This window comes from Sturnus vulgaris, unplaced genomic scaffold, assembly GCF_052056855.1.
Source record: "Sturnus vulgaris isolate bStuVul1 unplaced genomic scaffold, bStuVul1.hap1 Scaffold_299, whole genome shotgun sequence".
NCBI classification, from domain to species: domain Eukaryota; kingdom Metazoa; phylum Chordata; class Aves; order Passeriformes; family Sturnidae; genus Sturnus; species Sturnus vulgaris.
In genome coordinates this window covers 251,556-321,571 of record NW_028276373.1, presented here as the reverse complement: position 1 = coordinate 321,571, position 70,016 = coordinate 251,556, and the positions used below count along the sequence as shown (strand labels likewise).

General features: G+C 49.6%; 4 protein-coding genes and 1 long non-coding RNA gene across 9 annotated transcripts; 1 reads left to right on the top strand and 4 right to left on the bottom strand.

Moving 5' to 3' along the window:
• Window positions 1-30,237: 30,237 nt before the first annotated feature.
• Window positions 30,238-33,875, bottom strand: LOC148217773 (islet amyloid polypeptide-like). Of its 2 annotated transcripts, none has more exons than XM_088158497.1 (4): window positions 33,427-33,875; window positions 32,922-33,018; window positions 32,649-32,783; window positions 30,238-30,673 (listed from the first exon to the last, which is right to left on the bottom strand). In XM_088158497.1, the coding sequence occupies exons 2-4, from the start codon at window positions 32,999-33,001 to the stop codon at window positions 30,502-30,504; spliced, it is 387 nt and encodes a 128-aa protein (XP_088014623.1). In that variant the 5' UTR covers window positions 33,002-33,018; window positions 33,427-33,875; the 3' UTR covers window positions 30,238-30,501. The 2 variants fall into 2 exon arrangements, 1 of the variants encoding a protein (XP_088014623.1); XR_015800767.1 differs by lacking the exon at window positions 30,238-30,673 and adding an exon at window positions 30,857-30,960 and having other exon boundaries at window positions 32,649-32,785; window positions 33,427-33,855.
• On the top strand, window positions 30,563-32,920 carry LOC148217774 (uncharacterized). Of its 2 annotated transcripts, none has more exons than XR_015800769.1 (3): window positions 30,563-30,702; window positions 32,276-32,339; window positions 32,552-32,920. It is a non-coding gene; the product is annotated as an uncharacterized LOC148217774 (long non-coding RNA). The 2 variants fall into 2 exon arrangements; XR_015800768.1 differs by having other exon boundaries at window positions 32,543-32,920.
• Window positions 33,876-41,452: 7,577 nt separating the features above from the next.
• On the bottom strand, window positions 41,453-44,543 carry LOC148217772 (nucleolar pre-ribosomal-associated protein 1-like). 2 transcript variants are annotated; one of them, XM_088158496.1, is made up of 5 exons: window positions 44,187-44,543; window positions 43,410-43,548; window positions 42,509-42,702; window positions 42,176-42,280; window positions 41,676-41,812 (listed from the first exon to the last, which is right to left on the bottom strand). In XM_088158496.1, the coding sequence occupies exons 1-3, from the start codon at window positions 44,400-44,402 to the stop codon at window positions 42,569-42,571; spliced, it is 489 nt and encodes a 162-aa protein (XP_088014622.1). In that variant the 5' UTR covers window positions 44,403-44,543; the 3' UTR covers window positions 41,676-41,812; window positions 42,176-42,280; window positions 42,509-42,568. The 2 variants fall into 2 exon arrangements, with proteins under 2 accessions (XP_088014621.1, XP_088014622.1); XM_088158495.1 differs by having other exon boundaries at window positions 41,453-42,280.
• A 12,407-nt stretch (window positions 44,544-56,950) lies between these two features.
• LOC148217771 (nucleolar pre-ribosomal-associated protein 1-like) lies at window positions 56,951-62,589 on the bottom strand. 2 transcript variants are annotated; one of them, XM_088158494.1, is made up of 5 exons: window positions 61,208-62,589; window positions 60,998-61,114; window positions 60,221-60,359; window positions 59,320-59,415; window positions 56,951-59,091 (listed from the first exon to the last, which is right to left on the bottom strand). In XM_088158494.1, the coding sequence occupies exons 1-4, from the start codon at window positions 61,211-61,213 to the stop codon at window positions 59,393-59,395; spliced, it is 285 nt and encodes a 94-aa protein (XP_088014620.1). In that variant the 5' UTR covers window positions 61,214-62,589; the 3' UTR covers window positions 56,951-59,091; window positions 59,320-59,392. The 2 variants fall into 2 exon arrangements, with proteins under 2 accessions (XP_088014620.1, XP_088014619.1); XM_088158493.1 differs by having other exon boundaries at window positions 59,320-59,513; window positions 61,208-62,578.
• A 2,554-nt stretch (window positions 62,590-65,143) lies between these two features.
• LOC148217770 (membrane-bound acylglycerophosphatidylinositol O-acyltransferase MBOAT7-like) lies at window positions 65,144-68,717 on the bottom strand. Its single transcript, XM_088158492.1, has 5 exons — window positions 68,588-68,717; window positions 68,038-68,194; window positions 67,062-67,416; window positions 66,693-66,869; window positions 65,144-66,167 (listed from the first exon to the last, which is right to left on the bottom strand). The coding sequence occupies exons 2-5, from the start codon at window positions 68,192-68,194 to the stop codon at window positions 65,495-65,497; spliced, it is 1,362 nt and encodes a 453-aa protein (XP_088014618.1). The 5' UTR covers window positions 68,588-68,717; the 3' UTR covers window positions 65,144-65,494.
• Window positions 68,718-70,016: the final 1,299 nt, after the last annotated feature.

The window sequence follows — 70,016 nt, the reverse complement described above, 5'->3', positions numbered from 1 at the left end:
GGAAATCAATGCATGATCACAGCAGCACCATCGGCCTAAACACGACAATTTTGATGCTCACCATCTCCTGACAATGCCCGCACCCTCGGGCCACAGGATTCGGCCACACGCAGAGCCTGACGCCGTCATCACAGGGTATGCGTGGCTGAGGGGGGGACAAGGTGATGCGACATTGCTCAAACTTGAGTGCACCCACACTACTCCACCCTACCTCCCCAACTCACCACAGCTCCTTACCTATTCCTGAAGGTTACCTGGATGGCATCTCCAAACAGGAAAAGGTCAAGGCTTCATCACAGGCTCCTGGAATACTTCCCGAGTTCTCAGGACAGTGCAAAACCACTTTTCTTAGCGAGGAGGGGTCTCACCTTAATAAAAGTGCAATGCCTAAAACACACCAACAGTAACGGACGCTTAGACTTGCACCAGAAATTGAGACCTTTACCACAAATAACTGCTTCTGTCACTGCTCACCTTGCCCACTTCCACCTGACAGCTGATATCCACCATCACTTCCTAAAAATAAAGAGAAAGAACAGTGCTGTAACACAGCCACCACTTATGCTTCCCCGGCGAGGACAAACAGTCACCGACCTGCTTGGGGCAACCCCCTCACCCACAATGGGGCGCTCTGCTTCTGATTTAAACCATCTGCATCTGAAAGGAAGTTACGACAAAGGTTAAAGCCCTGCACAGCTCCAGAGGCCTTGTTTCTACCTAGGAAAACCATCCAGAATCCAAATATACTCTGCATTACAAATTTCAAGTCCCCAGCATTTATGCTTTTACCCCCACTCCCACACTGCGCAGCAGGGCAGAACGATCCCAGGCCAGACACGCAAACGCCTCTGACACAGGGGATGACAAACAAGGGGACGCAACAGCAAGAGAAAACTCATTCAGAAGAGCGACTGCAAGCACAGAGAGAACGAGGAAGGACACGGTCGAGATGAGAGCGACGCTGACCTGATGAGGCTCAGAGAAGCCGGCAGGAACAAGACGCTAACAGGACGATTCATTCCAAGAACGGCAAAGATGAATGCACGAGAACCCTACGCTCAGAATCCGCTACCTATCTTCACACTCCTGCAAGTCCTACTCCACTAAAAATGGATCTCAGCAGTGCACAGCTGTCAATGGCAGCTCAGAATAAGACAGTAAAACACTTCTGATTGGATGCTTCTAAAGAGAGATGAGATTCTGATGCCTGTCCTAGCTCCCGACTCAAAGGTTTGATGGCACCGGCGCAGGGACAGGAAAGGTGGGAATACAGATGCTAAGAATGATGCTAGAGGTCCCAATAAGCCCCTCGAAGGACAAAGGCAAAAGACATGCCACACGAGACACACTAAAGACACACACTGCACGATAGACAAATGACACGACAAACACCAGGACCGCTCTGCCCTGCGCACGTCAGCATTACAGGACTTACCCTTTATATGGCCAAAGGGCACACATCTTGGACACCCCCATCTCCAAAGCTGGCTCAAAAACCCTCCCGCAGAGTCCCGAATCCACATCCCGCTTTCATCCTCCCTGTGGGCGGAAGCCCTTGACTTATCTCTCCGACGTCCGAAGATGAGAACCCACGGCAGTTGTAAAGGGAGGCCACCTCATCCTCTGCAATTTCATGTTCTCACCAGGCTGCTGTCACTCATGTCAGCCGCTATAAATGAAATCAACCATCAGTGTATGATCTGAGCAGCACCATCAGCCAAAACACGACAATTCTGCCACTCACCATCTCCTGACAACACTGGAGGGCCGCACGCTTTGGCCACACGCAGAGCCTGACGCCGTCATCACAGGGTATGCGTGGCTGAGGGGGGGACAAGGTGATGCGACATTGCTCAAACTTGAGTGCACCCACACTACTCCACCCTACCTCCCCAAATCACCACAGCTCCTTACCTATTCCTGAAGGTTACCTGGATGGCATCTTTAAACAGGAAAAGGTCAAGGCTTCATCACAGGCTCCTGGAATACTTCCCGAGTTCTCAGGACAGTGCAAAACCACTTTTCTTAGCGAGGAGGGGTCTCACCTTAATAAAAGTGCAATGCCTAAAACACACCAACAGTAACGGATGCTTAGACTTGCACCAGAAATTGAGACCTTTACCACAAATAACTGCTTCTGTCACTGCTCACCTTGCCCACTTCCACCTGACAGCTGATATCCAGCATCACTTCCTAAAAATAAAGAGAAAGAACAGTGCTGTAACACAGCCACCACTTATGCTTCCCCGGCGAGGACAAACAGTCACCGACCTGCTTGGGGCAACCCCCTCACCCACAATGGGGCGCTCTGCTTCTGATTTAAACCATCTGCATCTGAAAGGAAGTTATGACAAAGGTTAAAGCCCTGCACAGCTCCAGAGGCCTTGTTTCTACCTAGGAAAACCATCCAGAATCCAAATATACTCTGCATTACAAATTTCAAGTCCCCAGCATTTATGCTTTTACCCCCACTCCCACACTGCGCAGCAGGGCAGAACGATCCCAGGCCAGACACGCAAACGCCTCTGACACAGGGGATGACAAACAAGGGGACGCAACAGCAAGAGAAAACTCATTCAGAAGAGCGACTGCAAGCACAGAGAGAACGAGGAAGGACACGGTCGAGATGAGAGCGACGCTGACCTGATGAGGCTCAGAGAAGCCGGCAGGAACAAGACGCTAACAGGACGATTCATTCCAAGAACCGCAAAGATGGATGCCTGAGAATCCTATGCTCAGAATCCTCTACCTATCTTCACACTCCTGTAAGTCCTACTCCACTGAAAATCGATCTCTGCAGCGCAGAGAACAAGACCTTAAAAAAGACATCTCATCTCTCTTGAGACGCATCCAATCAGAAAACGATGCCTGTCCAAGCTCCTGAATCAAAGGTTTGAGGGTACCGGTGCCAGGCTGAGGAAGGAAGCAATCAGAGATGGCAAGAATGACGCCAGAGTTTCCAGAAAGAACCTTGAAGGACAAAGGCAAAAGACATGCCACACGAGACACACTAAAGACACACAGAGCACGATAGACAAGTGACACAACAAACACCAGGACCGCTCTGCCCTGCGCACGTCAGCATTACAGGACTTACCCTTTATATGGCCAAAGGGCACACATCTTGGACACCCCCATCTCCAAAGCTGGCTCAAAAACCCTCCCGCAGAGTCCCGAATCCACATCCCGCTTTCATCCTCCCTGTGGGCGGAAGCCCTTGACTTATCTCTCCGACGTCCGAAGATGAGAACCCACGGCAGTTGTAAAGGGAGGCCACCTCATCCTCTGCAATTTCATGTCCTCACCAGGCTGCTGTCACTCATGTCAGCCGCTATAAACGAAATCAACCATCAGTGTATGATCTGAGCAGCACCATCAGCCAAAACACGACAATTCTGCCACTCACCATCTCCTGACAACACTGGAGGGCCGCACGCTTTGGCCACACGCAGAGCCTGACGCCGTCATCACAGGGTATGCGTGGCTGAGGGGGGGACAAGGTGATGCGACATTGCTCAAACTTGAGTGCACCCACACTACTCCACCCTACCTCCCCAAATCACCACAGCTCCTTACCTATTCCTGAAGGTTACCTGGATGGCATCTTTAAACAGGAAAAGGTCAAGGCTTCATCACAGGCTCCTGGAATACTTCCCGAGTTCTCAGGACAGTGCAAAACCACTTTTCTTAGCGAGGAGGGGTCTCACCTTAATAAAAGTGCAATGCCTAAAACACACCAACAGTAACGGATGCTTAGACTTGCACCAGAAATTGAGACCTTTACCACAAATAACTGCTTCTGTCACTGCTCACCTTGCCCACTTCCACCTGACAGCTGATATCCAGCATCACTTCCTAAAAATAAAGAGAAAGAACAGTGCTGTAACACAGCCACCACTTATGCTTCCCCGGCGAGGACAAACAGTCACCGACCTGCTTGGGGCAACCCCCTCACCCACAATGGGGCGCTCTGCTTCTGATTTAAACCATCTGCATCTGAAAGGAAGTTATGACAAAGGTTAAAGCCCTGCACAGCTCCAGAGGCCTTGTTTCTACCTAGGAAAACCATCCAGAATCCAAATATACTCTGCATTACAAATTTCAAGTCCCCAGCATTTATGCTTTTACCCCCACTCCCACACTGCGCAGCAGGGCAGAACGATCCCAGGCCACACACGCAAACGCCTCTGACACAGGGGATGACAAACAAGGGGACGCAACAGCCAGAGAAAACTCATTCAGAAGAGCGACTGCAAGCACAGAGAGAACGAGGAAGAACACGGTCGAGATGAGAGCGACGCTGACCTGATGAGGCTCAGAGAAGCCGACAGGAACAAGATGCTAACAGGACGATTCATTCCAAGAACCGCAAAGATGGATGCCTGAGAATCCTATGCTCAGAATCCTCTACCTATCTTCACACTCCTGTAAGTCCTACTCCACTGAAAATCGATCTCTGCAGCGCAGAGAACAAGACCTTAAAAAAGACATCTCATCTCTCTTGAGACGCATCCAATCAGATAACGATGCCTGTCCAAGCTCCTGAATCAAAGGTTTGAGGGTACCGGTGCCAAGCTGAGGAAGGAAGCAATCAGAGATGGCAAGAATGACGCCAGAGTTTCCAGAAAGAACCTTGAAGGGCAAAGGGAAAAGACATGCCACACGAGACACACTAAAGATACACAGAGCACGATAGACAAGTGACACAAAAACACCAGGACCGCTCTGCCCTGTGCACCTCAGCATCCTCAAACCGACACCTGAAATGGTCCAAGGGGACACAGCCTGGACGTCCTCGGCTCCAAACCTGACTCAAAAATCCCTCCCGCAGGGTCTTGACCCCATATCCAACTTCCATCCTCCCTGTGGGTTGAAGCCCTTCACTTATCTCTCGGACGTGTGGGGATACGAACCCACAGCAGGTGCGAAGGTAGGCTGCCTCGTCCTCTGGCAATTCTGCGCTCTCAAAGCGCTGCTGTCATGGATGGCAGTTGCAATAAAAGAAATCAATGCATGATCTCAGCAGCACCATCGGCCTAAACACGACAATTTTGATGCTCAACATCTCCTGACAATGCCCGCACCCTCGGGCCACAGGATTCGGCCACATGCAGAGCCTGACGCCGTCATCACAGGGTATGCGTGGCTGAGGGGGGGACAAGGTGATGCGACATTGCTCAAACTTGAGTGCACCCACACTACTCCACCCTACCTCCCCAACTCACCACAGCTCCTTACCTATTCCTGAAGGTTACCTGGATGGCATCTTTAAACAGGAAAAGGTCAAGGCTTCATCACAGGCTCCTGGAATACTTCCCGAGTTCTCAGGACAGTGCAAAACCACTTTTCTTAGCGAGGAGGGGTCTCACCTTAATAAAAGTGCAATGCCTAAAACACACCAACAGTAACGGATGCTTAGACTTGCACCAGAAATTGAGACCTTTACCACAAATAACTGCTTCTGTCACTGCTCACCTTGCCCACTTCCACCTGACAGCTGATATCCAGCATCACTTCCTAAAAATAAAGAGAAAGAACAGTGCTGTAACACAGCCACCACTTATGCTTCCCCGGCGAGGACAAACAGTCACCGACCTGCTTGGGGCAACCCCCTCACCCACAATGGGGCGCTCTGCTTCTGATTTAAACCATCTGCATCTGAAAGGAAGTTATGACAAAGGTTAAAGCCCTGCACAGCTCCAGAGGCCTTGTTTCTACCTAGGAAAACCATCCAGAATCCAAATATACTCTGCATTACAAATTTCAAGTCCCCAGCATTTATGCTTTTACCCCCACTCCCACACTGCGCAGCAGGGCAGAACGATCCCAGGCCAGACACGCAAACGCCTCTGACACAGGGGATGACAAACAAGGGGACGCAACAGCAAGAGAAAACTCATTCAGAAGAGCGACTGCAAGCACAGAGAGAACGAGGAAGGACACGGTCGAGATGAGAGCGACGCTGACCTGATGAGGCTCAGAGAAGCCGGCAGGAACAAGACGCTAACAGGACGATTCATTCCAAGAACCGCAAAGATGGATGCCTGAGAATCCTACGCTCAGAATCCTCTACCTATCTTCACACTCCTGCAAGTCCTACTCCACTGAAAATCGATCTCTGCAGCGCAGAGAACAAGACCTTAAAAAAGACATCTCATCTCTCTTGAGACGCATCCAATCAGATAACGATGCCTGTCCAAGCTCCTGAATCAAAGGTTTGAGGGTACCGGTGCCAGGCTGAGGAAGGAAGCAATCAGAGATGGCAAGAATGACGCCAGAGTTTCCAGAAAGAACCTTGAAGGGCAAAGGGAAAAGACATGCCACACGAGACACACTAAAGATACACAGAGCACGATAGACAAGTGACACAACAAACACCAGGACCGCTCTGCCCTGCGCACCTCGGCATCCTCAAACCGACACCTGAAATGGTCCAAGGGGACACAGCCTGGACGTCCTCGGCTCCAAACATGACTCAAAAATCCCTCCCGCAGGGTCTTGACCCCATATCCAACTTCCATCCTCCCTGTGCGTGCAAGCCCTTCACTTATCTCTCGGACGTGTGGGGATGCGAACCCACAGCAGGTGCGAAGGTAGGCTGCCTCGTCCTCTGGCAATTCTGCGCTCTCAAAGCGCTGCTGTCATGGATGGCAGTTGCAATAAAGGAAATCAATGCATGATCTCAGCAGCACCATCGGCCTAAACACGACAATTTTGATGCTCACCATCTCCTGACAATGCCCGCACCCTCGGGCCACACGCTTCGGCCACACGCAGAGCCTGACGCCGTCATCACAGGGTATGCGTGGCTGAGGGGGGGACAAGGTGATGCGACATTGCTCAAACTTGAGTGCGCCCACACTACTCCACCCTACCTCCCCAACTCACCACAGCTCCTTACCTATTCCTGAAGGTTACCTGGATGGCATCTCCAAACAGGAAAAGGTCAAGGCTTCATCACAGGCTCCTGGAATACTTCCCGAGTTCTCAGGACAGTGCAAAACCACTTTTCTTAGCGAGGAGGGGTCTCACCTTAATAAAAGTGCAATGCCTAAAACACACCAACAGTAACGGACGCTTAGACTTGCACCAGAAATTGAGACCTTTACCACAAATAACTGCTTCTGTCACTGCTCACCTTGCCCACTTCCACCTGACAGCTGATATCCACCATCACTTCCTAAAAATAAAGAGAAAGAACAGTGCTGTAACACAGCCACCACTTATGCTTCCCCGGCGAGGACAAACAGTCACCGACCTGCTTGGGGCAACCCCCTCACCCACAATGGGGCGCTCTGCTTCTGATTTAAACCATCTGCATCTGAAAGGAAGTTATGACAAAGGTTAAAGCCCTGCACAGCTCCAGAGGCCTTGTTTCTACCTAGGAAAACCATCCAGAATCCAAATATACTCTGCATTACAAATTTCAAGTCCCCAGCATTTATGCTTTTACCCCCACTCCCACACTGCGCAGCAGGGCAGAACGATCCCAGGCCAGACACGCAAACGCCTCTGACACAGGGGATGACAAACAAGGGGACGCAACAGCAAGACAAAACTCATTCAGAAGAGCGACTGCAAGCACGGAGAGAACGAGGAAGGACACGGTCGAGATGAGAGCGACGCTGACCTGATGAGGCTCAGAGAAGCCGGCAGGAACAAGACGCTAACAGGACGATTCATTCCAAGAACGGCAAAGATGGATGCACGAGAACCCTACGCTCAGAATCCACTACCTATCTTCACACTCCTGCAAGTCCTACTCCACTAAAAATGGATCTCTGCAGTGCACAGCTGTCAATGGCAGCTCAGAATAAGACAGTAAAACACTTCTGATTGGATGCTTCTAAAGAGAGATGAGATTCTGATGCCTGTCCTAGCTCCCGACTCAAAGGTTTGATGGCACCGGCGCAGGGACAGGAAAGGTGGGAATACAGATGCTAAGAATGATGCTAGAGGTCCCAATAAGCCCCTCGAAGGACAAAGGCAAAAGACATGCCACACAAGACACACTAAAGACACACACTGCACGATAGACAAATGACACGACAGACACCAGGGCCGCTCTGCCCTGCGCACGTCAGCATTACAGGACTTACCCTTTATATGGCCAAAGGGCACACATCTTGGACACCCCCATCTCCAAAGCTGGCTCAAAAATCCCTCCCGCAGAGTCCCGAATCCACATCCCGCTTTCATCCTCCCTGTGGGCGGAAGCCCTCGACTTATCTCTCCGACGTCCGAAGATGCGAACCCACGGCAGTTGTAAAGGGAGGCCACCTCATCCTCTGCAATTTCATGTTCTCACCAGGCTGCTGTCACTCATGTCAGCCGCTATAAATGAAATCAACCATCAGTGTATGATCTGAGCAGCACCATCAGCCAAAACATGACAATTCTGCCGCTCACCATCTCCTGACAACACTGGAGGGCCGCACGCTTCGGCCACACGCAGAGCCTGACGCCGTCATCACAGGGTATGCGTGGCTGAGGGGGGGACAAGGTGATGCGACATTGCTCAAACTTGAGTGCACCCACACTACTCCACCCTACCTCCCCAACTCACCACAGCTCCTTACCTATTCCTGAAGGTTACCTGGATGGCATCTCCAAACAGGAAAAGGTCAAGGCTTCATCACAGGCTCCTGGAATACTTCCCGAGTTCTCAGGACAGTGCAAAACCACTTTTCTTAGCGAGGAGGGGTCTCACCTTAATAAAAGTGCAATGCCTAAAACACACCAACAGTAACGGACGCTTAGACTTGCACCAGAAATTGAGACCTTTACCACAAATAACTGCTTCTGTCACTGCTCACCTTGCCCACTTCCACCTGACAGCTGATATCCACCATCACTTCCTAAAAATAAAGAGAAAGAACAGTGCTGTAACACAGCCACCACTTATGCTTCCCCGGCGAGGACAAACAGTCACCGACCTGCTTGGGGCAACCCCCTCACCCACAATGGGGCGCTCTGCTTCTGATTTAAACCATCTGCATCTGAAAGGAAGTTATGACAAAGGTTAAAGCCCTGCACAGCTCCAGAGGCCTTGTTTCTACCTAGGAAAACCATCCAGAATCCAAATATACTCTGCATTACAAATTTCAAGTCCCCAGCATTTATGCTTTTACCCCCACTCCCACACTGCGCAGCAGGGCAGAACGATCCCAGGCCAGACACGCAAACGCCTCTGACACAGGGGATGACAAACAAGGGGACGCAACAGCCAGAGAAAACTCATTCAGAAGAGCGACTGCAAGCACGGAGAGAACGAGGAAGGACACGGTCGAGATGAGAGCGACGCTGACCTGATGAGGCTCAGCGAAGCCGGCAGGAACAAGACGCTAACAGGACGATTCATTCCAAGAACCGCAAAGATGGATGCCTGAGAATCCTACGCTCAGAATCCTCTACCTATCTTCACACTCCTGCAAGTCCTACTCCACTGAAAATCGAACTCTGCAGCGCAGAGAACAAGACCTTAAAAAAGACATCTCATCTCTCTTGAGACGCATCCAATCAGATAACGATGCCTGTCCAAGCTCCTGAATCAAAGGTTTGAGGGTACCGGTGCCAGGCTGAGGAAGGAAGCAATCAGAGATGGCAAGAATGACGCCAGAGTTTCCAGAAAGAACCTTGAAGGGCAAAGGGAAAAGACATGCCACACGAGACACACTAAAGATACACAGAGCACGATAGACAAGTGACACAACAAACACCAGGACCGCTCTGCCCTGTGCACCTCGGCATCCTCAAACCGACACCTGAAATGGTCCAAGGGGACACAGCCTGGACGTCCTCGGCTCCAAACATGACTCAAAAATCCCTCCCGCAGGGTCTTGACCCCATATCCAACTTCCATCCTCCCTGTGCGTGCAAGCCCTTCACTTATCTCTCGGACGTGTGGGGATGCGAACCCACAGCAGGTGCGAAGGTAGGCTGCCTCGTCCTCTGGCAATTCTGCGCTCTCAAAGCGCTGCTGCCATGGATGGCAGTAGCAATAAAGGAAATCAATGCATGATCACAGCAGCACCATCGGCCTAAACACGACAATTTTGATGCTCACCATCTCCTGACAATGCCCGCACCCTCGGGCCACAGGATTCGGCCACACGCAGAGCCTGACGCCGTCATCACAGGGTATGCGTGGCTGAGGGGGGGACAAGGTGATGCGACATTGCTCAAACTTGAGTGCACCCACACTACTCCACCCTACCTCCCCAACTCACCACAGCTCCTTACCTATTCCTGAAGGTTACCTGGATGGCATCTCCAAACAGGAAAAGGTCAAGGCTTCATCACAGGCTCCTGGAATACTTCCCGAGTTCTCAGGACAGTGCAAAACCACTTTTCTTAGCGAGGAGGGGTCTCACCTTAATAAAAGTGCAATGCCTAAAACACACCAACAGTAACGGACGCTTAGACTTGCACCAGAAATTGAGACCTTTACCACAAATAACTGCTTCTGTCACTGCTCACCTTGCCCACTTCCACCTGACAGCTGATATCCACCATCACTTCCTAAAAATAAAGAGAAAGAACAGTGCTGTAACACAGCCACCACTTATGCTTCCCCGGCGAGGACAAACAGTCACCGACCTGCTTGGGGCAACCCCCTCACCCACAATGGGGCGCTCTGCTTCTGATTTAAACCATCTGCATCTGAAAGGAAGTTATGACAAAGGTTAAAGCCCTGCACAGCTCCAGAGGCCTTGTTTCTACCTAGGAAAACCATCCAGAATCCAAATATACTCTGCATTACAAATTTCAAGTCCCCAGCATTTATGCTTTTACCCCCACTCCCACACTGCGCAGCAGGGCAGAACGATCCCAGGCCAGACACGCAAACGCCTCTGACACAGGGGATGACAAACAAGGGGACGCAACAGCAAGAGAAAACTCATTCAGAAGAGCGACTGCAAGCACGGAGAGAACGAGGAAGGACACGGTCGAGATGAGAGCGACGCTGACCTGATGAGGCTCAGAGAAGCCGGCAGGAACAAGACGCTAACAGGACGATTCATTCCAAGAACGGCAAAGATGGATGCACGAGAACCCTACGCTCAGAATCCACTACCTATCTTCACACTCCTGCAAGTCCTACTCCACTAAAAATGGATCTCTGCAGTGCACAGCTGTCAATGGCAGCTCAGAATAAGACAGTAAAACACTTCTGATTGGATGCTTCTAAAGAGAGATGAGATTCTGATGCCTGTCCTAGCTCCCGACTCAAAGGTTTGATGGCACCGGCGCAGGGACAGGAAAGGTGGGAATACAGATGCTAAGAATGATGCTAGAGGTCCCAATAAGCCCCTCGAAGGACAAAGGCAAAAGACATGCCACACAAGACACACTAAAGACACACACTGCACGATAGACAAATGACACGACAGACACCAGGGCCGCTCTGCCCTGCGCACGTCAGCATTACAGGACTTACCCTTTATATGGCCAAAGGGCACACATCTTGGACACCCCCATCTCCAAAGCTGGCTCAAAAATCCCTCCCGCAGAGTCCCGAATCCACATCCCGCTTTCATCCTCCCTGTGGGCGGAAGCCCTCGACTTATCTCTCCGACGTCCGAAGATGCGAACCCACGGCAGTTGTAAAGGGAGGCCACCTCATCCTCTGCAATTTCATGTTCTCACCAGGCTGCTGTCACTCATGTCAGCCGCTATAAATGAAATCAACCATCAGTGTATGATCTGAGCAGCACCATCAGCCAAAACATGACAATTCTGCCGCTCACCATCTCCTGACAACACTGGAGGGCCGCACGCTTCGGCCACACGCAGAGCCTGACGCCGTCATCACAGGGTATGCGTGGCTGAGGGGGGGACAAGGTGATGCGACATTGCTCAAACTTGAGTGCACCCACACTACTCCACCCTACCTCCCCAACTCACCACAGCTCCTTACCTATTCCTGAAGGTTACCTGGATGGCATCTCCAAACAGGAAAAGGTCAAGGCTTCATCACAGGCTCCTGGAATACTTCCCGAGTTCTCAGGACAGTGCAAAACCACTTTTCTTAGCGAGGAGGGGTCTCACCTTAATAAAAGTGCAATGCCTAAAACACACCAACAGTAACGGACGCTTAGACTTGCACCAGAAATTGAGACCTTTACCACAAATAACTGCTTCTGTCACTGCTCACCTTGCCCACTTCCACCTGACAGCTGATATCCAGCATCACTTCCTAAAAATAAAGAGAAAGAACAGTGCTGTAACACAGCCACCACTTATGCTTCCCCGGCGAGGACAAACAGTCACCGACCTGCTTGGGGCAACCCCCTCACCCACAATGGGGCGCTCTGCTTCTGATTTAAACCATCTGCATCTGAAAGGAAGTTATGACAAAGGTTAAAGCCCTGCACAGCTCCAGAGGCCTTGTTTCTACCTAGGAAAACCATCCAGAATCCAAATATACTCTGCATTACAAATTTCAAGTCCCCAGCATTTATGCTTTTACCCCCACTCCCACACTGCGCAGCAGGGCAGAACGATCCCAGGCCAGACACGCAAACGCCTCTGACACAGGGGATGACAAACAAGGGGACGCAACAGCCAGAGAAAACTCATTCAGAAGAGCGACTGCAAGAACCGAGAGAACGAGGAAGGACACGGTCGAGATGAGAGCGACGCTGACCTGATGAGACTCAGAGAAGCCGGCAGGAACAAGACGCAAACAGGACGATTCATTCCAAGAACCGCAAAGATGGATGCCTGAGAATCCTACGCTCAGAATCCTCTACCTATCTTCACACTCCTGCAAGTCCTACTCCACTGAAAATCGATCTCTGCAGCGCAGAGAACAAGACCTTAAAAAAGACATCTCATCTCTCTTGAGACGCATCCAATCAGATAACGATGCCTGTCCAAGCTCCTGAATCAAAGGTTTGAGGGTACCGGTGCCAGGCTGAGGAAGGAAGCAATCAGAGATGGCAAGAATGACGCCAGAGTTTCCAGAAAGAACCTTGAAGGGCAAAGGGAAAAGACATGCCACACGAGACACACTAAAGATACACAGAGCACGATAGACAAGTGACACAACAAACACCAGGACCGCTCTGCCCTGTGCACCTCGGCATCCTCAAACCGACACCTGAAATGGTCCAAGGGGACACAGCCTGGACGTCCTCGGCTCCAAACATGACTCAAAAATCCCTCCCGCAGGGTCTTGACCCCATATCCAACTTCCATCCTCCCTGTGCGTGCAAGCCCTTCACTTATCTCTCGGACGTGTGGGGATGCGAACCCACAGCAGGTGCGAAGGTAGGCTGCCTCGTCCTCTGGCAATTCTGCGCTCTCAAAGCGCTGCTGTCATGGATGGCAGTAGCAATAAAGGAAATCAATGCATGATCACAGCAGCACCATCGGCCTAAACACGACAATTTTGATGCTCACCATCTCCTGACAATGCCCGCACCCTCGGGCCACAGGATTCGGCCACACGCAGAGCCTGACGCCGTCATCACAGGGTATGCGTGGCTGAGGGGGGGACAAGGTGATGCGACATTGCTCAAACTTGAGTGCACCCACACTACTCCACCCTACCTCCCCAACTCACCACAGCTCCTTACCTATTCCTGAAGGTTACCTGGATGGCATCTCCAAACAGGAAAAGGTCAAGGCTTCATCACAGGCTCCTGGAATACTTCCCGAGTTCTCAGGACAGTGCAAAACCACTTTTCTTAGCGAGGAGGGGTCTCACCTTAATAAAAGTGCAATGCCTAAAACACACCAACAGTAACGGACGCTTAGACTTGCACCAGAAATTGAGACCTTTACCACAAATAACTGCTTCTGTCACTGCTCACCTTGCCCACTTCCACCTGACAGCTGATATCCACCATCACTTCCTAAAAATAAAGAGAAAGAACAGTGCTGTAACACAGCCACCACTTATGCTTCCCCGGCGAGGACAGTCACCGACCTGCTTGGGGCAACCCCCTCACCCACAATGGGGCGCTCTGCTTCTGATTTAAACCATCTGCATCTGAAAGGAAGTTATGACAAAGGTTAAAGCCCTGCACAGCTCCAGAGGCCTTGTTTCTACCTAGGAAAACCATCCAGAATCCAAATATACTCTGCATTACAAATTTCAAGTCCCCAGCATTTATGCTTTTACCCCCACTCCCACACTGCGCAGCAGGGCAGAACGATCCCAGGCCAGACACGCAAACGCCTCTGACACAGGGGATGACAAACAAGGGGACGCAACAGCAAGAGAAAACTCATTCAGAAGAGCGACTGCAAGCACGGAGAGAACGAGGAAGGACACGGTCGAGATGAGAGCGACGCTGACCTGATGAGGCTCAGAGAAGCCGGCAGGAACAAGACGCTAACAGGACGATTCATTCCAAGAACCGCAAAGATGGATGCACGAGAACCCTACGCTCAGAATCCACTACCTATCTTCACACTCCTGCAAGGCCTACTCCACTAAAAATTGATCTCTGCAGTGCACAGCTGTCAATGGCAGCTCAGAATAAGACAGTAAAACACTTCTGATTGGATGCTTCTAAAGAGAGATGAGATTCTGATGCCTGTCCTAGCTCCCGACTCAAAGGTTTGATGGCACCGGCGCAGGGACAGGAAAGGTGGGAATACAGATGCTAAGAATGATGCTAGAGGTCCCAATAAGCCCCTCGAAGGACAAAGGCAAAAGACATGCCACACAAGACACACTAAAGACACACACTGCACGATAGACAAATGACACGACAGACACCAGGGCCGCTCTGCCCTGCGCACGTCAGCATTACAGGACTTACCCTTTATATGGCCAAAGGGCACACATCTTGGACACCCCCATCTCCAAAGCTGGCTCAAAAATCCCTCCCGCAGAGTCCCGAATCCACATCCCGCTTTCATCCTCCCTGTGGGCGGAAGCCCTCGACTTATCTCTCCGACGTCCGAAGATGCGAACCCACGGCAGTTGTAAAGGGAGGCCACCTCATCCTCTGCAATTTCATGTTCTCACCAGGCTGCTGTCACTCATGTCAGCCGCTATAAATGAAATCAACCATCAGTGTATGATCTGAGCAGCACCATCAGCCAAAACATGACAATTCTGCCGCTCACCATCTCCTGACAACACTGGAGGGCCGCACGCTTCGGCCACACGCAGAGCCTGACGCCGTCATCACAGGGTATGCGTGGCTGAGGGGGGGACAAGGTGATGCGACATTGCTCAAACTTGAGTGCACCCACACTACTCCACCCTACCTCCCCAACTCACCACAGCTCCTTACCTATTCCTGAAGGTTACCTGGATGGCATCTCCAAACAGGAAAAGGTCAAGGCTTCATCACAGGCTCCTGGAATACTTCCCGAGTTCTCAGGACAGTGCAAAACCACTTTTCTTAGCGAGGAGGGGTCTCACCTTAATAAAAGTGCAATGCCTAAAACACACCAACAGTAACGGACGCTTAGACTTGCACCAGAAATTGAGACCTTTACCACAAATAACTGCTTCTGTCACTGCTCACCTTGCCCACTTCCACCTGACAGCTGATATCCACCATCACTTCCTAAAAATAAAGAGAAAGAACAGTGCTGTAACACAGCCACCACTTATGCTTCCCCGGCGAGGACAAACAGTCACCGACCTGCTTGGGGCAACCCCCTCACCAACAATGGGGCGCTCTGCTTCTGATTTAAACCATCTGCATCTGAAAGGAAGTTATGACAAAGGTTAAAGCCCTGCACAGCTCCAGAGGCCTTGTTTCTACCTAGGAAAACCATCCAGAATCCAAATATACTCTGCATTACAAATTTCAAGTCCCCAGCATTTATGCTTTTACCCCCACTCCCACACTGCGCAGCAGGGCAGAACGATCCCAGGCCAGACACGCAAACGCCTCTGACACAGGGGATGACAAACAAGGGGACGCAACAGCCAGAGAAAACTCATTCAGAAGAGCGACTGCAAGAACCGAGAGAACGAGGAAGGACACGGTCGAGATGAGAGTGACGCTGACCTGATGAGGCTCAGAGAAGCCGGCAGGAACAAGACGCAAACAGGACGATTCATTCCAAGAACCGCAAAGATGGATGCCTGAGAATCCTACGCTCAGAATCCTCTACCTATCTTCACACTCCTGCAAGTCCTACTCCACTGAAAATCGAACTCTGCAGCGCAGAGAACAAGACCTTAAAAAAGACATCTCATCTCTCTTGAGACGCATCCAATCAGATAACGATGCCTGTCCAAGCTCCTGAATCAAAGGTTTGAGGGTACCGGTGCCAGGCTGAGGAAGGAAGCAATCAGAGATGGCAAGAATGACGCCAGAGTTTCCAGAAAGAACCTTGAAGGGCAAAGGGAAAAGACATGCCACACGAGACACACTAAAGATACACAGAGCACGATAGACAAGTGACACAACAAACACCAGGACCGCTCTGCCCTGTGCACCTCGGCATCCTCAAACCGACACCTGAAATGGTCCAAGGGGACACAGCCTGGACGTCCTCGGCTCCAAACATGACTCAAAAATCCCTCCCGCAGGGTCTTGACCCCATATCCAACTTCCATCCTCCCTGTGCGTGCAAGCCCTTCACTTATCTCTCGGACGTGTGGGGATGCGAACCCACAGCAGGTGCGAAGGTAGGCTGCCTCGTCCTCTGGCAATTCTGCGCTCTCAAAGCGCTGCTGTCATGGATGGCAGTAGCAATAAAGGAAATCAATGCATGATCACAGCAGCACCATCGGCCTAAACACGACAATTTTGATGCTCACCATCTCCTGACAATGCCCGCACCCTCGGGCCACAGGATTCGGCCACACGCAGAGCCTGACGCCGTCATCACAGGGTATGCGTGGCTGAGGGGGGGACAAGGTGATGCGACATTGCTCAAACTTGAGTGCACCCACACTACTCCACCCTACCTCCCCAACTCACCACAGCTCCTTACCTATTCCTGAAGGTTACCTGGATGGCATCTCCAAACAGGAAAAGGTCAAGGCTTCATCACAGGCTCCTGGAATACTTCCCGAGTTCTCAGGACAGTGCAAAACCACTTTTCTTAGCGAGGAGGGGTCTCACCTTAATAAAAGTGCAATGCCTAAAACACACCAACAGTAACGGACGCTTAGACTTGCACCAGAAATTGAGACCTTTACCACAAATAACTGCTTCTGTCACTGCTCACCTTGCCCACTTCCACCTGACAGCTGATATCCACCATCACTTCCTAAAAATAAAGAGAAAGAACAGTGCTGTAACACAGCCACCACTTATGCTTCCCCGGCGAGGACAGTCACCGACCAGCTTGGGGCAACCCCCTCACCCACAATGGGGCGCTCTGCTTCTGATTTAAACCATCTGCATCTGAAAGGAAGTTATGACAAAGGTTAAAGCCCTGCACAGCTCCAGAGGCCTTGTTTCTACCTAGGAAAACCATCCAGAATCCAAATATACTCTGCATTACAAATTTCAAGTCCCCAGCATTTATGCTTTTACCCCCACTCCCACACTGCGCAGCAGGGCAGAACGATCCCAGGCCAGACACGCAAACGCCTCTGACACAGGGGATGACAAACAAGGGGACGCAACAGCAAGACAAAACTCATTCAGAAGAGCGACTGCAAGCACGGAGAGAACGAGGAAGGACACGGTCGAGATGAGAGCGACGCTGACCTGATGAGGCTCAGAGAAGCCGGCAGGAACAAGACGCTAACAGGACGATTCATTCCAAGAACGGCAAAGATGGATGCACGAGAACCCTACGCTCAGAATCCACTACCTATCTTCACACTCCTGCAAGTCCTACTCCACTAAAAATGGATCTCTGCAGTGCACAGCTGTCAATGGCAGCTCAGAATAAGACAGTAAAACACTTCTGATTGGATGCTTCTAAAGAGAGATGAGATTCTGATGCCTGTCCTAGCTCCCGACTCAAAGGTTTGATGGCACCGGCGCAGGGACAGGAAAGGTGGGAATACAGATGCTAAGAATGATGCTAGAGGTCCCAATAAGCCCCTCGAAGGACAAAGGCAAAAGACATGCCACACAAGACACACTAAAGACACACACTGCACGATAGACAAATGACACGACAGACACCAGGGCCGCTCTGCCCTGCGCACGTCAGCATTACAGGACTTACCCTTTATATGGCCAAAGGGCACACATCTTGGACACCCCCATCTCCAAAGCTGGCTCAAAAACCCTCCCGCAGAGTCCCGAATCCACATCCCGCTTTCATCCTCCCTGTGGGCGGAAGCCCTCGACTTATCTCTCCGACGTCCGAAGATGCGAACCCACGGCAGTTGTAAAGGGAGGCCACCTCATCCTCTGCAATTTCATGTTCTCACCAGGCTGCTGTCACTCATGTCAGCCGCTATAAATGAAATCAACCATCAGTGTATGATCTGAGCAGCACCATCAGCCAAAACATGACAATTCTGCCGCTCACCATCTCCTGACAACACTGGAGGGCCGCACGCTTCGGCCACACGCAGAGCCTGACGCCGTCATCACAGGGTATGCGTGGCTGAGGGGGGGACAAGGTGATGCGACATTGCTCAAACTTGAGTGCACCCACACTACTCCACCCTACCTCCCCAACTCACCACAGCTCCTTACCTATTCCTGAAGGTTACCTGGATGGCATCTCCAAACAGGAAAAGGTCAAGGCTTCATCACAGGCTCCTGGAATACTTCCCGAGTTCTCAGGACAGTGCAAAACCACTTTTCTTAGCGAGGAGGGGTCTCACCTTAATAAAAGTGCAATGCCTAAAACACACCAACAGTAACGGACGCTTAGACTTGCACCAGAAATTGAGACCTTTACCACAAATAACTGCTTCTGTCACTGCTCACCTTGCCCACTTCCACCTGACAGCTGATATCCACCATCACTTCCTAAAAATAAAGAGAAAGAACAGTGCTGTAACACAGCCACCACTTATGCTTCCCCGGCGAGGACAAACAGTCACCGACCTGCTTGGGGCAACCCCCTCACCCACAATGGGGCGCTCTGCTTCTGATTTAAACCATCTGCATCTGAAAGGAAGTTATGACAAAGGTTAAAGCCCTGCACAGCTCCAGAGGCCTTGTTTCTACCTAGGAAAACCATCCAGAATCCAAATATACTCTGCATTACAAATTTCAAGTCCCCAGCATTTATGCTTTTACCCCCACTCTCACACTGCGCAGCAGGGCAGAACGATCCCAGGCCAGACACGCAAACGCCTCTGACACAGGGGATGACAAACAAGGGGACGCAACAGCAAGAGAAAACTCATTCAGAAGAGCGACTGCAAGAACCGAGAGAACGAGGAAGGACACGGTCGAGATGAGAGCGACGCTGACCTGATGAGGCTCAGAGAAGCCGGCAGGAACAAGACGCAAACAGGACGATTCATTCCAAGAACCGCAAAGATGGATGCCTGAGAATCCTACGCTCAGAATCCTCTACCTATCTTCACACTCCTGCAAGTCCTACTCCACTGAAAATCGATCTCTGCAGCGCAGAGAACAAGACCTTAAAAAAGACATCTCATCTCTCTTGAGACGCATCCAATCAGATAACGATGCCTGTCCAAGCTCCTGAATCAAAGGTTTGAGGGTACCGGTGCCAGGCTGAGGAAGGAAGCAATCAGAGATGGCAAGAATGACGCCAGAGTTTCCAGAAAGAACCTTGAAGGGCAAAGGGAAAAGACATGCCACACGAGACACACTAAAGATACACAGAGCACGATAGACAAGTGACACAACAAACACCAGGACCGCTCTGCCCTGTGCACCTCGGCATCCTCAAACCGACACCTGAAATGGTCCAAGGGGACACAGCCTGGACGTCCTCGGCTCCAAACATGACTCAAAAATCCCTCCCGCAGGGTCTTGACCCCATATCCAACTTCCATCCTCCCTGTGCGTGCAAGCCCTTCACTTATCTCTCGGACGTGTGGGGATGCGAACCCACAGCAGGTGCGAAGGTAGGCTGCCTCGTCCTCTGGCAATTCTGCGCTCTCAAAGCGCTGCTGCCATGGATGGCAGTAGCAATAAAGGAAATCAATGCATGATCTCAGCAGCACCATCGGCCTAAACACGACAATTTTGATGCTCACCATCTCCTGACAATGCCCGCACCCTCGGGCCACACGCTTCGGCCACACGCAGAGCCTGACGCCGTCATCACAGGGTATGCGTGGCTGAGGGGGGGACAAGGTGATGCGACATTGCTCAAACTTGAGTGCGCCCACACTACTCCACCCTACCTCCCCAACTCACCACAGCTCCTTACCTATTCCTGAAGGTTACCTGGATGGCATCTCCAAACAGGAAAAGGTCAAGGCTTCATCACAGGCTCCTGGAATACTTCCCGAGTTCTCAGGACAGTGCAAAACCACTTTTCTTAGCGAGGAGGGGTCTCACCTTAATAAAAGTGCAATGCCTAAAACACACCAACAGTAACGGACGCTTAGACTTGCACCAGAAATTGAGACCTTTACCACAAATAACTGCTTCTGTCACTGCTCACCTTGCCCACTTCCACCTGACAGCTGATATCCACCATCACTTCCTAAAAATAAAGAGAAAGAACAGTGCTGTAACACAGCCACCACTTATGCTTCCCCGGCGAGGACAAACAGTCACCGACCTGCTTGGGGCAACCCCCTCACCCACAATGGGGCGCTCTGCTTCTGATTTAAACCATCTGCATCTGAAAGGAAGTTATGACAAAGGTTAAAGCCCTGCACAGCTCCAGAGGCCTTGTTTCTACCTAGGAAAACCATCCAGAATCCAAATATACTCTGCATTACAAATTTCAAGTCCCCAGCATTTATGCTTTTACCCCCACTCTCACACTGTGCAGCAGGGCAGAACGATCCCAGGCCAGACACGCAAACGCCTCTGACACAGGGGATGACAAACAAGGGGACGCAACAGCAAGAGAAAACTCATTCAGAAGAGCGACTGCAAGCACGGAGAGAACGAGGAAGGACACGGTCGAGATGAGAGCGACGCTGACCTGATGAGGCTCAGAGAAGCCGGCAGGAACAAGACGCTAACAGGACGATTCATTCCAAGAACCGCAAAGATGGATGCACGAGAACCCTACGCTCAGAATCCACTACCTATCTTCACACTCCTGCAAGTCCTAATCCAGTACAAGGCATCTCTCCAGTGCACAGAACAAGACCTTTAAAAAAGACATCTCATCTCTCTTGAGAAGCATCCAGTCAGATTCTAATACCTGTCCAATCCCTTGGGTCAAAGGTTTGATTGTAGCAGTGCCAGGCAGAGGAAAGCAGCAATGAGAGATGCTAAGAATGATGTCAGAGTTTCCAAAAAGAACCTTGAAGGGCAAAGGGAAAAGACATGCCACACGAGACACACACTGCACGATAGACAAATGACACAACAAACACCAGGGCCGCTCTGCCCTGTGCACCTCAGCATCTTCAGATCTACACTACATATGTCCATAGGGGACTCAGCTTAGACATCCTCGTCTCCAAACCTGACTCAAAAACCCCGTCCAAAGAGTCCTGACCCCACATCCCACTTCCATCCCCCCTGTGGGTGGAAGCCCTCCACTTATCTCACGGACATCAGGGGATGTGAGCCCATGGCAGGTGTGAAGGAAGGCCATCTCATCCTCTGACAATTCCGTGCTCTCAAAGCGCTGCTGTCACTGATGTCAACTGCAATTAATGAAATCAAATATTAGTGCATTATCTCAGGAGCACCATCACCCAAAACCTGACAATTTTGATGCTCACCATCTCCTGACAATGCCTGCGCCCTCGGGCCACAGGATTCGGCCACACGCAGAGCCTGACACCGTCATCACAGGCTATGCGTGGCTGAGGGGGGGACAAAGTGATGTGGCATTGCTCAACCATGAGTGGACCCACACCAATCCACCTTACCTCCTCAAATCACCATAGCTACTCACCTCTTCCTGAATGGCATGTCCAAACAGGAAAAGATCAAGGCTTCATCACAGACTCCTGGAATACTTCCTAAGTTCTCAGGACTGCAGGAAACCATCTCTCTTGGCCCATTGGTGAGGGGGGAGTCTCACCTTTATACAAGTCCAAGCCTAAAACAAACCAACAGTAATGGATGCTCAGTGTTGCACCAGAAACTCAGACCTTAAACACAGATAACTGCTTTTGTCACTGCTCACAGGGCCTGTGGGGGCCCTGCCTCCGCTGAGCAGGAGACCAAAGCTTCACGCCTGCCCCAGGGGGGCTGCAGGGAGGCCATAAAGGCCTAAAAATGCTGAGGGGCTTCAGGGGTGGCCAAGGCACAAAGCCAAGGGCCGTGGGCAAAAGGCCCTGCCCTGCTTACAGGGTGGCCTGGGGGAGCTCCATTTCCCCCCTGGCCTGCACACACTGGGGCTCTCACTGTCCTTTTATAGGGTCGCCCCGCTCTCCAGCCAGCCAAAGCAGCAACAGTGGCAAAAGGCCAAGGGCAGCAAAGCAAAGACCCAGCCCTGCTTACAGGGAGGTCACCCAGCACACACGCAGTCAGGCACCTCCCTCTCGCTCAGCCACACTCGCTCAGACACTTGGCCCCTCCGTGTTCCTCAAGACACCCGAACCTCACTCGCGGCACCTGCATCTCCCTCGGTGTCCCCATGGCCCTCAGCACAATTCACAGCTCCTGCTTCTCCCTCAGTGAAACACAGGATACCTCATCTTGAAGCCCACAAAATCCACTGCACAGTAACTCAGCTTTCCCCTGCGACAACTTCATTCTGTCCCTCAGAAATCACCTCAGATTCCGCCCTAAAACGTCCTTTCTGAATACTATAGATTAGCTCTGGTTTATCCCGAAAATATACTTTACGAAATAATTCAGCTTTTCCCTGAGAGCAGTTCATTCTGTTCCATAGAATTTGCTGGAGATACTACCTTAAACCTCTCACTAGGACAGGCCCAACTGATGAAAACCACAGCTTCAGGAAAGTATCCTACAGCACTGGATTGTCTGATGTATCAGAGCTTCCACTTTCCAAAGACTGCCACAGGCAATTATTTTATGACAAGTGGAAAAGGATTATTAAATAAAAGGAGATTATTAGCAATAAGTCAAGATGAATTTTGCGATGTCCAGTCCCTCCAGACCAATTGGCAGAGATCCTCCACCAGGTCACCAAGAAGACTTACTTGCAATTTTCAGAATACAAAGCAGCATAGATCAGTTTCACATAGGAATTAATCAACTTTTTGACAATGTTCATTCCCACAACAGAAAAATGCGAGAGGTCGCTGGCTGTCCTCAGTAAAATGGCTTCCAGAGCTTGAAAGATTAACAGCATCTGCAGGACAGAAAAGTAAGTTAATATCTGACTTGAAATTATTACCTGAGCAAACAGTAACAACCGCCATTAATAAAAAGAATAACCCCCCTCCAAGAGGAAAGCTTCCACATATGAAAGTGACATTAACTTCTAGATTCTCTCCCAAATTAATGCTTCCTCTTGGAAAAGATCACTTCTGAGAGCATGTAGTTTCAAGAAACCAATGCTTCAAGTGATGGTTGCTCCCAAGTGGAGGAAAAAAATGAAATATGCTGGAAGAAAACATTGGGGCTGTTCCAGTCTCATAATTAATTCCTTCCAGAAGAATCCAGAAACCGTACAGCACCGGGGCTGTGCCCATTACAAACATCAGCCCCTGTCAGCAATAGGATATTGAGCAAAGGCTGTCACTGAACATGACACAGACAAAAACAATACTGAAAGGCAAAGAACAGCAAGTGATGGTTAAAAAGACATGCAATGCCATACTACATTGCAAGCAGTTAGCAATGCTGCACCAGCATTCACAGTGAAAAGCTGTTGAACTCTTTGTTCATTCATCATATTCTGATGAGGACTAATCGTGCCCAGCTGAAATGAGAAAAATGAGGTCAACTTTACCAATGGCATCTGAGGAATACTGATGTATAAGAGAGGTATCTAAAAACATTTACTTTCACTAGCTTACTTTAGTTTTGCTTTTTTAACTGCTTCTATTGATCTCCTTATTTCCTAAAAGGTATTTTGATAACACTTCAAGAACCCTAACAGCCTGATTTACACAGGACTATTGGTTGTGTGTGTCACTAAAGCCAGTAACACCCACAAACAGAAAAGAGCATCTGGCACTTGGTAGGTGCTTCTGCCACTGCTACTTCCAGGAAAAAAAAACAACAAAAAAAAAAAAAAAAAAAAACCACAAACCCAAAACCATATTAGATTATTAAGAGTTATTTACACCACAAAGCATTTATTCACAGAACCGCTGAATTTTCTGAGCTGGAAAGGACCCACAAAGATCATCCAGTCCAACAATCGGCCCTGCACAGACACCCCAACAATCCCACCCTGGGCACCCCTGAGGGTATTGTCCAAACGCTCCTGGAGCTCTGGCAGCCTTGGGGGCTGTGCCCATTCCTTGGCGACCTTTTCTTGGTTCTTCTCCAGCGTGAGATTGTTGGGATTGCAGCTGCTAGTCCCTGAATTACAACCCCCATATGCAACTTATTTCACTTTCAGGCTTCCTTTCTGCATTGAGAAGTTTGAATATCTCAGCACATTCCACAGAAATTTTCACGTGTCCTTCCACGACATCGTACACGTGGGGCAACGGCAGCGTCTTGGCGACGGACACCAAGTTCTCCAGCCCTGCAAAGCCACAGTGTCACCCGGGGGCCGGCTCCGGGTAGGACACTGAGGGGCCGGGCCATGCCCCCGCCTTGCCCGGCCCAGGACCGTCCCCCGCCCCCGCCTTGCCCAGCCTGGGACCGTCCCCCCCCAGCATGCCCGGCCCGGGACCGTCCCCCCGCCGCCCATTCGTGTAGCCAAGGCTGGGGACCCCCATCCCGGCTTGCCCAGCCCCGAGGCCTGCCCCCCGTCTTGCCCAGCCCCAGGGACCGCCCCATCGGCTTGCCCGAACCCGGGCTACCTCCCCCCCCACCCGGCATGCCCGGCCTGGGGCTCTCCCCCCCGCCTTGCCCCCCCCGGGGCCCCCCGCCCCGGCTTCCCCGGACCGGGGCAACCCCTTAGGAATGCCCGGACCGGGCCCCCCGCCCTGCTTGCCTGGCAAGTCCTGCCCGGAGCCCCCCCCCCGGCTTGCCTGGACAGGGGCCCCCCCACCCTTCGGCTTGCCCGGCATGACCAGCCCGGAGCGCCCCCTCGGATTGCCTGGCTTGCCCAGCGCCGAGGCCCGCCCCCCCGTCTTGCCCAGCCCCGGGGCCCGCCCCCCCCCCAGCTGGCCCGGCGCGGGGCCCCCCCACTTCGGGGCGCCCCCTCGGCTTACCAGGCTTGCCCGGCCCGGGGCTCCCCCCAGCTTGCCTGGCATGACCAGCCCGGAGCCCCCGCGGGGCTTGCCCAGCCCGGAGCCCCCCCGCTTCGGCTTGCCCGGCATGACCAACCCGGAGCGTCCCCTCGGATTGCCTGGCTTGCCCAGCGCCGAGGCCCGACCCCCCGTCTTGTTCAGCCCCAGGGACCGCCCCTTCGGCTTGCCCAGCCCCGTGGCCCGCCCCCCCCCAGCTGGCCCGGCGCGGGCCCCCCCCACTTCGGGGCGCCCCCTCGGCTTACCAGGCTTGCCCGGCCCGGGGCTCCCCCCGGCTTGCCTGGCATGACCAGCCCGGAGCCCCCGCGGGGCTTGCCCAACCCGGAGCCCCCCGGCTTCGGCTTGCCCGGCATGACCAACCCGGAGCGTCCCCTCGGATTGCCTGGCTTGCCCAGCGCCGAGGCCCGACCCCCCGTCTTGTTCAGCCCCAGGGACCGCCCCTTCGGCTTGCCCAGCCCCGTGGCCCGCCCCCCCCCAGCTGGCCCGGCGCGGGCCCCCCCCACTTCGGGGCGCCCCCTCGGCTTACCAGGCTTGCCCGGCCCGGGGCTCCCCCCGGCTTGCCTGGCATGACCAGCCCGGAGCCCCCGCGGGGCTTGCCCAGCCCGGAGCCCCCCCGCTTCGGCTTGCCCGGCATGACCAACCCGGAGCGTCCCCTCGGATTGCCTGGCTTGCCCAGCGCCGAGGCCCGCCCCCCCGTTTTGCCCAGCCCCGGGGCCCGCCCCCCCCCAGCTGGCCCGGCGCGGGCCCCCCCCACTTCGGGGCGCCCCCTCGGCTTACCAGGCTTGCCCGGCCCGGGGCTCCCCCCGGCTTGCCTGGCATGACCAGCCCGGAGCCCCCGCGGGGCTTGCCCAGCCCGGAGCCCCCCCGCTTCGGCTTGCCCGGCATGACCAACCCGGAGCGTCCCCTCGGATTGCCTGGCTTGCCCAGCGCCGAGGCCCGACCCCCCGTCTTGTTCAGCCCCAGGGACCGCCCCTTCGGCTTGCCCAGCCCCGTGGCCCGCCCCCCCCCAGCTGGCCCGGCGCGGGCCCCCCCCACTTCGGGGCGCCCCCTCGGCTTACCAGGCTTGCCCGGCCCGGGGCTCCCCCCGGCTTGCCTGGCATGACCAGCCCGGAGCCCCCGCGGGGCTTGCCCAGCCCGGAGCCCCCCCGCTTCGGCTTGCCCGGCATGACCAACCCGGAGCGTCCCCTCGGATTGCCTGGCTTGCCCAGCGCCGAGGCCCGCCCCCCCGTCTTGCCCAGCCCCGGGGCCCGCCCCCCCCCAGCTGGCCCGGCGCGGGGCCCCACTACTTCGGCGCCCCCTCGGCTTACCAGGCTTGCCCGGCCCGGGGCTCCCCCTCGGCTTGCCTGGCATGACCAGCCCGGAGCTCCCCCCCTTCGGCTTGCCCGGCATGACCAGCCCGGAGCGTCCCCTCGGATTGCCTGGCTTGCCCAGCGCCGAGGCCCGCCCCCCCGTCTTGTTCAGCCCCAGGGACCGCCCCTTCGGCTTGCCCAGCCCCGTGGCCCGCCCCCCCCCAGCTGGCCCGGCGCGGGCCCCCCCCACTTCGGGGCGCCCCCTCGGCTTACCAGGCTTGCCCGGCCCGGGGCTCCCCCCAGCTTGCCTGGCATGACCAGCCCGGAGCCCCCGCGGGGCTTGCCCAGCCCGGAGCCCCCCCGCTTCGGCTTGCCCGGCATGACCAACCCGGAGCGTCCCCTCGGATTGCCTGGCTTGCCCAGCGCCGAGGCCCGACCCCCCGTCTTGTTCAGCCCCAGGGACCGCCCCTTCGGCTTGCCCAGCCCCGTGGCCCGCCCCCCCCCAGCTGGCCCGGCGCGGGCCCCCCCCACTTCGGGGCGCCCCCTCGGCTTACCAGGCTTGCCCGGCCCGGGGCTCCCCCCGGCTTGCCTGGCATGACCAGCCCGGAGCCCCCGCGGGGCTTGCCCAACCCGGAGCCCCCCGGCTTCGGCTTGCCCGGCATGACCAACCCGGAGCGTCCCCTCGGATTGCCTGGCTTGCCCAGCGCCGAGGCCCGCCCCCCCGTCTTGCCCAGCCCCGGGGCCCGCCCCCCCCCAGCTGGCCCGGCGCGGGGCCCCACTACTTCGGCGCCCCCTCGGCTTACCAGGCTTGCCCGGCCCGGGGCTCCCCCTCGGCTTGCCTGGCATGACCAGCCCGGAGCTCCCCCCCTTCGGCTTGCCCGGCATGACCAGCCCGGAGCGTCCCCTCGGATTGCCTGGCTTGCCCAGCGCCGAGGCCCGCCCCCCCGTCTTGTTCAGCCCCAGGGACCGCCCCTTCGGCTTGCCCAGCCCCGTGGCCCGCCCCCCCCCAGCTGGCCCGGCGCGGGGCCCCCCCACTTCGGGGCGCCCCCTCGGCTTACCAGGCTTGCCCGGCCCGGGGCTCCCCCTCGGCTTGCCTGGCATGACCAGCCCGGAGCCCCCGCGGGGCTTGCCCAACCCGGAGCCCCCCCCCTTCGGCTTGCCCGGCATGACCAACCCGGAGCGTCCCCTCGGATTGCCTGGCTTGCCCAGCGCCGAGGCCCGCCCCCCCGTTTTGCCCAGCCCCGGGGCCCGCCCCCCCCAGCTGGCCCGGCGCGGCCCCCCCCCACTTCGGGGCGCCCCCTCGGCTTACCAGGCTTGCCCGGCCCGGGGCTCCCCCTCGGCTTGCCTGGCATGACCAGAGCAGATGAAGTAATGCTTAAATGCTTATTAGTAATTAATTCATTATTAAATAAATGTATTTATTTTCTTTTTTCCATTACAGTCCATTCTTTTCCTGGCTCATTTAGCCCTGGACTGTGCTTGTATCCAGCCTTACTATGGCTAGATGCTTCGTCTCTGAGAGGCCAAGTGCAGCAACAGCAGGAGGGAGGGAGCAGAGCTGTCTTCTCAAGGGAGTACGGGCGGGAACAAATCTCACTGAAGGAAGTTTCTCAAGATGCTCTGGCTGATGAATTAACTAACGTAGCTCAGAATGAAAGTTGATTTGGAGTCTGAGGTGCTGGTGGTGTGGGGTTTTTTTTTACCAAATCTTTTTCTCTTTGATTTTAGTTTGAACGGTTCATACCAAATGCAGATGAGATTCCTGTCAACTAACTCTAGTTATCTTAAATCTAAGTGCTCATTTTCAGCTAATTGTCTAGACACTCTCTATCATCAGCGAAGAAATAGAGGCACTTCAGGCGTGATTAATCCCATCCTAAAATAGGTGTCTAAGCTGGGATGAATTGGAAGTAGTCTTCCTCCACCAAATAGCAGGAGAGCGCTGACAACTGGTTAGACAAAGAGGAGCTAAAGACAGGTGAGATGGTCCCCCTCTTTTCTCTCTTGGTGGTTTCACTGACTTAGGAACCGAGTTAGATTTTTCAGTATTTGTGGAATAGTTTGATTGTGTGAAATAGATGCTGGTATCCAATCCACCAGATTCGAGAGTGTGTGAGGCAGAAAATAATGTACCCAGTTTCACTGGTCCTGTGCATGGACAGCCTGTGCTTTGTTAGTGTTTGTCAAATGGTAGCTGAAAAAACAAAATCTGGTGCATAAAGCGTGGCTCATATTCCGGGCTGGGATCAGCCTAGAGATCAGCAGCTACCCACAGGGAAGGCTCCACTTGGTTACTGCTCTGTACAAACAATCTCGCAGTGACACTTCAAAGCTGTCCTCTCTCTCATTTGTTTTCTGAAATATAAATATTCTAAATGAAAAACAAATTAAGCGCAGTGTGTGCAGCGTAACTCAAAAGTAACTGGAATGGAAGGCATTTCAAGCCGGCAGAAGTATTAGTTCAATGGCATATAAACGGTTTTCTCAATAAAATTCAGAATTAATATCCATTAGAACTTTAATGAAGGTTGAAACTTCCCTCAATAAAGAGAGTAATTAATAACACTTTTTACAGGAGGAATCCTGTACTTTTTATTCCCATGCATTTTTTTGTGTGTGAAATGAAGTGAATATGCCATTTAACATTAAATTAGCAAAAATGTTTCTATTTCGAGGTATACTTTGTAACGGAAACAAACCAACTGAAGGCAGTTATTGAACTTTCATTTGCCTCTCCAGAACTAAGGTTCTGCTGAATGTTTTTCATAATTGGACAATAATGTTTTTCGGACAACAGTGAACCCTTCACTGAGGAAGTGTGGACAAAACAGCCATTTCTGTGAAATGAAACAGCTCACCTCTATGAAAATTTGCTTAAAATTTAAAGGAACTTAAAGGTTTTTAAGCCTGCCCTGATTCTGGGCTGAGATAGGAGAAAATAATGCCGTCAGATTCTCATTAAGGTCTGCCCATCTCTGAAATATTTCCCCTGGATTTTGGTAGCAATTTAAGTATGCCAGTGGAAAAAATTACTGAGTTTCTATGATGTGTTTTGGTTCTTGAGCTACTCATTGTTTTTTCTCTTCCCTTTGTTACTGTAGTTAAGGAAAGGAATACCCAAGGACGGGAGTTTCTCCTAGATTGTATCAGAGCTATCTCTTATTCATATTTATTATACTTACATATATTATTATACTTATTATGCTTACATTTTACTGATATCATCTTAACATAAGAACTGCAAATCCTTAAAATCCCCTGCTCAGTAGGCACAGAAGTCTGTGCTGCAAGACCACGTTTCCTTGCTTGCTGTATGTTATAGTGGAAACAGGCCAATCAGTTAACTGCATAATTGTCTGATTATGGTGCACAATGCAGCATCTTTTCTCATCTAGTTGTTCCTTCAACTGTACCAGACAAGATGCTGTAGATGTTTAAAAAACAGAAGATTCTTCTGTTTTACTTTCATTAGGACATAACTTTTGCTAGCATTCTGATATTTATTGTTCTTTAATTAAGGCGGTTTCTTTCTCTTACCAGACTGTGACTATAAAGACATACACATCATGGGTTATCTTTTTCATCCTTATAATAATAATAATAATAATAATAATAATAATAATAATAATAATAATAACATTGTTGCCATTACTTTTCCATTTATTATTGTGACAGATTTTTACAAAGGATTTTAACAAGCAGATTTCTGGAGTTCTTAATGGGGTTGAAAGAATAGCCTATGCATGTCATTGTACATGCATGGTGGAATGATGAACATAAATCACATACCCCCCCACACACACAGAGAAAACAAGGCACTGGTAAGACTCTACAAGTAATAAATGACCGAGAGGTTGTTGATACAATAAAAACTGAGCTTCTAGTGTCAGCAGCCATCTCCAGAGCCTAAAGCTGTGCGTGGCTCTGGGGCTCTCTGTCCCTCTTTCCGTAGGTGTTGGAGCCCACGTTGGTGGGCGGGTAAAGGGCCCCGGCGCTGCCGCTGGAGCGCACCAGGAAATCGGCCAAGCGCTGCGTCACACACGTGGCCGTGTTGCATCTCCTCTTCTCCAGCTGGTGACTGCCAAGGTGAAACAAAGACAGCCAGCAGTAAGTCAAACAATGAGCCATCGAGTGTGCCACTTCTCATAGTCATTTGAGCTCTGCTAATGTGGGAGTTCTTTTAATATGTGCACAAATACAGGAACATTAGAATCTTCCCACCACCTACTTTGTTCCTGAAAAAAATCCTTGTGCTGGGTGCTATTATCAGTTTTAATGATGGAGGTTATTCAAATGCAGAGACATGAACTGTCATATGTCGTTTTTATTGATATCCTGCACAGCAGTTTATGACATTTAGAAGACCTGTAATGATAGTATAGGTGAGACACAAAGTGAAAGCAATGATTAAATGTTTAACTTTCAGCTGAACTTCTAAATCTATTTAGAGCTCTTGCTGATATCATGAGGATTACTAACATAATGATGATCACTAACATTTATTCAGTTCTCATGTTTTCACAGAATTACATCCTGCTCTCACTGAAGTGAGTGGTAATATTCCAGTCCACAGCAAGTGGATTAAACCCAAAGACTCTTTCTCCCATCTGCACCACATATCATGAGAAGTAGCAGGCATTGCCAGCTTCTGCCAACTGCAGAATCACTTAGGATGGTCTTTTGCTCTGTCTCTCTTCCCACTTAGCTCTGACTAAACAGAGGTTTCATCTAAAAAAAAAACCTGCCACATCTCTTTTGAAACACCAGCAAATTGAAAGTTCTGTTGTGGTGAGAGAAAATCCTTTGCTGAATGATACTTTAAAGAGTGTCCGAGGAAGGATCCGTATCTAGAAATAACATTTTATGATCTGAACCGACAGATCATTTACAGAACTCCACGTAAAACCTATGTAGCACGAGGGTTTTTTTTAAATTGCAATGTAATGGTTAGCTTGGGTTTTCAGACTTGTTTCTTAGATTACTGTGTTCTTCCTTCAAACAGAAATACTTGCTCGCAGAGATTGCCTACTGAGTTGTTGCATATTTTCTTGGACTTCTTCATGCTGATATGGCATGAATTAGATATCACTTTGTGGCTAAAATTTACTGTGAAGAGCAGCTATATCCCAGTTTCAAACTCTGAGCAGTTACCAATGTGTTCCTTTGCTTACTGATTATTAAATCTATCATCTAAAATGTCATATAACCTTTTGAAGTTATTTGTATTGATCTAATAATACAAGAGGAAAGGCAGCTATGAAAGGAATGTCTGTCTTATACAGGTTCTTGATTAGTAGATAGGCAGCAGTTCTTAAGCAATTAATATTTTAAATGTGTAATTGCATTACAAGAAAATTGTTGCATAGGGCTTTATATAACCTCCCATTGACTTTCATGGATATTTCTTTTGGTTTTATTCAAGTCCTTACCACACAAGGTTCAAATAGCAACTGGTTCTCACAGAGGTCCTGAAATTGAATTTATAAATAACAATATATTTCAGACAAGTGAAATTCTCTCAGAATCAATTTCTTCTTTTCCTTCTTCTTATGATTAATATTTAATTATGTGATTTTAAAATTGCTTAATTACTGAAAGCATTTTTACCATAAAATAATTCCATTCCAGTAGAGCTGCAGTATTATTAAGAAGGGTATGTTTTCTTTTCTTTCCCCCCCAGGCTTGGAAATCTGATGAACTTTTTAAAAAGGAAGGCGCTTGCAAAATGCACCTTTCTTCACAAGGTAATGTAGAGTTTGCAGCCTCTTTAATTTAAGAAAGTTTATAATCGTAAAATGATCAAATGATTTGAAACAAAGTCCCTGGATTTCACTTTCGACCCTAAATGCTTTGATCTTTTTGTTACAGAAAAGCTGATCTTTATGCTTATAGGAAAGCTCTGTTTAGTAGAAGGATATTTTAATATCTTTTTTTTTTTTTTCCTGAGGAAAAAAAGCAGAAGCAAAGTCTCTCAAATAGCAGGATATCACTGGAACAAAGTTTGCTTCATGATTCAATCTGATATGGCTGGAAGAAACAAGGAAAATCAATACCTTTTTGTCTTTGCTGCTGGTTGTTCTGGCATTTCCTCACTGAGTCCTGAGAGTGTATTGTGTGACATTACAGGCAACATCCATCCTTGTCTCTTGGAAGTACCATCAGATAGATCATCAGCCAGAGACAGTAATCTCTGAACAACAATAAAACAGTGAGCTTGAATAACTCTATTTTTATATTATTTAAGACATGAAAGCAAAAGCAACTCATGCAATAATCTGAACACCTTTTTCCCTAAAAAGAAATAAACATGATTATTTGTCACTCACCCCTCAATAGGTGTAGCTTCCAAACAGCTCAGAGTGACAGAAAGTGCAATGAAGAAAACTGACAACTTCAGGTTGTGCATCTTCCCTTCCAAACTTTCTGAAAAGAACAGTGATTCAAAACTGAAAGCTAACCCAAATACTCTTCAGCACATCCTATCACCGATGCCCATTCTGTCCTAAATCAAGAGCAATTAGTCTTTTTCACAAGCTAGAGTGAGAAAAATGATCCCTTCAAGTTTAGTGACACAATTCAGTTTCAGAAATATGGCTCTCAGCAGTAAATGCTCATTTTCCATCCAGTAGTTTCAATCCTATCCCTTATCTCTGATTTGCGTTTCCTGACATATCCCAGTCTCAAATTCTGGTCCCCAGTGTAGTTTACTTTAAAGCTGTCTTAGTCTTTTCCTGAAAAAATGCTCTTGATTAATAATAGGGGATATAGAGCTTTTCTAAAGGCGCATCTTTTGCACTGCAGGGAAAGTAAGAAAAAAGGCAAAGTATTTACCTTTTTGTGGTCACAGATCTAACTGGAGAAGCCAGCAAGCCCTCTTGGTTAGCAGGAAGTGTGCATGCAACAATTCCACGCTTGCATCTGGCTCTGGAGTATCCTTCTCCCTCTTCCTTTCTGGCAAGTCTCACGACTCTTATATATCCTCGACACCTTTCTCAGCTCTGACATCAGGCAGCACAGAGAGACTGTCGTTAATTCCAATCCCTACAGACAGAAAGTGCCCCAGAGAGGAGCAGAGGCAGGTGGGTCATTATTGCACTAGTACATCAGTAAATATTCTCCTGCTGTATGCAGAATGCCCTCGTGAAGGTACTGCAAGAGCATATTGCACATCAGAAATGTAGCCTCAATTTTACAGCTCTGATAAGCTGCTGTGGTTATATTCCCTGTGGGTGTTTTCGTGGGCTAAATAAGGTAACAAAAGTCACAAAGAAAGCCAGAGCAAATGAAACGCCAGGCCACTGGTAATTGAATACAAGAAAACATGTCTCAGAAAAGATGGAAAAGTTAAAGTTGTGGAGGTTTGCTGTACAATATAGATAGAAAGCAAAGGTATCTGAAGGGATAAAAGCTGTATGATGAATAAGAAAAGAGTGAAAGTTATTTAAATTGACAGATAGAGTTCTCATTCAGGGTAACACGGTAGAAATCATGCACATTTTTCAGTCAAGTTTAAATGTCAATGAAAATTCTGTCGCTATGAATGTAAAATCTCATATTTTAAAAACCAGGTGGATTTGTCATGAGTGAAAATTGAGTCAATTAATGCTTTTCAGAAGGCAAAGACTAGGATTAAAAAGCCAGGAAATGTCAGAAAAGCCAGAAAACGTGCAAATTTATTTCTCTAGTATGCATAAAGTATGGTTGAGGGAAAAATGTACAGCTTTTAATAGACTAAATCCAGTGTTGACGAAATATCTAATTGCAGATTTCCAAGGATACAGATTAGAACCATTTACCTCTGATTTCAGTGGAAATTAGGCAAATCACTTCCCCCTCCCTCTCCCCCCCCCAGAAGTGTGAGAGCTAGAATCCTTCTGCAGTCGACTTAATTTTCTTTTCCTCCTCTCTTTCAGGACAGGAAGAATCACGACTCTCCTGGCATCTTTGCCAAGAGCTGTGGTGTTTGATCAGCCAAAGCCCAGAGGCTTCAGCACCAGAGGTCTGAGCCTGGAGGGCTCCTGGTGCTGCCCGTGCTGTGGGCTATGTCAGAGGATGCAGGGTTCCTCTTTGCCTCCCTGCTGGGATTAACTGCCATGGGAATGTGGGATCTGGGTGAAACTCCAGCTCTCCTGGTGTTCAGGGGAGCAAGGTCTGAGGGACTCCTCTCTGGGGATGTGCGGTGAAGGACTGAATAGTGTGGAAGGAGAGTATTTATAAACTGTATCACTGTTTCTCCCAAAATTGGGGTGGAGCACTGATGGGGGCGGTTGGGTTTGGTCTGGGCCTGTTATTCTTTGTGCAATTTTTAAATTCTCTTGTATGATTTACTGTCCGGTATCTTTCTAACAAAAGCTGACATAAATTTAGATTAAGGATTAGAACTTGGGTCCATTCATTGCAAACATTTGACAAGGCTGGAGGACTGGGGTGGTGACTGCTCTCAGGAAAGGTTACTTATTAATACTGTGTCAGATTTCCCGCAGTGACTGTCAGGCCTGCATGGCTGTGAGTTCGTGCTCTTCTCACTGGGGAAATAAGTTCAGCAAAATTAGAAATTTTAGAAAAATCCAGCCAAAAATTCCACCTCTGTACCCCCTAAGTTTTCCCAGTTTTTCCCAGCTAGGAGCTGCACAGAAGTCAGGCAGGGGAAGTGACAACAGGGAACAGCTGAAAAATTCAAAGGCACAAAGAGGAAAGGGGAAAGGTTTCAGAAAACAATTCTATGGTCTAAGAATAATTTCTGATTCCCTACTGAGAAGAACACGAACTCACAGCCATTCAGGCCTGACAGTCCCCTGCAGTGAGAGCTCAGCACACATCCACAGAGGCAAGTCCAGCATCTTAAATGAAAAAATAAAAATAAAAACCAGAAGAAAAAGGTGATTTCTTTTGCTTCAGAGTTATTTCAAGTTCTTAAAGCCCAAGCAACATTTGCTCTTGATTTTGGTTGGGTGAATCATGAGCAGTGGGCACGGGTCATGCCATTCATTGAGCAGAAAACCCGGGGTCATTTAGAGGGGACACAAGAACTGTTTGTGTAGCGACCTCCGGCTGCAGAGGGGCAGGAGAAAGGCCAAGGGAGCTCCCTGGGGCCACCAGGGCCTGTGGGGAACAGAATGGACGCTTGGATGACCAGTGGAGGTGAGGAGTGGATCTGAGTTCATCTACAGGGAAATAAGGAGGGGATACTCTGGAGTGAAAAGCTGAGGTGATGAGTTCACCCACCTGGGTACGAGTTGTGTTTGCACAAAGTGGGAACAGAGGTGAAGGTCAATCCAAAGTCGATCCTGCTTGACCTCTGAATTCCAGGATAAGTTTTACAAGCTGCCAAATGAGGGAGTAAAAATACACAAAAATGAAACCGAGAGCATTCATGAGGTTCCTGGGAGTCCATTACACTGTTGTCATAGAATTCTTAATGAGTTTTGAGCTTTTAATGACAACAATTCAGTACTTTCTTTGGATTAATAACTGTGTAGGATTTGGGGTTTATCTGGATTTTAAAGGCGTCGTGGTGGCCCTGACACTGCTCAGGAGCTGGTAGGAAAAGCAGGGTCAGAGCTCCTGGCAGGCACAGGGTGTTTTTCCCAGAGTGGACTGTGGAGGAATTGTTTGGGACTTGGATTGTCCCTCTGGGTGATGCCAGTTGCTGTGATTTGTGTAATTTCATACATTTAACTCCCAATACTTCCCAGCCCAAGGGCTTGAGCTGACAGGGCAGCACACAGATTGTTCTCTGTGCTGTGCCCCGATTTGGGGTTGGCTGTCAGCTTTGCTAGCTCCCGTGAATTATGCCCATAGCCCCCAATTCCCTGCTCAATTCCCACTGCCATAACCTCACAGCGCCTCATGGAGTGGGGATATACTGTGGCAGGAAGCTCAGCAGCATCGGCACAGGGACAGGTGTATATTCCAAAGAATTTGCTGTTTCAAACCCTCATCCCCCAGCCCCGCCGATGTCCCTGGGGGGCACTTGACAGAGTTACCTGGATTTCAGCTGATTTCACCTCCCCGAGCTCGGGCTCCAGGTGATCTTTTCAAGCAGGAGAAGGCAGGGGCCGGAGGCGCTCGTGGCCCGTGCCGAGGCAGTCCCTGGGGCCACGAGAGGACATGTCTCCCTGCAGAATTTCAGTTCTTTCCAGAGCCTCAGCAGTGACAGAGGAAAAAGAGGAAGATGAGGAGGAGGAAGAAGGGGGAGAGGGTTTGAGAGGAGGGGAAGCCCAAATCCGTGCTGTGTGCGGAGCTCCGACAGCACGCTGCAGCCCGCAGCTCAGTGTGAGCACGGGGCAGAGGAGGCGATTTCTGGGCATTCAATCACCCTGAGGCGGGCCCGGCACCGCCCCTGCAGCACCGTCCCCAGCACAGCTCGGTACCGCTCCAGGATCACCCGGCCCCGCCCCCGGTGCCGCCTGGGACCACTGGGGACCGCCCCTAAAGCACCGCCCCGGCCCCGCCCGGTCCCGTCCCCGGGACCTCCGTGCCCCGCCTCGCCAAGCCCCGGCTCCGCCCCGAGCCTGCCCGGGCTGCGCCGGGACCATCGCTGGCGGCCCCGCCCCTCTTCCCCGGGCCGAAGCGGGCTGAAGGAGATGTCCGCACGATTGGAAACGCCGCCGAAAATCGCACCCGTGGGATCGGTGTCGGCGTCGTGCGCAGGCATCCCACTAGAGCGAGCGGGCTCCTTGCTGTGCCACCCTCCTTTGGCAGACAGAGTTAGAAGGACGGGGGAGCGACACCCGAGCCGCCATCTTGGGAGAGGCAGGCGCGCAGTACCGCGCTCTGCCCACAGGGTGGCGCTTGGGAGACAGGCAAGGGATGGAATCAAGGAGTGTCCCAATCCTTGAGAAAATCCCCCGGAATGAACGCCCTAAAAAACCCCGACCAGAACTGAGAAACCTTTTCCCGCCATTTTTCATTGATTTTTTTTTCCCCATTTCTCTCAGATTTTTTCCCCAATTTTTCAAGCATTTTTTCCCGCAATTTTCGTGGATTTTTTCCTGATTTTTCCCCATTTCTCACTGATTTTTTCCCCCATTTTCCCCCCATTTCTCACTGGGTTTTTCCCCATTTCTCACTGATTTTCCCCCCATTTTTCATGGATTTTCCCCCCTATTTTTCGTGGATTTTTTCCCCATTTTTCCCCGTCTCTCACAGATTTTTCCCCCCATTTCTCATGGATGTTTCCCCCAATTTTCATGGATATTTCCCGATTTATATATATAAATCATCTATTTTTTAATATTTAATTTATATTCATAATCTATACATATTTCATATATTCAGTTTAATTGCTATTCTATTTATCATACATACAATATTATTTTATTATTCATTATATACATAGATTTATATTACTAATGTTATTTCTATTTTATCTATATCCATCTATATTTGGAGGTTCATAGTTTTTAATATTATTTCTTTAAAAGCTCTGCCTCTAACCAAATAGAAACAAAAAACTCGATTATTTTAAATTATATTTGAATATATTTTTCTATTTAGTTTTCATATTTATATCTGTAGATTTATATGTCTATATTGTGTATTCTATATTTATATACTATTTAATGTATTTTTTACTAGTATATTAATATACTATATGCTATTTACATTCTATTATAAATACTATTTAATATAACATATTAAAATCGATAAATTATTTATATTACATACTACATACATGTGTGATAAATGTGATTCGTGCTAATTAAGTTGTAACTATATTTACAAAATTGTATTTAGATCAATAGAAGACAATTGTTACAGAGTGAGAAGGGGGAGATGGGTGAGACAGGATAAAAGACATCTTACAGAGGTTGGGAGTCAAAGAAGGAGGTTAGAAGAAAGTCAGATAAGAATAGTCAAAGGACGAAGGTCTGATAAGCGGCATCTAGAAATACAGCTTCAACCTTGAAGCTGTCAAAAATGGAATGATCCCAAGCATGGGACTTAATTAAAGTCATGTTATGGAAAACATCTGCTCAGTCACACAGGGCGCCTGCGCTACCTGCAGGTCACACCTCGGTCACTGATGATGATGATGGGCCTTCACCGGAAATAAGACCCTTAAAAAGATAAGAGACCCCCTAACCCATTAGTAGAGCATGCGCCGTGCAGTATAGTTACGTAGATCTCAGGAATAGAAACTAGGAGGAGCTTTCTAGAAACTTTTGTAGCCTATAGTATATAAGTGGGATTGTTAGCCCGAATGCTTTGATACGTGAGGAATGGGAGCCACTCCCCGTATCCCCGGTCGGAGGGGGGCCCCTCCCCGGTCGGTTTTGCTTATGCTTTATATGAACCTCAATTATACTAAATTACTTACTGCCAAAATTTGTATATTCTTAAATATATACACTTTGATTGTTTCATCTCCAATACTTTAATTGTCATCTCCAATACTTTGATTGTATTCATTTTGTTACTATTAAAAACTTACTATTAAATTTAATCTTGTTGCTTGATAAATTGGGAAAAATAGAACATCATTCATAACACATGTATTTTATATTTATATTTATTTCTATATATTTATACTTACATATATATATATGCATATATAGTTATAATAATTTTATGTCAGTATCTATTTTTGCATATTTGTATATTTTTGCCTATATTATTTATATTATTTATTAAAAACCCTCCTCTAACCAAATAAAAAACAATAAAACATTCCTTTTAAAGTCTAAATATTTATATATTTCTATTTTCATAACAGAATATAATGTAATGTAATATATTTATATATTGGTTTCTTATATTTGCTTCTATATTTTTATTCTTTATCTTTTCTATTTACAGTATCTATAAAAAAACCCTACCTCTATCCAAACACAAACCAATAAAACATTCCTTTTAGACTATATTTAGCTGTTTTTTAAGGTTCTGTTTTTCATGCATTCTACACCCACCCCTCCCTCTCAATGTTCTGGCACCCACCATGACCCCCCCCCCCATGCCCGACTCACCTGCTCCTCCAGCGCAGCCCGGCTCCCTCTCCCAGGGACCTTGGGGTGCCCCAAACCACGTCGGAGCCCCCCTCAGCCTTTTTTCCTCACCCCAAAGAAGGCACAGAACGACTCCAACTGCCCTGGACAGCAGCAGGGCACTTGACTGCAACCCCTCCCATGTGTCCATCCCACAGAAAGTGACTCTGCTGACACCAGAAAAGGGAGGGCAACCCCCACAAGGGTTGAAGTTCCTCCCCAGCCCTGCAGACACAGGGGACAAGGGGCAGAAAGGAGGAGGGGCAGCAGAGAAGACAAGGGAAGAAAATTAACATCAAGGTGCACGATGAAATGGAACCCCCACCAAAAAAAAAAAAAAGAAGAAGAAAAATGAAAACGAAAAATAACCAAAAAACGAAAAGAAACCCCTGGCATGCTGGATGGGCAGCACAAGAGGGAGGGATTAAAAATGAACAGGGACAGTGTCCTGGTTTTGGGCAAATTTGGGGGAAAACCTCCAGAAGGAGCCCCCAGACAGCAAACCCCACGACTCCTCCCTCCCACCCCACCGGGTTCGGGAAGAATTTCCTCGGAGAAGAGTGGGAGAAAAAAACCTCTTTATTTAACAAGCAAGACACTCCCCAGCACAGGGAAAAAAGACAACACCAGCTGACAAAAAACTCTTTCACCGTTCTGAAGGGATGACGAGTTCAGTCTCTCTGGCGAGTGGTCGCCCAGTTATCAGTCTCTGGCGCTTGGGAATGGCTGCTGCAGGTGACAGAGTGTAGACTCCCGGTGTTTCTTGGGGTTTCCCAGGTCCCCGTCCGGAACAGGTTCAGATGGTATCCAGGAGAGGGAGGGGACGGGGTGGAAGAGAAAACAGTCCAGGGAAAAAGTTGGACTGCCTAGCTGAACTAACTAATAAGAAAAAAGCAAGGGCAAAGCGAAGGAAAGAAAAAGAGGCAGAAGCGAGCAAGCAGGCAAGCAAGCAAGCAAGCAAGCAAGCAGGCAAGCAAGCAAACCGAGCTAAAACCTCTCCTAAACATAGACCATGGGGGAGGTGAGCCGGCTGATAACAAGACAAAACAAAGCTTCACTCTCAGAGTCAGTCCTGGAAGCACAGGACATAATACCAAACATAATCAGGACACATGATTGGAGATAGAAACACCATAACATCACCCTAGGACAGACAGTGACCGGGACACAAGGATCCCACGGGAAACAACGGCACAGGGAGCACCACAGAGGCACAGAGAAGGACGGAGAAAAGACAGAGAGTGCCAAACACACAGCAAGGACTGAGGGGTACCATGACAAAGAGGGAACCCAGGAGCCAGAGAGGAAGCGAGCACAGCCCGTGCGGGGCGGGCAAAGACGGGCAAGGAGCAGCACAGGCACGGAGACAGAGAGGCACGGCCAGCAGGACAGAGGCTCACCAGGAGAGGGGCACAGGAAGGGAGGAGCACCGGGCAGCGCTCCTTTAGGACAAGAATATTCACACACACAAGCAATTCCCTCATTTGCACCTCATTCTTATTTCACACACCCCCCCCCCCCCCCCCAAATAAAAAATTCAGCTCATAGCACAGGCAGCTCTGGCTTTTCCCTGCACAGTATTTCTACCAGGGACCTGGGCACAGCACGCGGTCGCGAGTCACCTGAATCAATCCTGATTTACATTTCAAAGCTTCTCCTTCTGGCACTGCACCTTCTCAGACCCGGGCTGCCATGTTCCACTCCCCTCATGGCCAAATTCAAGAACAACTGTTGCCATTCTGCAGAGAATTCCCAATATGACTCACATATTATCAGTGGGCAGAAAACTCTTTGGGCTTCAGTTCCACCTCTCACCTGTTCCACGTGGAGGGAGGACAGGCATTTGTCACACATCACAGCAGCAGTGATGGATCAAGGCTTTTTTTTTTTTTTTTTTTTTTGATTGAATAAAAGGGTAAGAAAAAACAAACCAGGTCTCATACAAATGTCTTGAAACACCATTAAAGCTTTTTAAACCCAAGGAGACCATCGTGATTCCTGACTTCAGTCTTCTATTCATACTGGTTTTGGCATCATGAAATCAGTCAGAGTCTTTAAAGAAATACTAAATCATCATGACTAAACCCCGGGCTCCTGGTCATTTGCACTTACAGCCCCTTGTAGGAAGCTCTCCAGCCTTTTTTTCCCATCCTACGTTGGACAGAGGATGGCTGTGAACCGCACGCCTCCGCACAAACAGTCCTGCCGGTTCCTCAAAAAGTTTAAAATGCCTGTGATAAAAATGATAGAAAGTAATACTGCCTCTCAGACTGTTCAAGAAATGGGAAGTTGGACTTTCAATGTCCCACTGAGAGATGCCAAATAAAAGCTTCCCCATGAGCTCGCACAGAGTAGTAACATTTCTTGGACGAAACTAAACTAAGATTTTTTTTTGACCAAACAAGATAGGTCTGTATGAGAACAGCTCAGGAGGCTTTCAGGGCTCGCAGTGATGCTGGCAGAGCACAGAACGTTAAAGATGAAGTCTTAACTCCCTGAATTAATGCCCTGTGGTAGCCAAAACTTTTTGCAAAGACACATAAGACTTGCTTCTCCTTGTTTCCGAGTTCCCAAGCCATCCTGTAATTCATCACCTGCACTAGTGCAGACCAATCTGCCGTGGGCAAGGAACAGATCCGGCTCCTGAGCTCCAAGCCACGTGTCCCCGATGGAAACCCAAGTCAGGAATACAAAAACACCTGTGGAAGAAAGACGAGAGAAAAATCAGAAGACACAGATATTCTTCTATTTCCACACAGAAATACCGAGCCAAGCTGTTTACCTCTGGGACTCTGTTTTCAAACAGCTCCCCAACTCTGTTCCTAGATGGAAAACGTGGAGTGGCTTTGCCCATGCAAAGCCAATGAGCCTCCTCACAAGAAGGAACAAACCAGTTTCCTGCTAAATCAGACACCTGGAAATCTCACCTGTCACATGCTGTCATGGACCAGCAAGAGGGATCAGCATCCAGGCCCACGTGGACTTGTTCATTCCTGGCTTCTAATGCAGCAGGGACAACAGCACTGAAGGGAAATGATCACGTCTTCATTTAAAGAGAACCCAACTTCTTCATCAAAGCCATCACTGTCCTCGATCAGGACATCCACCATATCCAGGACATCTAATAAGTGAAGAAAAACATCAAAGCAAGAATCCAGACTAACAGGAAAAACAACAGACGTAGAATGCAACACTCCAGGAATACAAGGCATCTTTTTAATTCTTTTTAATAAAAAAAAAAAAAAATTAAAAAAAAGTATGAAAGCCACATTTGTCACACAATACAACGTTAAGTGCAACCCCTAAATTACAGCTGAACCTTCACTCTGCCTTTCAATGCTGCTGTCCAGCACGGAGCAGCTGTGGCTGCTCCTGGATCCCTGGATGTGTCCAAAGCCAGGCTGGACACTGGGGCTTGGAGCAGCCCGGGCTACTGAAAGGTGTCCCTGTTCATGGCAGGGCTGGAACTGGATGAGATTTAAGGAGCCTTGCCGGCCAAACCACTCTGGGATTCCATGACTCTGTCAACAGTCCCAGGCAGAAGGGCTAGATTTCCATTTGAGTTCAAAAACGCTGCTGCAAGAGCATGAAGAGAGATTTCAAATACCGTTCAAGTGGCACAACCACGGCAGAAATTACTTTCAGAGGTAAAGCGGCAACTTGGCAATTCCACTTCGACTTCTGATACCAAGAACACGTGGAGAGCTGAATCCTGGAGGGCCCTTACTTAACAGGATTGCCAGAGTTATCCATCCCCAGTTTGCTGATTAGGGCTAGAAAGTGTATCCCCAAGTCATGGAGTTGGGATGTTGACAGGTTACCACATACCATCAATGTGAGAGACGGGGATGCTGATGTTATCAGAGTCCTGTTTAAACAGAGCCACCTGGAGCGTGCTGGCTGCCTGAACCAGGTCTGCTGCCTTGTCAGTGTAGGGACAGGGGTTGGCCACCAGCTTCAGCAGGATCTGTCAGCAAAGGTGGGGAGAAAGGTAAGTGCACCTGCTGGCTGGCAAGTGCAGGGGAACCACACGGTACTGAGAACGACCACGTGCTGAAAGCTGGGCAGCTTTTATGAGGACAACTTCCATAGCACTTCTGCAGGATTCTGTCTACAGTTCCTGCTCTACAGGCCACACTGATGGAAAAACAAAAACCCACCACAACTTGGCACCTAGATTGCGACCACACACCGAGTACCTGGGCAGACCACAGTGGAGGCAAAGCACTGGGCATTCAACATCCTGAAGAGTAAACAGCAAGTGTCACCTTTCCTTGTAAAGGACCACCATCTACTGAGCTCTGATAATGTCGGCACCTAAAGAGGAGATCAAAGCTACCCACACCTACACCACTCTACCCTTACACCAACAATGCTGTAATAACAGCTGATCTTTTTGGATTTCATTTTCCTACAAATCATTTGGCTGCCCTCCCACTGAACACAAGAAGGATGCCACCTCCGTATAAAGAATCCCAAACAAGGCTTTTCTCAGAATTCATTCGCTGGTCTTTGACAGGTTTCTCAACAATAGCAACAAGACCTCCAGTTTCCACTAACACTATTCTTTGCATTTTTTTATCCAGCTGATTTGAACACCGTTACCTTTTCCAAAAACTGAATCACTGCTTCCTTTTGGTCTTCTTTTGTATTATCCAAGTGCTCCAGCCGAATTGAAAGCTCCTTCCACGTGTACTCAAACGCTCCACTGTCACGTAAAACCTGTCCAGGAAACAAAGGAGAAGGTGTGTAAATAAACCTCAAAACACCTAAAATACAAAACCCCGAGGGATGCAGATCTTTTTCTATAGTTACCTTCATGCTTCCTTCTTTTAGGAACGAAAAGAAGAGCAGGTTGATGAGGAGTCGTATCTGCCGCTCTCCTCACCCTCAGTTCAAGAGGCTCACTAGGGGGACTTCAGCTGCATAGTGGACAATAAAAATCCTACTTCTGTAATTTCTGGAAAGCAGGTTATACTGCTTTCAGAGGGCCGTACAGCTTTCTATCATCACAGGCAGTTAAAAAAAAAAAAAAAGCACCTTCAAAATAGCCTGTAGGGGAGTTTTAGAAAACTACCGATGAAACAAAGGAAAATCATTGCTAAATTAAACCTGAATCAGGCTACTTGTACATAAGCAATCAGGCAGATGGATGAACAGTCACATAAATGAGCAGTGGGTTGTGACCACAGTAAGGTCCAGAGAGAAGTGCAAGTTGCTGGGGGTGGTGAGGAAGACCAACAAGTCCCACACCCTAGAGACAGGCTTTGACGTGCCTAGAAACTTCCCCCCGCTTTCCTGCTCTCCAAATTCAGGCCCTGACTGCGAGCACCCAAACTCGGTGACCCCGAGCTCCAGCTCTACAAGCAAGAAAGGAGGAGGGAGAAGAGGAAGGAATCCGAGTGACACCAGGGTTCAACTCCCTCCCCCTAAGGCCCAGCAAGAGAGGAAACCTTGCCCAGCTTGCCAACCCTGGCACCTACGTTGGACGACTGCAATTACACAGGATGAATCTGTGCCTTTGCTCCTCTCCACACATCAAATACAAGGAAGCCATCACAACTCATTTGTTCTACAGTTACTCCGTGTACAACACCAGCAGATCTAAAAACAACTGCTGCTCACATCAATCTGACAGGGTAATTCTTTTAAAGCAAGAAAACATGAAGGAAAAAGGATTCATTATAATATAAGCGACTATTTTTGGCAGGGTCTGGAAACAGAAATGCACCTGCAGCTCTCACAAAACCAGGCAGGAACAGAATGTGAAATCCAAAAACGAGCCTTCAGTTACATGGCACTGTGCAGAAAAGTAAGTCCTTACCATCTATTCTTAGCAGCCTTTCTGCTGACGGAACTGCCCTAACTTCCCTGTTCCTGCTTTCCCTTCAGAGAAAATGCAAAGGACTGAAGTGGAAAGTGGACACAGGAACAAGTCAAGCAGCCCATGTTCCCACCTGGCAAAAGAATCCAAAACCATCAGAAAAACGGCACATTTTGAGCAGCTTTCGGTTGAGACATTCATTGCTGGGAGACCAAGTGAACCTGCCTTTAATCCCTTGCAAGGATCAAGGGCCACTAAACCCTAATTCAGTCACTGTAACTGGATTTTTTCTTGGCAGGACAGTCTGCTTGCATTTATTCCTTATTCCTAGGGGTAAATCTCTACCCCTACTTAGGTAACTAAAGGATGTCCTCTTTGAATAAGGTGCTAAAAACAGCAGCCTCTGGTGTCTGGTGGACTTCGAGCTGGCCAGCTTTTTCTCAAAAGTCAAATAATTAATTTAAATATGCAGAGGGGGATGCTAATTTTCAAGACAAAAAGTCCTCCTTGCATCAAAGCTGGTATCAGACAATAACAGAGAGGACTACTCTGCAGGGCCAGAGGAAACCGGAGAAGACTTATGAAAGGCTAGAGTGCTGAAGTACAGATTAAAGAAACGCTGATAAAAAGTAAAAATCCAAAGCAATATCTTCTTGATCAATGTCAAGACCTTTGCAGGCACCAACTGCACTGATTTATTACAGTATCAGAATTCATTCAGCCTCGGGGGGGTGCGTAAACACGACAGACATTTTCTTTGCTCTTTCATCAACTGCTGCAGTGAAGTCCGTTCACAGCATTGATTTCTGTCAAATATTTCGTTACTAGCCGGTTATCTGACAGCAAATTTCAACAAGAGTCACAGGAAAGGAGACTGGTGACCACACAATCCTGCAGCAAAGGTAACTGCTTCAAGAAAAAATCGTACAATCCTGAAATTTCAGGCCAGTGGGATAGAGTGAATATCCTGATATTTCAATTCCAAAGCTTACCTTAATGGTCTCGGGCTCCGGGGCTTGGAGGGGGGGTCGGTTCGGAAGGGCCGCCTCCGGAGGAGGGGATCCCGGGGGGAGTCAGGGGCCCGGGGAGGGGGGCGAGGCGGAGGGAGAGGAAAAAGAGGAAGATGAGGAGGAGGAAGAAGGGGGAGAGGGTTTGAGAGGAGGGGAAGCCCAAATCCGTGCTGTGTGCGGAGCTCCGACAGCACGCTGCAGCCCGCAGCTCAGTGTGAGCACGGGGCAGAGGAGGCGATTTCTGGGCATTCAATCACCCTGAGGCGGGCCCGGCACCGCCCCTGCAGCACCGTCCCCAGCACAGCTCGGTACCGCTCCGGGATCACCCGGCCCCGCCCCCGGTGCCGCCTGGGACCACTGGGGACCGCCCCTAAAGCACCGCCCCGGCCCCGCCCGGTCCCGTCCCCGGGACCTCCGTGCCCCGCCTCGCCAAGCCCCGGCTCCGCCCCGAGCCTGCCCGGGCTGCGCCGGCACCATCGCTGGCGGCCCCGCCCCTCTTCCCCGGGCCGAAGCGGGCTGAAGGAGATGTCCGCACGATTGGAAACGCCGCCGAAAATCGCACCCGTGGGATCGGTGTCGGCGTCGTGCGCAGGCATCCCACTAGAGCGAGCGGGCTCCTTGCTGTGCCACCCTCCTTTTGCAGCCAGAGTTAGAAGGTCAGGGAGCGACACCCGAGCCGCCATCTTGGGAGAGGCAGGCGCGCAGTACCGCGCTCTGCCCACAGGGTGGCGCTTGGGAGACAGGCAAGGGATGGAATCAAGGAGTGTCCCAATCCTTGAGGAAATCCCCCTGAATGAACGCCCCAAAAAACCCCGACCAGAACTGACAAACCTCCTGCCTCTGTATGAGTGCAAAGGGTGTGCAAGGAGTGTGCAAATAGTGTGCATTAGCAATCGATCGGCAGGCATTGGCAATCGACCGCCGATCTAATCGATCGCCGAGCTAATCGATCGGCAGGCATTGGCAATCGATCTCCGAGCTAATCGATCGGCAGGAATTACCACTCGAACGCCGATATAATCGATCGGCAGGCGCGATCAATCGATCGCCGATCTAATCGATCGGCAGGCATTAGCAATCAAGCGCCGATATAATCGATCGGCAGGCGCAATCAATCGATCGCCGATCTAATCGATCGGCAGGCATTAGCAATCGAACGCCGATATAATCGATCGGCAGGCGCGATCAATTGATCGCCGATCTAATCCATAGGCACGCATTAGCTATCGATCGCCGATCTGCTTTTTCCCGCCATTTTTCATGGATTTTTTTCCCCCATTTCTTACTGATTTTTCCCCAATTTTTCAATCATTTTTTCCCGCAATTTTCGTGGATTTTTTCCCATATTTTCCCCATTTCTCACTGATTTTTTCCCCCCATTTCTCAATGATTTGTTTCCCCAATTTATCAAAGATTTTTTTTTCCCATTTCACCATGATGTTTCCCCCATTTCTCAATGATTTGTTTCCCCAATTTATCAAAGATTTTTTTTCCCCATTTCACCATGATGTTTCCCCCATTTCTCACTGAGTTTTTCCCCCATTTCTCACTGATTTTTTCCCCCACTTTCCCCCGTTTCTCACTGATTTATTCCCCCATTTTTCATGGATTTTTTTTTCCCCCATTTCTCACTGATTTTTTTCCCCATTTTTCAAAGATTCCCCCCCCCGTTTTTCACTGATTTTTCTCCATTTCTCACTGATTTTCCCACCATTTTTCATGTGGTTTTTTTCCATTTCTCACTGATGTTTTACCCCATTCTTATTACCATTCTCATAGCTCTATTTTATATTTATACATATTCTTATATTTGCATTATTTCTGTTATACACTAGATTTTTCATAGATATTTGCTACTTATATTTCATTATATTTTACATGTATACCAATCTAGTTCTATTCTTTATATTTTATTTTTATATTAGCTATAAAAACCGTGCCTCTACCCAAATAAAAAGCATTTAAACATTCCTTTTAGACTAGATTTAGGTATTTTTTATGGTTCTGTTTTTCATGCATTCTACACCCACCCCTCCCTGTCAATGTTCTGGCACCCAGCATGACACCCCCCCCCCCCCCCCCCCCCATGCCCGACTCACCTGCTCCTCCAGCACAGCCCGGCTCCCTTTCCCAGGGACCTTGGGGTGCCCCAAACCACGTCGGAGCCCCCAGTCTCCACACCCTCCCCCTCCGTAGGGAACGGGAATGGGATGGGGAGCACACAGGACAAGAAAGGAACACAAAAGACACACTGGACAGAGAGAAGAAAAGGGCTGGAAGCTGGATATGAGGATGAAAGTGGAGCAGCAACAAACCTCAGGACTCTTGACTAGAGAGTGTGGCTGCTGAACGTCTCAAAAAAAACCCCCAGCTCCAACACAACATGCTGTGCTCACGGCTCGGCCTGGGACTCATCAGTGAACATCTCTCTCTTGCCAGGGCCATAAAGCCCCCGAGAAAACACGAGGTGAGGTTGATGTGCTCCGGCTTTGCTCCTGCTCAGCCCTAACCCCAGCCCCTGCTGCCAGTGAGCACCCTGATCTCTGAACCTCTTCTCAGCTTGTTTGTACGCTTCCAAATTCCTTCCTCTTTCTTCAAGCTTCATCTGTTTCCTGGCATTGGGAGAATGACAAGTGTTTAGCACAGCGCAATGAATACAACAGTCTCATTTTCAGAAGACACAACTGAACGAGAACCGACAGCAGCACTGCTTCGAGACAATCTGGGCACACGTTTCCCTTCCAGCAATCTGAGTGTTCTTTTGTGTCACGCCTGAAATTCTGAAAATGGTTTTTTGAGAAAAATTATCCATAACTAGAAAACAATCAAACCAAATAAATAGAACCCCTAGGATATAATAACAGCCCATATACTACAACACTCCAATTCTAATATTAATAAGAAAACAGAAATTAGCTACACAGCATTACCTCAAACAAACACTACATACTGGCAAGAATCAAAGCCACCACAAAATAATTCAAAAACTACCCTATGCCTTATGCTACAGGCTAGAACGCCATCGGCAAACCTTATCAAGGTATCCTTTAAAAACAACGCCCCACCAAAAACAAAAACAACACAAAACGCCATTCAAGAACTCCCTTATCAACACCTGAATGAAAAAGCATGGCATTAGATAAATAGACCATAGCCCTTATCATACACCATCTACAAACAAAATAAAGCTATACCATGCATCCTCGAAAACCACCTTCAAAGCACGACATTAGAAAAAAAAACTTTCCAGAATTAAAAGCTGTATCTAACAAAAGCCGTCTGATAAAATTAACAACCAAGCCCCCACCATCAGAGCTGCCCCTACTAAACTCCCCATCGTACATATGAAAAATCAGTTTTAAAAACCTACTTCAATTCAATCTGCGTCAAATACAAAACCATCCAGAAAGTTACCTTCACTCAAAAACAAAAGCGCACGTAGTAAATAACATTAAAAAATAAATCAGCACACTACACACCACAAGCATAAAATATTGAATTAAAACCAAAAATACCCCTATTCATTGAAGAGCCCAGCCGCAAGCTATATTTAACTATAACTTCGTGCAAACGTACACATATCATTAAAATAGATTTCTTTCAGAATACAACTGATGATCTAAAACAGTAAAATGTCCGAGAACGATATTATAATAGGATATCCTCGATCATCCTCCCGCAAATTCTCTCCACTGTATTGTCCGACACACACCAGAAAAAAAATCCAGTTTTTACTTTTTTCAGCTAACTTCTCATTTATTAGCTGAGAGGAATGTTGAATTTGTCTTTACAAATGAGCTGTGGATCAGCCTGTAGATAAGGCTAGCACTGAGAGATAAAAGAAACAATGGGATGGATTCCACTGATTGATGAATGGAAAGAGATATTTGCCTTTACAAACAAACTGCAGGGCTGCTGATAAATGAAATTGGATATCGAAAGATGAAAGAAGCAACGGGGGAAACTATGAATTCTATAAGAATTAAAAATTAAAAGGGAGGGTTATACATTAGAGGGGAATTTCAGGTATCAGGCGTTCCGGGAAGTCTGTGCCTCTCAAGTACCTCAGCCAATGGGAAAAGAGAGAGGGAAATGCGGCCGGGAAAATAGGATAAAAAGGAGGCTGCGTCCTCCAAAAATTTGAGAGATCCCAGGGGAATGTCCCATGGCCTCTCCCTTTATTCGAATAAAGCAAAAAGGACTCCTCCGTTTCCTTTTTGGACATAAACCGCTGGTGTTTGTGGATTAATTTTCCTGACATTTAGCAACATATTGTTAAAAAAAAAAAAAAAAAAAAAAAGCGATCCAGAAGAGGGCAACATTGACAGCCATTCCAAGACAGGATGAACAAATGCTTTCACATTGACAGAGGATGCTGCGATGTTCTGAGAACAGAAGATAGAATAAAATAAAGGAAGGTGATGTTACAAGACAGAAAAGGGTAAAATAAAAGGAGTACCTGAGACTGGGGGGCGGGGGGGAAGAAAATGGGGAAATATTAATTGCTACACACTAGGTACAAATGCTTTTTACAAGTAATTTATGAGAAGCAAGCTAAAAGCGTCTTACTGCTGCTAGTGATATCATGCTCCAAGCTCTGCTAATAATTCCTATTTCTAGCAATAGTTAAATTGAACTCACTACATTCCAACTATTTTTCTGCTTGTTTAGATGGCAGATCCGTTTGGAACACACCTTAGTATAGCAAATTCTATGCCCAGGTAGGGACCTCTCAGTTCTTCCATAAAACATTTTCTTCTGCATTATGGCAAGCCTTTGTTTTAGCTTGACAGCTTTCTTGAAACTTAAATTTACGCATGTATCCAAAGACATTTGCAATTCCAGAAATCGGTAGGCACATCATATGGAAAGTAAATAACATTCTCGAGAGGGAGTTGCTTTGTTACTGAGGGGATGAAAAGCAAGGCTAGAGCTAGTAGAACTACCCAAGAAATTGGACTTAACGCAGCTTTTACAAGGCTCAAAGTAGCCATACCGAGATGTTTGAGCTAAAAGCCCCAGTTACCAGACTTACAGGCCTAATAGTTATCACCACACCACATTCCCTGGTTGCAGTATTTTTAACAGCAGTGCAGAACGCTACTGAAAATTATTTTTAGGTTGAATTGTTCTCTCCCCTCACTGCCTGTGTAGCTGTTAGAGGCTTCCAGGAGGCTGGGGAAGCAGACTGCTGGTTTCACTTCCAGACACGTCACTTCTATGGTCTGCTGGAGGGCACTTTGAAGCCCGTGTCCTTTTCTTGCTCTATTGTATCTGACAACTTTCCTCCCCCACGTCTGTTTTTTAGCGGGCAGCATTTTTGGAGGGCCAGTCAAAGACCTCAGGCTCCGAGAGAATTCGTCTGCTTTGCTCTGTTTATGTGTGCAACAGATGGGAGCAGCAACTAAGTCAAGTAGTAACTTCTGAGCTGCCCAGTTATCAGTAAACCAAAATATTCTTTTGTGACTCTCGCCAGACGAACATATCATCCTATCCGAGTCACACACTGCCCCTCTGGCATTTTCCAGTCAGACAAAGAATTCCTGGCCCCTTCCTTGCATGAACCTCAGCTCTCCACCTTATTCCAGAAAGAGTTCTAGATCCAAGGCCCAGTGAGCCAGCTACCCTTTGCTGCCCTGAGCAGTATGGAAACAGCCAAGCCCCAGCCCTGCAGCCCTGCCTAACTCGCCTTTGCCTCCCAAACCTGAACCTTTTCCTTGGCTGTGGCATCCTCACTCATGCAATCCTGAAGACAAAAATCTGATTTGGCAGGTGAGGCCGTTTCTAACGCAAAAGCTTCACCAAGGTTTCTCTTCCAACTTCAGCCTTAAACAGTCCTGTCCTCCTCAGACAGCCCCCACCTCCAGCCTTTAGCTGTAAATACTTACTGGTTTATAGCTAATGCTTGCCACCCCTCAAAATTAAGTCTTTTGATATGCATTTACATCCCTCCCTAACCATGTCCTCATCACCCTTCCCAAACTCAGCCTCATCTCCAGGCCTAGAACCTCTCCCTAGGTGAGGGACTGTCCTCGGGTAGGAGTGCTGACAGACCTGTGCATGAGCCCAGCTGCATAGCCCGTGCTAATCCCAGCCCAGCTCTAGCCTTTAAACCCACTGGGGCTTTGGTACTGGAGGCCCAGTTACAGTAACCCCTGTGGCCGTTCCGCTTCCAGGCCATCTGTGAGTTGTGATCCCCCACCCTACACCACTTTGGTGAGAAATGCATTCCTTTCTTACAATAAAGTTTTCATTTTATGTCTAAATTCAAGCATTCCGAGAAAACGTGTAGCAATTCTATCAAGACAGACATGACAGGCACCAACATTAGTCTTTCATTACACACTTTTCATGCCTTCTCTCCACAGATTTCTTTGAGGCAACTCTGACTCCTTTTCTCACAGGCAGCTCCACACAGCCCCGACTCCTCCTCTCCTCTGTACGACTGGCTAAACCCCAGCCTGTCCCTTCCCCAGCCACCTGAGCCTGTCTGTCCCACACACAGCATCCTCTCACCTTGTCCATCCCTTGCACGGCCACGTGTCCCTTCCTCCTCGCAGCACAGCCAGCAGGCTCCAGCCCACACTGCAGCAGGCTCTGCACCTCCTGCTGGAGCTGTGCTTAGTGAAACTGGCAGCCAGCTGACCCACGCTTTTATAACAACCAGCCTCACTGGGCAGGCAAGGCTGTTTCCACTCCTTGCTAATCACTACAGCTGTAACTCGTTGGCAACTAGTGCCTTCTGCACTATCCTTACAAACTATTCTCCTACAGAAATGGACCGGAATTCCGGGGGGATTTTCCGGGGATTCCGGGGGGATTTTCTCGGGAATTCCGGGGGGATTTTGTCGGGGATTCCGGGGGGATTTTATCGGGGATTCCTGGGGGATATTCCCGGGGATTCCGGGGGGATTTTATCGGGGATTCTGGGCATATTTTCTCGCGGATTCCGGGGGGATTTTCTCAGGGATTCCGGGGAGATTTTATCGGGGATTCCGGGGGGATTTTTCCCGGGAAATCCGGGGGGATTTTCCCCGCGATTCCAGGGGGATTTTCCAGGGGATTCCGGGCATATTTTCTCGGGGATTCCTGGGGGATTTTCCAAGGGATTCCATGGGGATTATCCAGGGGATTCCAGGGGGATTTTATCGGGGATACCTGGGGGATTTTCCAGGGGATTCCTGGGGGATTTTCCCGGGGATTCCGGGGGGATTTTCACGGGGATTCCGGGGGGATTTTCACTGGGATTCCGGGGCGATTTTCTCAGGGAATTCCGGGGGATTTTCTCGGGAATTCCGGGAGGATTTTCAGGAGTATTCCGGGGGGATTTTCCCGAGTATTCCGGGGGGATTTTTTCGGGGAGTCCGGGGGGATTTTCCCGGGGATTCCGAGGGGATATTCCCGGGGAATTCCGGGGGGATTTTCTCCGGGATTCCGGGGGGATTTTCTCGGGGATTCCGGGGGGATTTTCCCGAGTATTCCGGGGGGAATTTTTCGGGGAGTCCGGAGGGATTTTCCCGGGGTATCCGGGGTGATTTTACGAGGAATTCCGGAGGGATTTTCCCGAGTGTTCCGGGGGATTTTCTCGGGGATTCCGGGGGGATTTTCCCGGGGATTCCCGGGGATTTTCTCTCGGATTTTTTTCCCCAATTTTTCAAGCATTTTTTCCCGCAATTTTCGTGGATTTTTCCCAAATTTTCCCCATTTCTCACTGATTTTTATCCCCCATTTTTCAATGATTTTTCCCCATTTCTCTCTGATTTTTTCCCCATTTCACCATGATGTTTTCCCCATTTCTCACTGATTTTTCCGTTGATTTTTCATGGATTTTTCCACCCATTTTTCGTGGATTTTTCCCCCATTTTTCCCCATTTCTCACTGATTTTTTTCCCCCATTTATCACTCCTTTTTCCCCATTTTTCCCCATTTCTCACTGATTTTTTCCGCCATTTTTCATGGATGTTTCCCCCAATTTTCATGGATATTTCCTGATTTTCCCCCCCATTTCTCACTGATATTTGCCCCAATTTCTCTCTGAATTATTCCCCCCATTTTTCATGCATTTTCCCGCCCATTAATCACTGATTTTTTCCCCATTTCTCACTGATTTTTATCCCCCACTTCTGACTGATTTTTCCCAATTTTTCGTTGATCTTTTTCCCCATTCCTCACCGATTTTTCCCCCATTTCTCTCTGATTTTTCCATCATTTTTCATGGTTTTTCCCCCCCATTTCTCACTGATTTTATTCATGTTTGTATTTCTATTTCTAATTATGTTTATATTTATATTTATATTTATTATTATTGTTTTGCATGTTTATGTTTATGTTTATATCTATGCAGGTTAACGTTTGTGCATGTTTATGTCTATGTTTATATTTATGCATATTTATTTTTATGCCGGCGAACGCGGGCAGGCGTTTTATGTAGATGCCTATCCGCCGGGGTCCTAGAGAGGCCGCCATCTTGAGCGTGTCGGGACTCTCAAAATGGCGCCTCGGGCGGCACCCCGGCTGACCTGCCAAAAATGGCGGCAGAAAGGGCGGGAAAAATCAGGACCTCGGTGTGTAGGCATAAGATGCCTGATTAAGTCGCCGACGCCGATCCGCTCGCCGACAATTTTTCCGGATGTTTCAGAGCGTGCCGACAACGGCCGCGCAGTCCGCGGTGCCGCGGGCGTGAGGGCGCCGGCGGGCGCGGGCAGGCGTTTTATGTAGACGCCTATCCGCCGGGGTCCTAGAGAGGCCGCCATCTTGAGCGCTGCCGCACGGCTGGGTCCCGGCCCGCGGGCCCTTCCGCCATCCTGAGAGGGGCACGGTGCAGTACCCGCCCGTGTCCACACGGCGGCAGCACTGCCGCCCAACTCAGCCCGGCACTGCCGCCCTGTCAGGGACAGACAGAGAAGGGAGAGAGTTCCAAGCACCAGAGTCCCCACCCGTCATAAAATCCTCTCAATGAACGCCCCAAAAAAACCCCGACCCAAACTAAAAATGCCCTGCCTCTGACCAAATGAAAAAAAAACCCTTTTATATATAGAAATCATCTATTTTTTAATATTTAATTTATAGTCATAATCTAGACATATTTCATATATTCAATTTAATTGCTATTCTATTTATCATATATACAATATTATTTTATTATTCATTATATACATAGATTTATATTACTAATGGTATTTCTATTTTATCTATATCCATCTATATTTGTAGGTTCATAGTTTTTAATATTATTTCTTTAAAAGCTCTGCCTCTAACCAAATAGAAACAAAAAACTCGATTATTTTAAATTATATTTGAATATATTTTTTTATTTAGTTTTCATATTTATATCTGTAGATTTATGTGTCTATATTGTGTATTCTATATTTATATACTATTTAACGTATTTTTTACTAGTATATTAATATACTATATGCTATTTACATTCTATTATAACATACTATTTAATATAACATATTAAAATCGATAAATTATTTATATTACATACTACATACATGTATTTTATATTTATTTCTATATATTTATACTTACATATATATATGCATATATAGTTATAATAATTTTATGTCAGTATCTATTTTTGCATATTTGTATATTTTTGCCTATATTATTTATATTATTTATTAAAAACCCTCCTCTAACCAAATAAAAAACAATAAAAAATTCCTTTTAAAGTCTAAATATTTATACATTTCTATTTTCATAACAAAATATAATGTAATGTAATATATTTATATATTGGTTTCTTATATTTGCTTCTATATTTTTATTCTTTATCTTTTCTATTTACAGTATCTATAAAAAAACCCTACCTCTATCCAAACACAAACCAATAAAACATTCCTTTTAGACTATATTTAGCTGTTTTTTAAGGTTCTGTTTTTCATGCATTCTACACCCACCCCTCCCTCTCAATGTTCTGGCACCCACCATGACCCCCCCCCCATGCCCGACTCACCTGCTCCTCCAGCGCAGCCCGGCTCCCTCTCCCAGGGACCTTGGGGTGCCCCAAACCACGTCGGAGCCCCCCTCAGCCTTTTTTCCTCACCCCAAAGAAGGCACAGAACGACTCCAACTGCCCTGGACAGCAGCAGGGCACTTGACTGCAACCCCTCCCATGGGTCCATCCCACAGAAAGTGACTCTGCTGACACCAGAAAAGGGAGGGCAACCCCCACAAGGGCTGAAGTTCCTCCCCAGCCCTGCAGACACAGGGGACAAGGGGCAGAAAGGAGGAGGGGCAGCAGAGACGACAAGGGAAGAAAATCAACATCAAGGTGCACGATGAAATGGAAACCCCACCAAAAAAAAAGAAGAAGAAAAATGAAAACGAAAAATAACCAAAAAACGAAAAGAAACCCCTGGCATGCTGGATGGGCAGCACAAGAGGGAGGGATTAAAAATGAACAGGGACAGTGTCCTGGTTTTGGGCAAATTTGGGGGAAAACCTCCAGAAGGAGCCCCCAGACAGCAAACCCCACGACTCCTCCCCCCCACCCCACCGGGTTCGGGAAGAATTTCCTCGGAGAAGAGTGGGAGAAAAAAACCTCTTTATTTAACAAGCAAGACACTCCCCAGCACAGGGAAAAAAGACAACACCAGCTGACAAAAAACTCTTTCACCGTTCTGAAGGGATGACGAGTTCAGTCTCTCTGGCGAGTGGTCGCCCAGTTATCAGTCTCTGGCGCTTGGGAATGGCTGCTGCAGGTGACAGAGTGTAGACTCCCGGTGTTTCTTGGGGTTTCCCAGGTCCCCGTCCGGAACAGGTTCAGATGGTATCCAGGAGAGGGAGGGGACGGGGTGGAAGAGAAAACAGTCCAGGGAAAAAGTTGGACTGCCTAGCTGAACTAACTAATAAGAAAAAAGCAAGGGCAAAGCGAAGGAAAGAAAAAGAGGCAGAAGCGAGCAAGCAGGCAAGCAAGCAAGCAAGCAAGCAAGCAGGCAAGCAAGCAAACCGAGCTAAAACCTCTCCTAAACATAGACCATGGGGGAGGTGAGCCGGCTGATAACAAGACAAAACAAAGCTTCACTCTCAGAGTCAGTCCTGGAAGCACAGGACATAATACCAAACATAATCAGGACACATGATTGGAGATAGAAACACCATAACATCACCCTAGGACAGACAGTGACCGGGACACAAGGATCCCACGGGAAACAACGGCACAGGGAGCACCACAGAGGCACAGAGAAGGACGGAGAAAAGACAGAGAGTGCCAAACACACAGCAAGGACTGAGGGGTACCATGACAAAGAGGGAACCCAGGAGCCAGAGAGGAAGCGAGCACAGCCCGTGCGGGGCGGGCAAAGACGGGCAAGGAGCAGCACAGGCACGGAGACAGAGAGGCACGGCCAGCAGGACAGAGGCTCACCAGGAGAGGGGCACAGGAAGGGAGGAGCACCGGGCAGCGCTCCTTTAGGACAAGAATATTCACACACACAAGCAATTCCCTCATTTGCACCTCATTCTTATTTCACACACACCCCCCCCCCCCCCCAATAAAAAATTCAGCTCATAGCACAGGCAGCTCTGGCTTTTCCCTGCACAGTATTTCTACCAGGGACCTGGGCACAGCACGCGGTCGCGAGTCACCTGAATCAATCCTGATTTAACATTTCAAAGCTTCTCCTTCTGGCACTGCACCTTCTCAGACCCGGGCTGCCATGTTCCACTCCCCTCATGGCCACATTCAAGAACAACTGTTGCCATTCTGCAGAGAATTCCCAATATGACTCACATATTATCAGTGGGCAGAAAACTCTTTGGGCTTCAGTTCCACCTCTCACCTGTTCCACGTGGAGGGAGGACAGGCATTTGTCACACATCACAGCAGCAGTGATGGATCAAGGCTTTTTTTTTTTTTTTTTTTTTTTTTGATTGAATAAAAGGGTAAGAAAAAACAAACCAGGTCTCATACAAATGTCTTGAAACACCATTAAAGCTTTTTAAACCCAAGGAGACCATCGTGATTCCTGACTTCAGTCTTCTATTCATACTGGTTTTGGCATCATGAAATCAATCAGAGTCTTTAAAGAAATACTAAACCATCATGACTAAACCCCGGGCTCCTGGTCATTTGCACTTACAGCCCCTTGTAGGAAGCTCTCCAGCCTTTTTTTCCCATCCTACGTTGGACAGAGGATGGCTGTGAACCGCACGCCTCCGCACAAACAGTCCTGCCGGTTCCTCAAAAAGTTTAAAATGCCTGTGATAAAAATGATAGAAAGTAATACTGCCTCTCAGACTGTTCAAGAAATGGGAAGTTGGACTTTCAATGTCCCACTGAGAGATGCCAAATAAAAGCTTCCCCATGAGCTCGCACAGAGTAGTAACATTTCTTGGACGAAACTAAACTAAGATTTTTTTTTGACCAAACAAGATAGGTCTGTATGAGAACAGCTCAGGAGGCTTTCAGGGCTCGCAGTGATGCTGGCAGAGCACAGAACGTTAAAGATGAAGTCTTAACTCCCTGAATTAATGCCCTGTGGTAGCCAAAACTTTTTGCAAAGACACATAAGACTTGCTTCTCCTTGTTTCCGAGTTCCCAAGCCGTCCTGTAATTCGTCACCTGCACTAGTGCAGACCAATCTGCCGTGGGCAAGGAACAGATCCGGCTCCTGAGCTCCAAGCCACGTGTCCCCGATGGAAACCCAAGTCAGGAATACAAAAACACCTGTGGAAGAAAGACGAGAGAAAAATCAGAAGACACAGATATTCTTCTATTTCCACACAGAAATACCGAGCCAAGCTGTTTACCTCTGGGACTCTGTTTTCAAACAGCTCCCCAACTCTGTTCCTAGATGGAAAACGTGGAGTGGCTTTGCCCATGCAAAGCCAATGAGCCTCCTCACAAGAAGGAACAAACCAGTTTCCTGCTAAATCAGACACCTGGAAATCTCACCTGTCACATGCTGTCATGGACCAGCAAGAGGGATCAGCATCCAGGCCCACGTGGACTTGTTCATTCCTGGCTTCTAATGCAGCAGGGACAACAGCACTGAAGGGAAATGATCACGTCTTCATTTAAAGAGAACCCAACTTCTTCATCAAAGCCATCACTGTCCTCGATCAGGACATCCACCATATCCAGGACATCTAATAAGTGAAGAAAAACATCAAAGCAAGAATCCAGACTAACAGGAAAAACAACAGACGTAGAATGCAACACTCCAGGAATACAAGGCATCTTTTTAATTCTTTTTAATAAAAAAAAAAAAAAATTAAAAAAAAGTATGAAAGCCACATTTGTCACACAATACAACGTTAAGTGCAACCCCTAAATTACAGCTGAACCTTCACTCTGCCTTTCAATGCTGCTGTCCAGCACGGAGCAGCTGTGGCTGCTCCTGGATCCCTGGATGTGTCCAAAGCCAGGCTGGACACTGGGGCTTGGAGCAGCCCGGGCTACTGAAAGGTGTCCCTGTTCATGGCAGGGCTGGAACTGGATGAGATTTAAGGAGCCTTGCCGGCCAAACCACTCTGGGATTCCATGACTCTGTCAACAGTCCCAGGCAGAAGGGCTAGATTTCCATTTGAGTTCAAAAACGCCGCTGCAAGAGCATGAAGAGAGATTTCAAATACCGTTCAAGTGGCACAACCACGGCAGAAATTACTTTCAGAGGTAAAGCGGCAACTTGGCAATTCCACTTCGACTTCTGATACCAAGAACACGTGGAGAGCTGAATCCTGGAGGGCCCTTACTTAACAGGATTGCCAGAGTTATCCATCCCCAGTTTGCTGATTAGGGCTAGAAAGTGTATCCCCAAGTCATGGAGTTGGGATGTTGACAGGTTACCACATACCATCAATGTGAGAGACGGGGATGCTGACGTTATCAGAGTCCTGTTTAAACAGAGCCACCTGGAGCGTGCTGGCTGCCTGAACCAGGTCTGCTGCCTTGTCAGTGTAGGGACAGGGGTTGGCCACCAGCTTCAGCAGGATCTGTCAGCAAAGGTGGGGAGAAAGGTAAGTGCACCTGCTGGCTGGCAAGTGCAGGGGAACCACACGGTACTGAGAACGACCACGTGCTGAAAGCTGGGCAGCTTTTATGAGGACAACTTCCATAGCACTTCTGCAGGATTCTGTCTACAGTTCCTGCTCTACAGGCCACACTGATGGAAAAACAAAAACCCACCACAACTTGGCACCTAGATTGCGACCACACACCGAGTACCTGGGCAGACCACAGTGGAGGTAAAGCACTGGGCATTCAACATCCTGAAGAGTAAACAGCAAGTGTCACCTTTCCTTGTCAAGGACCACCATCTACTGAGCTCTGATAATGTCGGCACCTAAAGAGGAGATCAAAGCTACCCACACCTACACCACTCTACCCTTACACCGACAATGCTGTAATAACAGCTGATCTTTTTGGATTTCATTTTCCTACAAATCATTTGGCTGCCCTCCCACTGAACACAAGAAGGATGCCACCTCCGTATAAAGAATCCCAAACAAGGCTTTTCTCAGAATTCATTCGCTGGTCTTTGACAGGTTTCTCAACAATAGCAACAAGACCTCCAGTTTCCACTAACACTATTCTTTGCATTTTTTTATCCAGCTGATTTGAACACCGTTACCTTTTCCAAAAACTGAATCACTGCTTCCTTCTGGTCTTCTTTTGTATTATCCAAGTGCTCCAGCCAAATTGAAAGCTCCTTCCACGTGTCCTCAAACGCTCCACTGTCACGTAAAACCTGTCCAGGAAACAAAGGAGGAGGTGTGTAAATAAACCTCAAAACACCTAAAATACAACACCCCGAGGGATGCAGATCTTTTTCTATAGTTACCTTCATGCTTCCTTCTTTTAGGAACGAAAAGAAGAGCAGGTTGATGAGGAGTCGTATCTGCCGCTCTCCTCACCCTCAGTTCAAGAGGCTCACTAGGGGGACTTCAGCTGCATAGTGGACAATAAAAATCCTACTTCTGTAATTTTTGGAAAGCAGGTTATACTGCTTTCAGAGGGCCGTACAGCTTTCTATCATCACAGGCAGTTAAAAAAAAAAAAAAAAAAGCACCTTCAAAATAGCCTGTAGGGGAGTTTTAGAAAACTACCGATGAAACAGAGGAAAATCATTGCTAAATTAAACCTGAATCAGGCTACTTGTACTTAAAGCAATCAGGCAGCGGGATGAACAGTCACATAAATGAGCAGTGGGCTGTGACCACAGCAAGGTCCAGAGAGAAGTGCAAGTTGCTGGGGGTGGTGAGGAAGACCAACAAGTCCCACACCCTAGAGACAGGCTTTGACGTGCCTAGAAACTTCCCCCCGCTTTCCTGCTCTCCAAATTCAGGCCCTGACTGCGAGCACCCAAACTCGGTGACCCCGAGCTCCAGCTCTACAAGCAAGAAAGGAGGAGGGAGAAGAGGAAGGAATCCGAGTGACACCAGGGTTCAGGTCCCTCCCCCTAAGGCCCAGCAAGAGAGGAAACCTTGCCCAGCTTGCCAACCCTGGCACCTACGTTGGACGACTGCAATTACACAGGATGAATCTGTGCCTTTGCTCCTCTCCACACATCAAATACAAGGAAGCCATCACAACTCATTTGTTCTACAGTTACTCCGTGTACAACACCAGCAGCTCTAAAAATAACTGCTGCTCACATCAGTCTGACAGGGGAATTCATTTAAAGCAAGAAAACATGAAGGAAAAAGGATTCATTATAATATAAGCGACTATTTTTGGCAGGGTCTGGAAACAGAAATGCACCTGCAGCTCTCACAAAACCAGGCAGGAACAGAATGTGAAATCCAAAAACGAGCCTTCAGTTACATGGCACTGTGCAGAAAAGTAAGTCCTTACCATCTATTCTTAGCAGCCTTTCTGCTGACGGAACTGCCCCAACTTCCCTGTTCCTGCTTTCCCTTCAGAGAAAATGCAAAGGACTGAAGTGGAAAGTGGACACAGGAACAAGTCAAGCAGTCCATGTTCCCACCTGGCAAAAGAATCCAAAACCATCAGAAAAACGGCACATTTTGAGCAGCTTTCGGTTGAGACATTCATTGCTGGGAGACCAAGTGAACCTGCCTTTAATCCCTTGCAAGGATCAAGGGCCACTAAACCCTAATTCAGTCACTGTAACTGGATTTTTTCTTGGCAGGACAGTCTGCTTGCATTTATTCCTTATTCCTAGGGGTAAATCTCTACCCCTACTTAGGTAACTAAAGGATGTCCTCTTTGAATAAGGTGCTAAAAACAGCAACCTCTGGTGTCTGGTGGACTTCGAGCTGACCAGCTTTTTCTCAGAAGTCAAATAACTAATTTAAATATGCGGAGGGGGATGCTAATTTTCAAGACAAAAAGTCCTCCTTGCATCAAAGCTGGGATCAGACAATAACAGAGAGGACTACTCTGCAGGGCCAGAGGAAACCGGAGAAGACTTATGAAAGGCTAGAGTGCTGAAGTACAGATTAAAGAAACGCTGATAAAAAGTAAAAATCCAAAGTAATATCTTCTTGATCAATGTCAAGACCTTTGCAAGCACCAACTGCACTGATTTATTACAGTATCAGAATTCATTCAGCCTCGGGGGGTTGCGTAAACACGACAGACATTTTCTTCGCTCTTTCATCAACTGCTGCAGTGAAGTCCGTTCACAGCATTGATTTCTGTCAAATATTTCGTTACTAGCCGGTTATCTGACAGCAAATTTCAACAAGAGTCACAGGAAAGGAGACTGGTGACCACACAATCCTGCAGCAAAGGTAACTGCTTCAAGAAAAAATCGTACAATCCTGAAATTTCAGGCCAGTGAATATCCTGATATTTCAATTCCAAAGCTTACCTTAATGGTCTCGGGCTCCGGGGCTTGGAGGGGGGGTCGGTTCGGAAGGGCCGCCTCCGGAGGAGGGGATCCCGGGGGGAGTCAGGGGCCCGGGGAGGGGGGCGAGGTGGAGGGAGAGGAAAAAGAGGAAGATGAGGAGGAGGAAGAAGGGGGAGAGGGTTTGAGAGGAGGGGAAGCCCAAATCCGTGCTGTGTGCGGAGCTCCGACAGCACGCTGCAGCCCGCAGCTCAGTGTGAGCACGGGGCAGAGGAGGCGATTTCTGGGCATTCAATCACCCTGAGGCGGGCCCGGCACCGCCCCTGCAGCACCGTCCCCAGCACAGCTCGGTACCGCTCCGGGATCACCCGGCCCCGCCCCCGGTGCCGCCTGGGACCACTGGGGACCGCCCCTAAAGCACCGCCCCGGCCCCGCCCGGTCCCGTCCCCGGGACCTCCGTGCCCCGCCTCGCCAAGCCCCGGCTCCGCCCCGAGCCTGCCCGGGCTGCGCCGGCACCATCGCTGGCGGCCCCGCCCCTCTTCCCCGGGCCGAAGCGGGCTGAAGGAGATGTCCGCACGATTGGAAACGCCGCCGAAAATCGCACCCGTGGGATCGGTGTCCGCGTCGTGCGCAGGCATCCCACTAGAGCGAGCGGGCTCCTTGCTGTGCCACCCTCCTTTTGCAGCCAGAGTTAGAAGGTCGGGGAGCGACACCCGAGCCGCCATCTTGGGAGAGGCAGGCGCGCAGTACCGCGCTCTGCCCACAGGGTGGCGCTTGGGAGACAGGCAAGGGATGGAATCAAGGAGTGTCCCAATCCTTGAGGAAATCCCCCTGAATGAACGCCCCAAAAAACCCCGACCAGAACTGAGAAACCTCCTGCCTCTGTATGAGTGCAAAGGGTGTGCAAGGAGTGTGCAAATAGTGTGCATTAGCAATCGATCGGCAGGCATTGGCAATCGATCGCCGATCTAATCGATCGGCAGGCGCGATCAATCGATCGCCGATCTAATCGATCGGCAGGCATTAGCAATCGATCGCCGATCGAATCGATTGGCAGGCGCGATCAATCGATCGCCGATATAATCGATCGGCAGGCATTAGCAATCGATCGCCGATATAATCGATCGGCAGGCGCGATCAATTGATCGCCGATCTAATCGATCGGCAGGCATGAGCAATCGATCGCCGATATAATCGATCAGCAGGCGCGATCAATCGATCGCCGATATAATCGATCGGCAGGCATCAGCAATCGATCGCCGAGCTAATCGATCGGCAGGCATTAGCAATCGATCGCCGATATAATCGATCGGTAGGCATCAGCAATCGATCGCCGAGCTAATCGATCGGCAGGCGCGATCAATCGATCGCCGAGCTAATCGATCGGCAGTCGCGATCAATCGATCGCCGAGCTAATCGATCAGCAGGCAAGAGCAATCGATCGCCGATATAATCGATCGGCAGGCGTTAGCAGGGGGCGCACGGGTACGGATACTGGCATGGGGCCCGGCGCTGCTCTCCTGCTCCGCCGCCAGGCGGCGCTGCGCTGGGTCTCACCCACCTCCCTTAGTGGCGAGGCGCCGGAAGTGAAGGTTTCCCGCCTTCTCGCACTGTGGGAGCGCCGCCATATTGAACCGAGGGGAGGCGGAGGCCTCCCTGAAAACCCCCCACAAAAAAACCCCCAACCCCCTCGGGAGTCCTAAAATAACCATAAAACCCCCTTTGGGAACCCTCAAAATCTTCTTAGGAACTCCCGGCCCGAGTTCTTTCCAGATTTTAAAAGATTTGCGTTAAGATTTGCTTCATTTCCCTCAAAGATTCACCTCGGGTCCTGCAGGATCGGGTCGGTTCAGGGGAATTTGGATCAACTTTTGGTATTCGGCTCCATTTTAGATGTATTTGAGTCAGTTTTAGGGGTTTAAGGGTCAGTTTTGGGGTCTCCACACACACGAAACACACTGGAGATGTCACTCAAAGCTTTAATTGTTCTCAATTTTGGGGGGCCCTTTCCAAAAACAGAGCTCCCCACTCCCACCCCCCTAAAAAAGCTCTCGCGGGGGGTGCCTGCAGCCCCCCAGCATCCCCAAATCCCTCCCCAGGCCTCCCCTCCTGGGTATTGGGGTTCAGGGGGGTGACAGGTCTCCCCTAAATTGTTTTTTGGGGTCCCTCCTCTTCCTCATGTGGGGGTCCCCCTGATTTGGGACTACCAGAGCCCCTCCCTCCTGGATTTTGGGGTTGAGGGTGCTTCCCTCTATTTTCCATTGGGGTCCCTCCCCCTGACCTGAGTTTTGGGGTATTTCCTCCTCCTCCTCCTCCTCACTCCAAAGTTTGGGGTGTCCCCAAGTTCTGGCTCTTGGGGTCCATCCTCTTCCTCAGCTCCTGGGATCTGGGGGCCGGGGCTTCCTCCCTGGCCTCTGTTTTGGGGTTCAGGGGGTCCCATCCCTCCTGAGTTTGGGGATTTCGGGGGTCTCCACTCTCCTGAATTTTGGGGTTCGGGGGATCCCCACCCTCCTGAATTTCAGGACTCCCATCCTTGCCCTCACAGGGGTCCCCCCTCCTCCTCCTCACCTGCGCATCCCCCCCTCCCCCCTCTCCCTCACGCCCCTTTTCCCGCCCTTTTCCCTGCCCCTTTTCCCGCCCTTTGGCCGCCATTTTCCCCGCCCCGGCCGCTGCCAGCAGGATGAGGAGAGGCACAAGATGGAGGCAGAAATGCACCGAGGCCCAGAAGCGCAGCGTGGCCGCCGCCCCGCGCAGCACGAACCCCATGCTCAGGTACTCGAACGCCCTCATCTTGAGGAACCATTGCCCTCCCCTCAGCAAGGAGCCTTTCCATCCTCCCAGCTGCTCCAGGGGAACCCCGAAATGTCTCCCCAGAGCCGCCTCGGCTGCCGCCTCGGCCGCCAGCCAGAGCGGCACGGTGAGGAACGCCAGGTGCTGCCCCCCGTGCAGCCCGTGCCAATAGGCTGAGGCCAGCATGGTCCAGGCGTTCCTGGGTTTGGGTAGGAAAAACAATGAGGAAATACGGTCAGGGTGGAAAGATGGGAGAGGAAAGGCAGCCAGGTTTCATTTGGAGATGTCAAAATGGGCGTTATGGGCACCAAAATGGAGCTTAGGAGCACTAAAATGTCATTTATGCACCCCCGAAGTTCAATGTACACACACAAAATTCAGTTTGTGCCCCACAAAGTCCAGCTCAAGTACCCAAGATTCAGTTTGTGCTCTCCACAAAGTTGAGCCTAAGCAGGCAAAAATTCAGTTTACACCCCTAAATTTAATCTATGACCACTAAAACTCAGCCCCCAGTGCCCCAATCTCCCTCTTAATCCCTCTCCCAGTGCTTTCCAGTCCCTCCCAGTGACCCCAGTGCCCTTCCCAGTGCCTTCAATCACCCTCCCAGTGCCCTGAATCACCCTCCCAGTGCCCCTAATCACCGTCTCAGTGCTCCTAGTGCCTCTCCCGGTGCTCCCAGTCATCCTCCCAGTGCTCCCAATCACCCTCCCAGTGCTCCCAGTACCTGAGCAGGGGGTACTGGCGGGGTCCCCTGCGGTGCACATACGCCGCCAGCCACCACTGCACCGTCATGTTCCAGCGCCGCAGCCCCCCCCGGAAACGGCGCCCGACCTCCGTGCCCCAGGGATCCACCGTGCGGATGGACTCGAAATCCCACTGCTCTGGGGGCAGGTCAGCACACCTGGCACAGGTGAGACATAGGGACACGCAGGTGACACCTTCAGGTGACACCCAGGTGATGCGGGAACCCCCCACTCTGTGCCCCATGGGGTGGGCGGACTCGAAATCCCACTGGTCTAAGGAGCGATCAGCACACTTGGCACAGGTGAGACACAGGTGGCATACAGTCCCCGGCGTCCCTGTGCTCACTCACCTCTTGGGGCGCTCCCAGGCCACCGTGGGCCCCTGTCCCGGTTTGGCCCGGGCCGTTTTGGGGTACGCCCCCAGCCCCGCGGCCACGCAGCCGCCCTCGGCGCAGAGCCAGCCCACGTAGAGGCGCAGGCGCAGGGCCAGGAACACGGGCACCATGTGTGCCAGCCGGGCCAGCCACGGCCGGGCCAGGAACTCGGGCTGCAGCACGGCCTGCGCCGGCCACGCCTGGCCCACCAGTACTCCCAGTACGCCCAGTATGGGAGCCCAGCGCACGTGGGACAGCACCCGGGACAGGGCGGGGGGCGCGGGGGGGCCCCACACCCAGTCCAGGTAGGTGCCCAGGCGGTAGAAGGGACCTGGGGAGAGACGGGGGGGGAGAGGTGAAACATGGGGGGGGATAGACGTGGAGGGGGCACAGGTGAGTTATGGGGGGAACACAGGTGAGATATGCACACGTGTGAGACATGGGGGCACAGGTGAGACATGGGGGCACAGGTTAGACATGACCACAGGTAAAACACAGGCGGCCCCAAACTAATGAAAAAAGGACCTAAATTTGCATGTAAAGCTCTAAAAATTTGCTCTGGGATGGCTTAAAATTCCCTCAGGGATTCCCCAGGGAATTCTCAAAATCCTCCCCGAAATCCTGCTCAAAACTGCACAGAATTCTCACCAGGTCCTCTCAAGGATCCCCCCAATAATTCCCCCCCAAAATCCCCTCAGGGACCTCCCACAGAATTCCCCCAAAATCCCTTCTAGGACTCTCCAAAAGCCCCCACAAAATTCCCTCAGGGAAGCCCCAGAATTTCCCAAAATTCACATATGGGATGTCCCAAAATCCCCCCCCAAATCCTATCTTGGACCCCCAAATTCTTCCAAAATCGCCCCAGACCCCCCCAAATCCCCTCAGACCCCCCCAAAATCCATAAAATCCCATGTGCCCCTTTAGGCCCCGCCCCTTCAGGCTCCGCCCCCACCTGTCAGCAGCCCCAGGTAGCAGTAGCTGTAGCACAGGATGTCAATCAAACTCGGCACGTGCCGCAGGGAGCCAATCATCAGCCGCGTCTCCTCTGACGTCACCTGTTTTAGCCCCGCCTCCCGCAGCTCCTGCGTGTCACTGGCCATGCTGACCATCTGGGGGGCGGGGTTATGTCAGGCCACGCCCCCTTTTCCATATATGGGTGCGGAACAGCTGAAGCCACGCCTCTTGCTGGCCCGCCAGTGTCCCGCCAATTGCCCTTAACGAGCCCCAAAAAATCTCCCCAAAATCACCCTGAACACCCCAAAATCACCCCTGAGCCCCCCTGAGACACCTTACAACAACTCAAACCCCTCAAATCCCCCCAGGACCCCCCAAAATCACCCCAAGACTCCCCGAAATCACCCCAAAATCACCCCTGGAACTTCCCTCCCCCAAATTCACTCCCAGATCTCTCCAGATTTCCCCAAAATCCCCCCCCAGATCTCCTCAAATCCCCCCCAGGACCCCCCCAAAACCCTCCAGGACCCCCCCAGGACCCCCCCTACCTTGAGGGTGATGAGGAGCTGCAGGGCATTGGCGTAGGGGGGGGGCTCGGGCAGCCCCCAGACCCAGGGGGTGCGGAAGAACAGCAGGTACCCAAAGGCCCAGGCCAGGCTGGCACCCCCAGAGTACCTGGAGAGGGGTCCCCAATAAATTTGGGACACCCCAAAAACCTCCCCTGACCTTTAAACCCATCCCCGCCCACCCGAAATCCCGTTACTGAGAATTTGGGGTGTCCCCAAATGTCCTGGACTCCCCCAAATTCCCCTCCCCCAGCATTTTTGGGGTGTCCCACTGAGAATTTGGCCCCACCCATTCCAAAACCCTTTCTCTTAATTAAGCAATAACGAGCTCCGGTGTTGCAATCAGGCACAAAACTCAGATGGGGGGAGGGGAAAAAAGCTTGGGACGCCCCCAAAATAGAACTGGGATCCTTCAGATGGAGCTGGGGACCCCCAAAATGGGTCAGAGATCCTAACCCTAACCCTAGCCCAAATAACCCTAACCCTAACCCTAACCCTGACCCTAAACCTAACCCTAAACCAAATAACCCTAACCCTAACCCTAAACCAACTAGCCCTAACACTAACCATAAGCCTAACCTTTACCAAAATAACCCTAACCCAACTAACCCTAACCCTAACCCTAACCCTAACCCTAACCCTAACCCTAGCCCAAATAACCCTAACCCTAACCATGACCCTAAACCTAACCCTAAACCAAATAACCCTAACCCTAACCCTAAACCAACTAGCCCTAACACTAACCATAAGCCTAACCTTTACCAAAATAACCCTAACCATAACCCAAACCCAACTAACCATAACCCTAACCCTAATCCTAACCTTAACCCTAACCCTAACCCTAACCCTAACCCTAACCCTAACCCTAGCCCAAATAACCCTAACCCTAACCCTAACCCTAACCCTAAACGAAATAACCATAAGCCTAACCCTAAACCAACTAGCCCTAACACTAACCATAAGCCTAACCTTTACCAAAATAACCCTAACCATAACCCAAACCCAACTAACCATAACCCTAACCCTAACCCTAACCCTAACCCAAACCTAACCCTAAACCAAATAACCCTAACCCTAACCCTAACCCTAAACCAACTAGCCCTAACACTAACCATAAGCCTAACCTTTACCAAAATAACTCTAACCATTACCCAAACCCAACTAAACATAACCCGAACCCTAACCCTAACCATAACCCTAACCCTAGCCCAAATAACCCTAACCCTAACCCTAAACCTGACCCTAAACCTAACCCTAAACCAAATAACCCTAACCCTAACCCTAAACCAACTGGCCCTAACACTAACCATAAGCCTAACCTTTACCAAAATAACCCTAACCATAACCCTAACCCAACTAACCCTAACCCTAACCCTAACCCTAACCCTAACCCTAACCCTAACCCTAACCC

Bases quoted from the DNA above. Each gene is read 5' to 3' on its own strand.
- LOC148217773 (XM_088158497.1), bottom strand. From the start codon at position 33,001: ATGCACAACCTGAAGTTGTCAGTTTTCTTCATTGCACTTTCTGTCACT. The intron at 32,784-32,921 runs GTGAGTGACAAA...TGTTGTTCAGAG, and splicing joins GAAGCTACACCTATTGAGGG to ATTACTGTCTCTGGCTGATG. The intron at 30,674-32,648 runs GTATTGATTTTC...TCACCTTGGCAG, and splicing joins CCAGCAGCAAAGACAAAAAG to TCACCAGCTGGAGAAGAGGA.
- LOC148217772 (XM_088158495.1), bottom strand. From the start codon at position 44,402: ATGAAGGTAACTATAGAAAAAGATCTGCATCCCTCGGGGTTTTGTATT. The intron at 43,549-44,186 runs GTAACGGTGTTC...CTTTGCTGACAG, and splicing joins TGATTCAGTTTTTGGAAAAG to ATCCTGCTGAAGCTGGTGGC. The intron at 42,703-43,409 runs GTATGTGGTAAC...TTCACTTATTAG, and splicing joins CCCCGTCTCTCACATTGATG to ATGTCCTGGATATGGTGGAT.
- LOC148217771 (XM_088158493.1), bottom strand. The intron at 60,360-60,997 runs GTAACGGTGTTC...CTTTGCTGACAG, and splicing joins TGATTCAGTTTTTGGAAAAG to ATCCTGCTGAAGCTGGTGGC. The intron at 59,514-60,220 runs GTATGTGGTAAC...TTCACTTATTAG, and splicing joins CCCCGTCTCTCACATTGATG to ATGTCCTGGATATGGTGGAT.
- LOC148217770 (XM_088158492.1), bottom strand. From the start codon at position 68,194: ATGGTCAGCATGGCCAGTGACACGCAGGAGCTGCGGGAGGCGGGGCTA. The intron at 67,417-68,037 runs GTGGGGGCGGAG...GTCTCTCCCCAG, and splicing joins CTACCTGGGGCTGCTGACAG to GTCCCTTCTACCGCCTGGGC. The intron at 66,870-67,061 runs GTGAGTGAGCAC...CACCTGTGCCAG, and splicing joins GCCTGGGAGCGCCCCAAGAG to GTGTGCTGACCTGCCCCCAG.